The sequence below is a fragment of the Primulina eburnea genome, chromosome 13, assembly GCF_022965805.1.
Source record: "Primulina eburnea isolate SZY01 chromosome 13, ASM2296580v1, whole genome shotgun sequence".
NCBI classification, from domain to species: domain Eukaryota; kingdom Viridiplantae; phylum Streptophyta; class Magnoliopsida; order Lamiales; family Gesneriaceae; genus Primulina; species Primulina eburnea.
Window position 1 is genome coordinate 2,489,082 of NC_133113.1, and position 72,089 is coordinate 2,561,170.

Sequence of the window (72,089 nt, forward strand, 5' to 3'; positions counted from 1 at the left end):
CCAACTTTCTTCTTTTCTCTCATAGTCTTCAAATAATCACCAAATTTCTTAGTAAAAAGAGAGATCGATTCTTCACCTAAATCAGATTTATCCACCTCTTTAGATATTTGAAGGATTTCATCATAAGATTCGGTTGAGGCTTCAAAGGCTATTGTCTTCCCTTTATCCTTCCTTTGTAGATCAAGATTCATCTCAAAAGTTCTGAGAGAACTCATTAGTTCATCCAAGTTGATCGTTGAAGTGTCTTTAGATTCTTCAATAGCGCAGACTTTGACATTGAATCTCTCAGGAAGAGATCTTAGAACCTTGTTTACCAATCTTTCATTTGGTATGGGATCTCCTAGGCCATGTGATTCATTTGGAGTTGTCTCAACCGGCAGTCATACTCAAGAATAGACTCCTTGTCCTCCATTCTCAAACTTTCGAACTTTGATGTCACCATCCTTAGCCTAGTCTTACGCACACTTGCGGATCCTTCACAGTGCTTCTGGAGTATCTCCCAAGCATCTTTGGCGCATACACAAGTGGTGATTAAATTAAACATCCTTGTGTCAACAGATGAAAATATAGCATTGAGAGCCTTGGAATTAAAGTTTGAAGTTTGCACTTCATCGACAGTCCATGTACTTTTAGGTTTGAGCCGTGTGTCTCCATCAGCATCCTCGAGTTTGAAATATGACATGCTGTGTTCAAGGCCTCGGCCCAAAATCTCTTTGAAATATTCTTTGAACTTAACATGACCCTAGCCATTTCTTGCAGTGTCCTATTCTTTCTTTCGGCTATTACATTTTATTGAGGAATCTTAGGGGCCGAAAATTCATGAGTTATCCCTCTCTTTTCACAAAATGATACAAAGTGTGAGTTTTCAAATTCTTTACCATGGTCGGTCCTTATCTTACCAACCCTCAGATTATGTAGATTAGTAATCTTAGCATGTAATTTCTTGAAAACATCAAATGTATCGGATTTTTCTCTAAGAAATCTTACCCAAGTAAAGCGAGAGAAATCATCCACACAAACACATGAATACTTCTTACCTCCAAGACTTTCCACTTACATTGGACCTATAAGATCAATGTGCAAGAGTTCAAGACACCGTGTTGTCCCAAAGTGTTGCAACACTTGATAGGGAACACGTGTTTGCTTACCTTTTTGACATGCACCACTAACATACGGAATTCCTGAGGATAAATTAGGAATACCTCTCACAGCATCGTACTTACCAAGATTCTTTAATGTCTTGAAGTTTGCATGTCCCAATTTTTGATGCCACAAGTTTAATTCGCTCACCTTTGAATAATTGCATACTAATTCTTCTCCAAGTTGATAGCAATTATCAGCAGACCTTGTACCTGTCAAAATACGAGTATTAGCATTATCAAACACTTCACAATTGTCTTTATCAAACTTAACATGCAAACCGTCATCACAAAGTTGACTTATGCTTATTAAGTTTGAGTTAAGCCCTTCGACATAAAGCACATTGTGTAGATTAGGCAGTCCAAAAACATTCAAGGTTCCTTTGCCAGCAATTCTTCCTTTAGCACCACCACCACCATACGTCACATGACCACTCCTCAGTTCAACATAGTCAATCAAATGGTCTTTAGAACCTGTCATGTGGCGCGAACAGCCACTGTCAAAATACCATATTCCTGCAATGTTAGTCTTTAATGAAGTATAAATAACGGAACATTGAATCTTAGCCTTTGGTACCCAAACCCTTTTTACCATCGGTTTTCTGTTGGCAGTGTTGTGCCGGGTGTTATACAACACAAGTGGCAACACCTGTTCTGATTCCCATCTCTTGTCATCATCTCTCAGTTTTAAGCAGTAGGGTTTGATATGACCAGGTTTAAAACAAAAGTGGCAGATAAAGTGGCGTTTTCTGGATTTGGACTTCTTGGTAGATATTTGCCTTTTAGATGAAGCACCTTTTTCAGTTTGTGTAGCATTCGAGGTTTCAACACTTCCTTTGACAAAAACAGTTGGTTTTCTCTCAGTATTGGAAGATTCTCCAATTTCGAACAGACTGTTCGGATAACCAAGTCCAGCTTTGTCATTCTGTCCAATCATCAAAAGTGAATCAAGTTTGAATGAACTTGAATTCATCTTGGCAAGAATCTGAGTTGCTTCTCCAAGTTCCTCTTTGACTTTGCATAATTCCAAATCTTTCTTGCTTAAGATTACTTCAAGTCGTGAAATTTGTGACTTTAGCTCAGCATTCTCTTTGGAGAGAATTGCATTTCCTTTAGTTCTTTTGATCCAGTCTTCATATAATTCTTCGTACATCGTCTGCACACTTTCTAGAGTGACTTCATCATCATCTACCTCTTGAGTTTCAGACTGACTTGCCTCCGCAAGGGTTGTAGATTTAAGACATACTGACTTCGAAAAGGTGTTGCGGCCAGGTATTGCAACACCTGTGGCAACACCCAAAGGATTGATTTGCATTGAGTGTTTCTCCTTGATCACAGAAGATAACGATGTATGATTTTCAGATTCACTTGATCTTTGATCATCATCAGACTCTTCATCACTCAGGGTGACAGTCATGCCTTTGTTTTTCCTACGTCGATTGGCACACTCATTGGCATAGTGTCCATATCCCGAACACTCTCTACATTGCACTGAGTCCAGGTTTCTGACATTAGATTGGATTTGCACTTCGGTTTTTGGTCGAAACTGTCCTTTTATAGGAGTAAACTTTTGAGCTTTTGCAAAAGTGGTGTTATTGGGCAGCTCAGATTTTTGTCCAATTTTCTTCTTTTCTCTCATAATCTTCAAGTAATCACCAAATTTCTTAGTAAACAGAGAGATCGATTCTTCACCTAAATCAGACTTATCCACCTCTTTAGATATTTAAGGACTTCATCATAAGATTCGGTTGAGGCTTCAAAGGCTATTGTCTTCCCTTTATCCTTCCTTTGTAGATCAAGATTCATCTCAAAAGTTCTGAGAGAACTCATTAGTTCATCCAAGTTGATCGTTGAAGTGTCTTTAGATTCTTCAATAGCGCAAACTTTGACATTGAATCTCTCAGGAAGAGATCATAGAACCTTGTTCACCAATCTTTCATTTGGTATGGGATCTCCTAGGCCATGTGATTCATTTGAGAGTTGTCTCAACCGGCAGTCATACTCAAGAATAGACTCCTTGTCCTCCATTCTCAAACTTTCGAACTTTGATGTCACCATCCTTAGCCTAGTTTTACGCACACTTGCGGATCCTTCACAGTGCTTCTGGAGTATCTCCCAAGCATCTTTGGCGCATACACAATTGGTTATTAAATTAAACATCCTTGTGTCAACAGATGAAAATATAGCATTGAGAGCCTTGGAATTAAAGTTTGAAGTTTGCACTTCATCGACAGTCCATGTACTTTCAGGTTTGAGCCGTGTGTCTCCATCAGCATCCTCGAGTTTTGGTGGACTACAACCATCAAGTACACGTTGCCAAGCTCTTTCTTCAATGGATTTAATAAAAACCCTCATCTTTACTTTCCACAACGCATAGTTTGATCCATCCAACACGGGAGGCCTAAAAACAGTATTTGTTGATCCTTCCATAATTCTTTTTCACTCTGAAAACAAAACAAAACAGGATCTCACTTAGTAGCGTCAAGTGGAGGCTCTGATACCAATTGAAAGTTCTGTTTCCACAGTGTATGTGTGAGTTGAGAGTGAATGTTGTGTGTTTCAGAATATAGGTGTTGTGCGTAGGTTTTGTAACACCCACGACAACATGCACCGGAAATTATAATTTTAACACACCTATACGTAGCTGGAATAATGATAATAATAAGAGAGATGAGATATAAATTATGCACAAGTATTTGATACTTGTGCGGTGCCTCAGGGCAAAATAATTCACTAGAAAAACTTGTAAGTTTACAAAAACCACTACTAGTGAAAGAATCAAACAACTCCCTTATAAAGGCGAGTAACAAATTGCATCCTAAACCTCTAACAAACCGTATAACAAAACTATATAGGATGCATCAACTGAGAAGTGAAAAAAAAAACTTCAACACTCAACACACTAATCAACACCGTGATTAGGTGTTGTCTTCGGATGTTGGCAGCACTTCACAGCAACAAGTTATCAATCACGAGATGGCTACAGTCTTGAAAAACTCTCCAAACTCCTTCGTATGTCACTCACTCCTTTTACACCCGTCTCTCCTATTAAAACACACACAGAGTTTTATTAGAAAAAACTCCTTAAAAGATCTCATATGTAATGCCCTAGATTTTATATCTTGTTAAGCGAAGATTATAGAATTTGAATTGATATAATTATAGACGGGCTATTACGAGATCAAATTGGGCCAAACATATGAAGTACACAATTGGTGGACAGAAATGCTGGCGCCCGAGCGGTAGTTTTTGACCGCCCGAGCGCCAAAGGTACATTCAGAAATATTCGGACAGAGAAGGCCGCGCCCGAGCGGTAAATTATTACCGCCCGAGCGCGCTTGTATAGATTGTGAGGGCCGAGAGTTCCGCGCCCGGGCGGAACTTTATGTCCGCCCGAGCGCGAGACATGCAGACGGGAAAAATGACATTTGGCTTGTCGCATGTTCGTGTATGTATATATATATATATATACAGCAACGAAAATCCCTCAGAATATTAGGAAAGTTGGGAAAACTTTGTTGAAAATCCTTATGCCTTTATATTTCAATCCGTCCGTTAGATTTTAAATCCGACTTCGGTACCGAGCTCCTATCGACGTAGGCTACGACTGGACGTAAGTTTTATTACGTTTTGACATGTTTGGAAATTATGATGTTGTTAGAATTGAATAGACGTCATATATATTGTTCTTGGCATGTTAGACAGCATAGAATCGAAGTCGGATTAAGAAACGGACTGAATATGGAATTGTTATGAATTTCAGAGTTAAATTGACTGAGATGTGATGTCAGATTTGTACAATGGGTGTTTATAAATTATTAGAACTGGTATATACTTGTGTGGTATCAATGGTATCGCAAGATTGTACGGTTGTACCGTCAGAATTTGATAAAAACAGAGATGTTGTGAATTGATTAAGAATATTGATACAGCATATTGATATTGTCATTGCCAGATTGAGTATTGACAGACCTTGTGTTCGAGACTTTGACAGATTCAGAAAGACAGCAAGAAAGGTATAAATAAATGTTGATTCGGGATTGCACAACTCGAGTTAGGTTTGACTTGAGTTTCCCTAAATCACATACTTTATTTTATTGCATTGATAATTGCAGATTATCAGACTGATATGTTAATGTATTGACTGAGAACAGAGTCAGAGTCCGAGTCTAGGGCAGATCAGCCTAGCTAGGGCAGAACCGCCGAGTCTTTCTCAGAACCGATAAGACTCTAGACTTATGGTGTATCGGAGAGCCTTAGATGTAGATCGACGTCTATCTCAGACACTCGATACAGAATACCAAAGTCTAAATTATATTGGGATACCTAGATTTGAGATAAGATAAGATAAGATTAGATCACGAGTCATGGATTAATGTAATCAGATTAGATACATGTTATGATGTTTGTTTACGCTGTTATATATGTTTTATATGATTGCATTTAATACATTGTTTATACTGGGATATTTATATCTCACCGGAGTTATCCGGCTGTTGTCTTGTTTGTATGTGTGCATGACAACAGGTGGGACAGGTACAGGGTCACAGAGGTGAAGACAGATCGAGATTAGAGTGGTGATTCCGGACTTGGACTAGAGATAGGGTTTAAACACTTGATAGTAGTTGTTAAACCTGAGTATGCATGATTGTATATTTTATCAGAGTAACACTTTTATACTGCTATGTATAGGAGTTTGATTCCATTACCTTCCGCAATTAAAAAAAATAAAATTTAGACCATGTTTACTATAATTGATTTATTAGTCCCAATCATGATTACAAAGATGATTAGCGTTCGGGTCCCCACATTATATCTTAAAGATATAAGATTCCATATATTAAAGATATTATGACTCCCAAATCTACACGAGATCGCATCATAAATTAGAGATTATTCTCAAGTCTAAAAAGGCAAAACATTAGAGATATTAATAAGAAAACTATATCAAGGAATTTAATTCCTTTCAAATTATATAATTAATTTTTTTTATAGATAAAATGTAATTTATTACGTTAAGTTCAAGCTCTCAGACTCCTCCATGATGTATTATATAAGAAACTAAGCAGTCGGAGTGTACATGAGTTGTATGTGCTTGATATATATTACTCCACATAAATTTACAATATTTTTTATTGTAAAATATTTTAATAATTAACATTAAATTTAGCTTTCATCATATATGGAAAGTAACATGCATGAATATTTTTTGAGTAGTTTTTGATTGGTGGGTTTTGAGTTAGTTTTAATTGTTTCCAACTTTCCATATAAACATAAAGGAGGTAAGAATTACGGAAAATGTTTCACCAAAAAGAGTATAATCGAGATATTTCACCAATATACATAAATAATTAAGCAATAAATTTCACATTTTGTTTTGTTACCAGCCACAACCCGAATTCTCCATGTCACTTCAGGCTCATGAAATTTTACACATAAATATATTTTTAAAAATCTTGGGCTCTTTAGGAATTATTAAGAATTTAAAAACTTTTAAGGTATTTTTTGCACTTTAATGATTTATTTTAGGATTCACTTGCCAGAAAAATCAACAAATTAAACTGGTAAAACCTGGACTAGTTTTTGTGTATCCAATAGATCAGAAAAGTTCATTTGCTTCTGATAATTTGTTGAACCACCAAAGGTACAAAAACGTCAAGGGACATTAGTAGGTTGTTTTCAAACAATTCTTGGCCTCGAAATGGCATAAACTTTGACCCTCGTTTATATTTAGTCGATTGAGTTTAGCAAATTTTGATAGTCTATTCTGAAAAACTTTCAAAACTAATGTTGTCTTAATAGTGATGAAGATAATGATTTAATTCATGTCAAGTCGGGAATGATGATGACAAATCCGATCCACTTCGTCACAACTTCTAGATTATTTGAAGTGAAGACTTGGGCTAGAATGAAGATTTAATGTGCACGTGATGAGAATTTTCAGGTCAATTAGACAGAATCGGATAAGAGGACCTGATGATGAGACTTGATCACCGCGGAGATTAAATGAGGAATCTCCAATTAGAAAAAAAAAAAAAAAAAACCCCGGAGAATGGAGCTGGAATGGGGAAGACATCTCTGTCCCAGTGTCATCCTTAGTCTAAACGACCAAAAATTATCTCCATCAAAAAGCAATCAAAGTATTATTTCTCTCAGATGTAAAATACTTAAGTGACATTATTAGTGTTTGCTATAATTTTAAATCTGTTTTTCTTAATTTAACTGAAAAATTAAATCCTTTTTTGGTGAGCATAAATAATTTAGAATAAAATTGTAAGTATAACGAAGATATTTATTTATTTATTTTTGAAACCCTAATATAGGGGGGGAGGGATCGAACCCTTGCCATTTTCATGAGGAGAACAATTTGAGAACATTCGGGTACGGTACTCAATATTTGACCCGACCAGATCGAGTTATTTTATATATATATATATATATATATATATATATATATATATATATATATATATATATATATATATATATATATATAGTTTTGATATCCTGCACACCTATCGTGCACATATTTGTGAGCACTGATGAGGTGTCACTCACCCATTGGATGCGCAATTTTTCTATATTTCATCACATCCAATAATTCAAAATTGATTGAGAAAAAACAAAACATTTGATTTCATGTTTGAACATTTTTGAAACTTAAAAACAGAATTAATTAGAATTCGACATAAATTTTGAATTTGAGCTCAATTGATTTAGTCTTACTTAATTGAGCTCGATCAACCAAATTTTCGAATATCTTCTTGAAATTAAACGAATTGTTTGATTTTTAATATATTTACAAAGAATTAAGAAAATATGTTGAAACTCACGAGTAACTCAGGACTATCTAGCTAACAAAGTAATTAAACTTAATTGTGTCATGACTTCTATATTCTATACCTAGTTTTCGCTTCCCATTCTGTTAAAGTTTTGTGAATTAGCATACTTGTGAATTGTGACTTTTATAAGCATGTTGAAAATGTCACGTGAACATTATTTAATTTATTTATAAGAGCTGAAATAGGTAACTCTATAATATTTGATGATATTTATACTAATATACTTAAAATATTTGTGTTGAGGATCGAAGTTGAGTTTAGAGGGGGGGTGAATAAACTCTACACGTTTTTCGTTCTGATGAGGTACTAAAATCCTGTTAAGGATAGTAGTTGATCTTGTGCGAATACTTTCACCTGATTACAGTAAAACGTGCGGAAACAATCTGATGAAGTAGTTGAAAAACAATAAAACAGTAGGCAGCAGTTGTTTATGGAAGTTCGAAGATAAATTCTTCTACGTCTCCCCTTCTTCTGTTTCCAGAAGGTATAACTAAAAGACTTTGGATATTACAGTACAACACTTGTACACACCCACTTCAGAAGGACTTACACCTCAACCTACTGAAACTCTTAGTTTGTCAACTCAAAAAAATGCGAAACACAAAGTTCTGAAAAGACTCTTTTCAGATTACAGACTCTTCTTGATAAAGTATAAGTGATGTAAAGATTGTGAAGATTGTAAGAATTAGTAGCACAAGATGATCTATTAAAAGATCAGATACAAGCTATGAAGCGTGTGCTACTTTTCTTTGTGTTGAACTTTTTAAATGCTCAAGGAATTCTGATATTCGTCTGATAAGAGAGAAGCTTTGTTCCTTGAAAATGATAATAAGCGAAGTGTCGTGTCGAACAAGGATTTGATCCAAGTATATATATAATCGACTGAGTTCAACGTTCACAATCAGAGAAGTCTTCAGATAACTGATCAAATCAGCTTTATTACCGAAACAAGTTCCTGCAGAAAAGTATAAAACAATCAGTCTTGTTTTATACTTAATTGGGTAATATGCATTAAATGACTCCGTATAGTATTTAATGCTGCAATTAATACTATTACTAGGAACTCTTTAACGGTAACAATTAAGATAGCAACGTTAGAAAACGTTCTCTACTGGTTTCGTATTGTTATCAATTTCTACTGGTTTAGTTTTACTAGAACAGCAGCTACTGATAAGTTATTCTGTTTGTTCTGGTCTGCTGGTCTACTGGTTTTAGTTATCATCGCCACAACAAAATTCATGTCTAACAATTTGTATTAATAATTATGAAATTATGGCATATTTGATAATATATTTTAATATAGTCTTTTATATATTTATATATTTTCAAAAAAATTTAAAAAATTGTTTTTGTACCGTCAAGGCAAACGTTTAGATATTTTCAAGATCTGTAGTGTTTTTCATAATATAATTTGATATATTTTTAGCCTTTGAATCGTCGATACATGATATAAATTTTCATTATAATATAAGAGAATCACGTCATCTACTTCACATTGAGTACAGAGTTAGCGGTTGTTATAAAGTAGAAAAATTGATGGGATAATTTATAAATGGAGATAGATGCAAATAATCGAACCATTTCACTTTATTGACAGTAGTTGTAAGGACCGTGTATCGTATTATCGTAAATCTCATATGATTATCGATAATTAATGAAATTGTCATGTGATTATGTATTTGATGTATATCATGACAATGGAATTGAGAAACAAATATTGTACATGAATTGATGTTGTATGAATTTGATTTGAAAGACCGGACGCCAATACGTACAAAATCAAACATTCTGTACAGAACATGTGGCGCCCGAGCGGTAGAAAATTACCGCCCGAGCGCCAGGGTATCTGAAATGAGTATTCGGGCAGAATACTTCGCGCCCGAGCGGTAGTTTGTTACCGCCCGAGCGCGATGTAAATCATGTTCTCAGCCAGAATATGCCGCGCCCGAGCGGTAATTTCCTACCGCCCGAGCGCGGTGCAATTGTACTCGGGGGCAGAGTGTCTCGCGCTCGGGCGCGAGAATTCTACCGCCCGAGCGCGAGAAGCGGTGGAGTGATAAAATCGAGAATTCTGTACGTTTTCTTTCATTTTATCCTTACGCCTTCGAGAGTTATCGAGAGAATTTGATTTCTTTCTTCCAAATCGACTTTGAAACGCCGTCTAAACGCGAAACAAATTATATATTTGTTATCTGCGCCTTGAGAGCTTCTGACTGAGGTAATTTTCTTCCAGTTCCATCAGCTTTAAATATCAAGGTGCTGGAATATTATGTATTTGAAGTTGAATTTCTGATATGTAGTAGAATATCCGACAATAAACTCGTATTCGAAGTCGGAATTGAATTATGATATGATTTTGATTTGATATGAATTTTTGAAGTTTCAAATAATATTTGAAACTCATATTAATGGTTTTGAAGCGTGTTATTGATTGGAATGAATATGTTATTGATGTAGATCAAGTATTATATCAGTATCTTCAGGCTACATCAATTGGAACAAAGAATTGAGGTATGTTGCGACCGGGTAACATACGACAGGTATCTGTATTATATGATATATGATTGGATTGATTTGATTGGATTGGAATACGTGTCTATGTGCCTATTTGATGATTTGATGTGGCATACATGACAATGAGATTGGAGTATCGATGTATAAAATAAATGTTTTGTTAACACACATCATTTTATGCATACATCGATACATGACATGCACGTTGAGCTATGATCCTTGGATACCCTGATATGATTTGATTGGATTCCGGGGTTTGTGAACACAATCGCTATGCCGGTATTATATGACCCGTAAAGCATAGACAATTGTGGCCCCATATGATTGGATATGAGATGTGGGATTGACGACGCTTCGTCGACGTTGTCATATGTGTATTCCCATATCGGCCGGTGTGCCAGCTCGAGCATTGATTTGATTTGATAGCGATTCGATTGATTCTGACATGTGCTCAGTGGATGGGCATTTGACCTGATACCTCCACGACATACATGCATTGCATACCATATATCATTGTTTAGATATCTGTGGTATATATGATTGGTTGTTCCATACGGAGCTTTGCTCACCCCCAAGGGGGGCTGTTGTTGTCTTTGTGTGTGGACAATGGCAGGTACTCCAGGATATCAGGAGACCAGATAGGGTACTTCGGGAGGGAGCCACAGCTTGGGCTGAGGTTTATGTTTATGTCTTGTTCCCAGTATATATGTATATGTATCTATATACCGTGGCATGTCCCGAGGATATGAGATGTTTGTATGTGATTGGTTTTGATTATGTGTGGGCGTGTATTATGATTTGAATTTAGATACTATTTTTAGTATTTAAATATCAGAAGAGATATTTTGGGCTCATTATAAAGAAATTTTAAACTCGTTTTCCGCTGTGATTACTTAACCCTAATCAAATTGTGTTGTAATAACGATTAGGAGCTAAGGGCCCCACACAGTAGTGTAATTAAGTTTTGTTTATGACATTTTCGTAAATAATGTGATTATTTTTTACATTCTTACCTCAATATTTTTTTCCTCTAGAAAATGGTATTCAAAAAGCCCTATCTTTCTCTTATAATAAGGGTATTTTTTTATATTTTATTAAAAAGTTAGTATTAGAATAACTTATTTATATACCAAACACTCTATTTTTAAAAAATTATGCCGTTCACTTTTAAGAATGAGTCTCATGTGAGACCGTCTCACGGATCTTAATCTGTGAGACGGGTCAACCCTTCCCATATTCACAATAAAAAGTAATATTCTTAGAATAAAAAGTAATACTTTTGTATGGATGACCCAAATAAAAGATCCGTCTCACAAATACGACCTGTGAGACCGTCTCACACAAGTTTTTGTCCACTTTTAATCTCAAACAATACTACTGATCACTTTTGATTATTTTTTTTCTCATTTTTTCACAATCTATGAATTTAATTGCTTATTTGACATATCATGATCTTTTGCAAACACACTACTTGAAAGTTGAAACAAATCAACCAAAAATAATCTATCACGTACGTAAGTGGATTTACCTATATTTTGATCAGGGGTATGATCAAAATAGTTAAGGTAATTAACTAAGTTAGTGCACTGTAATAATAATACAGTCAACTCAAACGGCAAGATTTTTATTCAAGCACAATACAAATTTAGAAATAGAAGAGACAAGACTCGAAACATAAAATATCACAAGACAAATTAAGTGCATGAAAGGCAAGTCATTCAAATTATTTAATTTTATTAAAGTAGAGTCCGGTCGGGCAGGGTACTTTATGATGCCAGTTTCACTCATAAACATATTTTGAGATTCGGATATGATGGTGGTAATGGTGATAATGGTTTGCATTTGCTTTTACAACAGTCTGCATCTGTTGAACATAACACACCGACATTTTCAGTGCATTGCAGGAGTTTTCGGGATGGGGCTGCAGTAATAACCATTGAAGACATCGTCGTTCTTATGAATCCCGAATCTGCAAACGATATAAATTCTAAGTATTAATCAACCAAGTGCACGTATTGAGATGGTTAATCATATTAAAACATGTTGAATATCGAATCCGATGATCATATACGAACGACATTTCTATAAAAACCATGCATGGTGATCATTTTAGCTAATTAATCATGAAATAATATTAATATTTGCAGCACTTTTACATACTGTGTGATAAAGAAAAAGAAAAGAACAGTATTGAAGTAAGAGAGTTACTTACTAGGTGTTGAGAGGAGGAAGAGGCAGAAAAAAGCAAGCTTAATGAATGCCTTCTCCATGGATATATGAGTTTAGTTTTACTTGTATTATTTCATCTCCAAATGACTCCTTTAATTTTTATAAGAGGAAATTAGCTTTCGGGCGAGTCAATTTAAAATAGATAAAGAAATAAATTAAGAAAATATTAGCTGGTTTTTATATTATATTATTATATAAAATTCAGGAATCACGATATCATTTGATTGTTGCATGTGTATCGTTTTGTGGATTGGCTGTTTTAATAATTGACCGTGAATCATGTTATAGATTAATAATTATTAGGAAATTAATTGTTTGAAGGACAAAATAATATCAAATACTATTTGTTTTTCTTCAAAACTAAATATAATATTTGTTTTTCATTAGCATGCATGGAACGTCATTTTAAAATTTTATTTTGTATAATTAATGTGTTGCAGAGCAAACTAAGTAAAATATTAAAAAAAATAGTTTCTTGAATAATACATTGACTTTTCATTTGAAATTGTGCGTATCGGGTTGTATAACAATAATATTTATTTAATTTTTTAAATGATGCTGGTAGATATTAATGAAAATCTAAAGTGTTCTATTGACATATTGATCGATCTTTACATATATTTAATTAGAATATAATAACCTTTAAAAATGACATGCCGATATATTTTTTGAAAAGAAAACGAAAATTCAATCGTAGTATTTATTTTTATTTTGTACTAATTTTCTCAAATGGGATGATCTCCCTACTAAAACCACCAATTATGGAATGAGTACTCTTTGTGGTTATTTAAAAAAAATTCAGAGCAATAATTTTTTAACTCGATCATTATCTAGAATTGATAGTTTTCAATCAAGATTCCCACGCAATAAGCGTGATATTATTTAAAGAAGCCTGTGCATTCCATTGACGATAACTTAAAGAATTAACATATTTGACAAAATATCAGATAGTATTCTTTCATTTTTATCTTACCAATGAAAATAATTTTTTCTTATTTGGAAACGTTGAGGATACTTTTTTTTTGGTATCTCGGTTCATTTTTTTTTTTTTGGTATCGACCCCAAGAAGTCCCGGAACACCTGAAAGACCTGATGGTATTTCTTCACATTGGAAGGAAAAACAAGCTTCTTGGAAGAAGCACATTTCGTCATGTTTATCTCGGTTTTAATAGTGAGAACGGGCAAATGTGCGCTATTAAAGAAGTTAAAGTTGTCTCGGATGATCAATCTTCAAAGGAGAGCCTAAAGCAACTGAACCAGGAAATAGCTTTGCTAAGTCAGCTTTCGCACCCAAACATTGTTCAATATCACGAAAATGCTCTGATACCACTTGATATGATCGGTTAATACAATTGAGAGTGTTTAGAAGGAAGAGTTCAATAAACACTCTGTTTTTTATTATTTTTTGACGGATGAATCGGTCTTTAGATTGATTGATCCTGAAATCTTGTTTGCCGATATAAATCAGTCAACTAATAATAGTGCAAAAATAGACTGAAATATAGATTGAATACTCAGTGTAGAATATTGTGAAAACTGAATAAGTAATCAATTAGAACACACGAATTTTATGGATGTTCAGAGTCTTCAAATGCTCTTACGTCACTCCTTCTATCTCAAGGACATTTTTCCACTAAAAGCCTTTGATGTATACAACATATTGTAATAATCTACTTCAGTTGGACTTATACACTGTCAAACAAAAACTCTTAGATTTTCAAATTCTTTACAACAGAAAACAGATTTGCTCTTAACAGTAGTCTTATTGCTATACAAAGAAAAGAAGAGCGTATATGTATGCTTTGTAGATTTAGAAAATGCTTGAAGAGAGTATCGCAACTGATCGATGATCGTCAACAGTGTGTTCAGTTGATCAGCTATATATATAGTCTTCGATCCCAACGGCCGTATTGAATGCATTCAATGAAAAATATGCGTTGAATCATCGTTTAAGCTGTTGACTTTATCTGACAGTGGTACGAAATATCAGACTGTTATTGTAAGGCCCGAGATAATAAAGATGATATTATTTTAATCCGAGAGTATGTAATTGGAAACTTTTGGAGTGTTGAATTATATTCCAAGATGTTTGCAATTATTTAGGATTGAAATGGAATTATTTAGGATTGAATTGAATTAAAAAGATTGAGCGGGGGCCAATTTGTAATTAGTGAAAAGTTGAGGGACTAAAGTGCAAATATGAAAAATTGAGTGGGACACTTGTCTTGGTCACCCCTTGAACGTGTCATTGTGCACTTTAAAAATTCAGAATTGCATGAGGAAAACCGAAAGCTTCCATGGAAATTCTCAAGCATTTATTTTCTTTAAAATTTCGATTCGGCAAGATCCGTCTATCAGAATTTGAATCCGACTACAGTACTGTGTTTCTATCAACGTAGGCTACAACTGGACGTAAGTTTTGTTACGTTTAGACATGATTTAAAATTATGATATTGTCATAATTTGACGGGAATCATATATGGTGTTTCTGCTACCGTAGATATGGTATAATTGAAGTCAGATTAAAGAACAGACTGTTTATGAAATTGTTATGAATTTCAGAGTTGATTTAGTTGATATTCGATATCAAAGTTGTGTTATTATTCAGATTATGAATTGTAAGGGTATTGATTATGAATTCTAATATGATATTTATGATGTTGAGGTTGACGGGGTTATTCAGATTTTATTGTTATGCCGTCGAAACATCAGTAGATTAATATTGAGCAGATTTAGTATTGATTGAGATTGATCAGATTCAGTAATGATTTCGATTGTATTGTGATATCATTGATATGAATTAGATTGTATCTTGTTCAGATATGGATCAGATTATATACCGATTTGTGTATTGATCAGAACAGGTCTTGAATTGAGTTATATACTGATATGGTATTTATATGAATTGTCATTATCAGATTGATATGGACAGATTGGAATACCAGACTTCGTCTTCGTCAGACCTGGAAGACAAATGTATAATTCATGTGATATACGGGAAGACATAACTCAAATAAGATCCTATTTGAGTTTCCCAACAAAATCACATACTAGATTATTGTTATATTCTGATATGATTATGCCTTGTTTATATGTTGATATGCTATGCTTTGTTTACAGATTGTTATTCATTGCATTTAAGATAGGGAGTCTTGACAGATCTGTCAAACTTCTAGATGTTCGGTGATATCACAGCTTAGGGGAAGATCATTCTCCTATTGTAGATGTGGATACAGATCAGACCGAAGTCTAGGAATAAGACGTACAGTCACCCCGATTGGGAGGGTAGGTGATAGATCGTCTTATTCACACCGGGATCCCTAGAATTATAGTTGAGTCGAGTCTAGACATGATTTGACTAGCACTGCATGTGTTTATGGATGTGGTTTCATAGACTATGAAACCCATCTTTATTGCTTTCAGTCATGATAGCATGTGTTTATGATTTGATTAAACTGGATGTTTATCTGAATTGAGTTGCATGCATATTTTGATTTGATTTTGTAGATTATGAAATCTATTACTTTTGAATATGTTCATGATAGCATGTTTTATGATTTATATTGTTTCTATACATGCTTACCATGTTTTATACTGGGATTTATTCTCACCGGAGTATCCGGCTGTTGTCTTGTTTTGTATGTGTGCATGACAACAGGTGGGGCAAGATCGGGGTCGAGAAGATGATGAGAGAAGACGAGTTTAGCGTGGTGATTCCGGACTTGGATAGATTTTGTTTTATTACTTGAACGTTAGTAATTGAACCTTAGATTAGTTAAAAGATTGTTGTATCTTTATACTGAATTGTAGTTTTATACAGATATGTATATTATGTAGATGTCATTACCTTCCGCACTTTATTTAAAAATAAAAATTTTTAGACCCTGTTTTATCTTAATTGATAATTAAATCCCAAAGATGATTAATAAGAAAGATCAGCGTCCGGGTCCCCACAGTTATGCTCTGTTACATCTGTTCTGCTTGTGTACGAACTGTCGGTCTGTCGGCTGATACTACAACTGATGTCTTGGCTAACTGATCAGAAGTCAACTGATCAGCGGATCAGTTCAACTGGACATTTTCAGTTCAAACCAATGTCCTTTCAGTTTGGGATACTTTAGTTGACGGAGATTCTTCAAGTTCAGTTAATCGAGGTCTTCAGTTTTAAATATTGATTCGTTAACTGAACTTTTACGACATCGGATTTAAATCTTTTCAGTTACAATTTGTCTGATCAATTTGGTTTTTCAGTTCTCTTGCGAAGATATTTGTCAATCTTTGAAATTTCTAATATTCTAACAAAGGATAGCAAGATACGATGAAAAATTAGAAGTGTTCGAAAAAGAACGACTCTACTTTGAAGATATATAAGGTCTCTGAGACAAACGGTTTAAATGTTTGTGATTATTTTTTGAAATTTGAAAAGTTAGAGAATGACTGTTGGTGGTTCAAATTTATCCGCGTGAAATTAAATACATAATAAAAGGTGGATAATAATTGAATATTCATTAACATATTTAAAGAAATTTTATAATATTTAAAACATCATATCATTCAAAATATTGATATTATTTATGAGAGAGATAAATAGTCAGAGCTATGGTTCAGTCAAACTTTCCTTGAACTCTAGCTGGAAGGAGCAGCTTAAGTTATGGTGTAGTCTCCTTTGCACAAACTCGAGACGGAGCAGCTTGAGTTTTGTACCAATTTATTAAATTAATTCACCAGCTCGACTTTTATTTTCTCTAAACTTATGCATTTAATTTAAATTTATTAAGCCGAGAATATTTCAAAAAATAAGAGAACTTACCATCTGATAATGGCTTAGTGAAGATATCGGTAGCTTGTTGTTCTGTTGATATGTAATCTAGCCGAATATCAATCTTCATTACATGATCTCAGATAAAATGATGTCTGATTTCAATACGTTTTGTCTGAGAGTGAATTAATGGGTTGTATGTGATTGATATTGCACTGGTGTTATCACAGAAGATTGTGGATTCAACGGCTTGAATTTCATAGTCTCTCAATTGATGTTGAACTAGAGTGTTTGTACATAGCAGCTTCCAGCGGCTAGATATTCAGCTTCAACTGTTAATGTGACAATTGATGTTTGCTTCTTACTGAAACATGATATCAGTTTATTTCCAAGATATTGACATGATTCACTGGTTTTTTCCTATTAATCTTACAACCTGCATAAACTGCATCTGAGTAACTGGCCAGATTGAAGCTAGAGTCAACCAAGACCCATACCAGGAGTATCCTTTAAATATCTAAGTACGTGTTTAGCTGCAATGTAATGAGATAATTTAGGATTTTCTTCGAATCTTGCACAAAGACATGATTTTTGGTCGGCTAGTGGTTAATTATATAGCAATGACCAAATTAAACATCTATACATGGTTGTATCAACTGAAGTTTCCCTTTCATCTTTGTATAACTTGTCGAAGAGATCATTGGGGGATGATGTAGCAGCACAATTCTCCATCCTAAACATTTTAGTAATTCCTTGGTATATTTGGCATGCTTAATGAAAGTTCCGGTATCTAGATTTTTGACTTGTAATCTAAGAAAGAAAGTTAATTCTCATATCATACTCATGTCAAACTTATCATGTATAACCTTCGAAAATTTATCATAAAACTCGGGGTTACTGGAACCAAATATGATATTATCAACATAAATTTGTACAAACAATTAATGATCACCCTTTGTGAATCTAAATACAGTTTTATCTATGGTTCCAACAACAAAGTTGTGATCAATTAGAAACTTGAACAATGTATCATATCAAGCTCGAGGACCTGGATCGAATCATGCAATGCTTTATCAAGTTTTAATACATAATCAAGATAAACATGATAAATGAAATCAAGAGTTTAGGAGTTTGTTCAACATAAACTTCTTCATTTAGTAGTCCATTAATAAATGTTGATTTGACATCCATTTGATATACTTTGAATTCCTTAAATACATCAAATGCGAGGAAAATTTTATTTGTCTCAAGTCTAGCTACAAGAGCAAATGATTCATCAAATTCAATACCTTCTTTTTGTCTAAATCATTGGGCATATAGTTTGTCCTTATTTTTTTTACAACTATCCCACCTTCATCTAATTTGTTTTTAAACTCACATCTAGTTCCAATGATGTGTTGATTAGAAGGTCTAAGAACTAAATGTCAAACTTTGTTTCACTTGAACTAATTTTGTTCATTTTGCATAACATCCATCCAGCTAGAATCTGCTACAGCTTCATCTATTTTCTTAGGTTCAATATGAGATATGAATACATCATACAATAATTAATCAATCATTTGCTTTTTAATTCTAAGAGGAGCGATTGGATTATCGATGACAAGCTCGAGTGGATGATTCTCATTCTACAGGAGGCTAGGTCAAAAGGGATTGAAACTTGATATTGGGTAGTTTGATTCTGATTTGAGCTTGCAAAAACATCTCCTTGAGGTAAATCTGGCTGGTAGTTGTCCAACGGCTCGACTTTAGTAGTAGCTTGATTTTCCACAATAATGGCTATAGTTTGTTCGTGATCAAAGCCAAACGTTTTTCTTAAATTTATCTCATCATTGATGTTATCATTGATATTAGTATCATCTAATCTATCATTTAATTAGCAAATTAAAATTATTAGTTGGCCTTAATATTTATTAGTTGTTGACGTTTCTTTCTCAACCAGCTAGACACAACTGGCCACAAGAAAGTGGTTTTTCAAAGTATTGAAGGAGCCGGATGGACTAGTGAACTGTTATATATTCACTTGGATGATCTTTTAACAAATAAAACAGATTATTGAACTGAAGCACATAAATATAATGATTTGTAAAGTAAATAACACAAAATATACGGAAGTTTGAAGACAAAATAATTTTACCTTCTTCACTCAATGAAAAAATTTAATAGAAGAATTTTGTTTTACAAACAACTCATTCCAATTGGGACTTATTCACCGTTAAACTGAAGCTCCTAGTACACTTATTAACAACAAATATAAGCGAGTTGTCTTTATAACTCTAAGTTCGAACAACATAACACAACTCTCTGACAAATAGATTGAACAACTTATATTAAATTGTATTGTTAAATTTCTTGACCTTTGTTCGTAAATTTTTATTGGTTTTTTTTTTTTTATGATGTAGGAACCCGCCGCTGTTACCTTCGATGCGCACTTGCTGTAGTTGGTTTATTTGTATGGATAGATTATATACAATCTTACTCATGTTTAAAGATAATCGAAAAATTTAAATTGAACGAGTCTCAAAGTGTAGAATGGATAATCCAATCCAAATCTGATTGAAAATCTTAATTTGCTTGGTCTAGTTTGATTGATTATTAATAATTGAAAATCTTAATTTGGTTGGTCTAGTTTGATTGATTATTAATAATTTATATTAGTATTTTTCACACACATCAGTATGTACAAAATAGTAAATACAATATAAATATATATGTTTATTTTTATAATCTAAATTAAATTTAAAAATTATTATTAAAAAATATTGGAATGAAATAAAATAAAATTATAAATGATGGATTAGTTTAAATAAATTTAAATATACTTATTAATTTTTACTCCTTTAAAATAGAATCGGAAGTTTATAACAATGAGAATATTTTAGACGAAGTGCAAAAGATTTCAGCTTTCATACGAAAATCAATGACTTTTAGGTGTCATTTTTTTATTAAAAGTAACTACGGGAAGCATACATACATACAGGCGTGTCTAATCCGGGTTGTATTCGTGAATCCATCAAATTTATTTTTTTATATATATTTTTCAAATACAAAATTTAAAATTTTAAAAATTAATTAATCATTAAATTTATATTAATAATATTTAGTAACAAAAAAATATTATCACAAGTTAAAATCTATCAATTTTGATTAAATCAAAAATTAATTATCAATTTTGTTTCAATTAATAGTTAACTTATAAGGCAAAAATTTGTGTGAGACGGTCTCACGGGTCATATTTGTGAGAAGGATCTCTTATTTGGGTCACTCATGAAGAAGTATTACTTTTTTATGCTGAGAGTATTACTTTTTATTGTGAATATGGGTAGGGTTGACCCGTCTCACGGATTATGACCCGTGAGACGGTCTCACATGAGACTCACTCTAACTATAAATACGTGTAATTATTGTTTTCATGTTAAATATATTTATTTCAATCTTAAAATATTATATTAAAAAAATTATGATTAAAATATTTATTATTAAAAATATATATTTACATATATATGTACGGGTCGGATTCCGTTAAACTTGGGATCCACTTGGGACCCGATTAGACAGGTTTATTAATGGGGTAGGTTTTGATCCGGCTCATTGTCATCCTTAAGCGTGAGCAAAATTTTGGTTTAATGGAACAAACCCACCAAATTAAATTAATTCGAAAATTTTGTTTTATTAATTATGAAGTTTAAAAAAAATAGATTATTTCAGTTTCGGATTTCAAAATTTGGTTAAAAGATTAAACCAAATTATGTTTTAGTTAGGGCCTAAAATAATAAAATTTGTTTAGGTCTTACCTTTATATTTTAGTAGCATGACCCAAATTTGATAATGAAACTGGATATGTTCTCATGTCCAAGAAATATTATATACTATATAATTTAAAAAACAAAAATCTTGAAAAACGTAAAAGAATTTATTTTTTTTAAAAAAAAATTGGTTTTTATCGGTTCAGTTTCAATAGTGAATTAGTTCCATTGGGCATAAAAATTTCGGTCGATATGATTTAACCGATTGCTCATTCCTAATTATTAAATAATACCACGTGTCAGGATACATGTGTTATATTCAAAATATTTTAGCCAATCGAGCCGGCCTTAATAGCTATTAATTATTAATGTATATTTTTTGAACGACTAAACTTGTTGGACCGATGAAGTTGTTACTTCAAGTGCGGAGACGGTCAGTCAAGTCTAGTGATACTAGCGTATTAAAAAATGAATAATGGCAAATGTGGCTCAAAGCAAATAACACACCGAGTTTGGATATTAACAACTCACATATCACTCATTCTTCCACTCAGAAAAAAATACAATAGAAGACTTTGATTATTACAACCACTTGTACAAACTCACTTAAGATTTATCTCTTCCCTGATCGAAACTCTTCGATACCATTAAAAGACTTGATTTATACAACTAATTGTATAAACTCACTTCGATTTAGGTATTATCCCCCTTGCATAATCCAAATTCCTAACAACTACCAGATGACTTTGATCTTTACCACTCTTTTAATAACCCAATCCAATTTATAACTTATTTACTGCCTAATTGGAACTTCTAGCCACAATTCTGTCCGTTAAACCCTTGGTTCGAACAGTTTTGCTAATTAATTTAGTGACTGTTGAAGTCTTAAACCAAAATAAGATATATGTCTCACAAAATACAACCCGTGATACAATCTCACACAATTTTTTGCCCATAAAATGGAGTAACTGGATAGCATTAACAAAAAAACTTTTGGGAAGTTGTAATATTAGGTACGTATATTTGTTTTTGTTTTTTTGCAATATTTTTATTTTTGTTATCAAATTTCTATCTTAATCATATATTCTTAAATTTTTTGACAAATTTAGTCATTTTTCAATAGGAGTGTTGATGTGCAATATACACGTCAATAATATATCATCATCATATCGACGTCACATCAGAAGCACGTCAGAAAAGAACTAAAATTATCACAAAAAAAAAACAAAGATCATAGACTAAACTGAAATTTGATGACATTGATAACAAAAATCACGAAGTAATATATACAAGACCAAAAATGTATTTTTCCCTTTTTTAATCAACTCATATCATTAACATTATGAAAAATTGTTTTAACTACTAAAAGCCATGATAGATAGCATCCCTATTGGCATATAAAATTAAATATCCAAAATATAAAGTTATCTGACCTAAAATTTTGGTTACAGAATACATGATTTACATATTCTAATTCGAAATGTAATGGCTTGGACCCATCAGTCTCCATAAGATTAGGGCATCTCCAATTTTGGTGCAGGGGTTCTTATCCAAGGGAGCTGCGCTTCGCCAAATTTGGCGCAGATGGGAGCTTTATTTTATTCTTTTTGTTTTTAAATTATAAATATTTATATTAAAAATTATAATATTATTTATCTTTAAATAATAGCATAATATTTATTATATTATTTTAATAATTAGATATTTAATCATAAAAACTGAAATATTTAATTATAAAAATTTATAAATAGATTTTAAAATAATTTTATAATTAAACATCTAACACACAAATTTATTGAATAATATTTAAATATTCAAGAACACATTTAAAATAAAAATGCGAATTCGAATTCAGATAATTTAAATGCAAATATAATAAAAGATAAACAAACTAAATCATCAAAAAATTTGAAGCATTTTTGGATCGCCAATTGTGCTTAGATCCATGTACAAAACTTTATCATCCTCCTGAATTTAAGCCAATTCTATTAGTTTTTGACGAATTTCTAGTTTTTTTTTTGCTCATTTTGCAATGCTAACAGCTTAATATCATAATTTTGTTGCATATCGGTAGATCCCTTTTGCAATACATTGATAAACTCATGATGTCCTTCCTTCATCGTAGAAAATTAATTTTGAAACATTTCCTTCTCTTTTTTCTTTAATTTGGATTTTTTCACTCCAAGAAGTCGTTGAGATGGAGTTCCACATTCATTTTCATCACTGCTTAAATTAATTGAAAATGAATTTAGTGCAGGGGAACTTAATATTGGAGATTCTGGTTCTTGAGTATCCGACTGTGATGAATCCAAATTTGTGACATGTTGTTTGGATACTATCATCGGTGCACTGTCGTTGGTCGAAAATTTCTCCTTATATTTCATTATAGGACAAACATGATCAAACATGAATCTTTTAGTGAAATTTTTATCTTGCATCATTAAATCTTTTGTCATGTTCAACTGCAGAGAAATATGTTCATATAAGAAATAGACTTAGAGCATTCACGTAAATATAATAATAAATACTTACAATATCTTCTACAGATGCGTCACTCGGCTTCAGCTTTTCAATCATCCACATAATTTTCTAATAGAACGGAGGATAACTTGCATGCGATTGCAATGATCTGATATCGCGTACTTGTATGTTATTTGATTTGCCGGCATTGAAAGCTTCTTCAATCCGACTCCAAAATCGTTCTTTGGATTAGTTTATACCGATGATAGGATTTTGCAAAACGTCAAGATAAACAAAACACAAGAGTTTATCTTCTTCAATAGCGCAATTAGTTGTTCGGAAAGTGGAGTCCATTGAATTTCTTTGAACAATGAGATTTTTTGGTTGTAGATTGTAATGTTTATGATTTAATCAACAAACAAGAAACTTATTTATAATGGGAAGGTGGCCTACCAGTCAAAAACGCATCTACCAGTCCAAACTCATCTACCAGTCCACACTCGGCTACCAGTCAAAATGTATCTACCAATCAAAACTCATCTACCAATCAAACTCGGCTACCAGTTAAAACGTATCTACCAATCAAAACTCATCTATCAGTCCAAAATACATCTACAAGACATCTATATAATGTAACTATAGTATCATACTTTCATACAGATTTTACCTTCTTTCTAAATTAAAAATGAATCTGTATTTTCTATTTGATGTAAACTCATCTAGCTCATCTTCATTGTCAGATAATGAAGATGATATTCAATTTGTCGTAAACTTTGAAAATAGAAGAAGAGCAATACTGTCAAATATAGCTCGAGAATAAGATTTAGTTACTGCCTACATCATCCAACAAGAACGAGAAGTCACACACGGAAAATCAATTCCAGATCACATATTCATCCGACGCGAACTTGAAATAGCTGATCATAAGTTGTTTAACGATTATTTTGCTGAGAATCCAGTCTATAATGAAGCAATGTTCCGACGAAAATTTCGAATGTCTCGAAATCTTTTCCTTCGGATAGTAGATGTCGTAAAGAATCACGATGTTTATTTCATACAAAGAAGTGATAATTTGGGATGGCCCGGGCTATCGACTAATAAAAAACAACTTCTTCATTGAGAATGCTAGCATATGGATTACTTGCAGATGCTACTGATGAATACATCCAAATAGGATAATCTACTGCAATTCAGTGTATGCAACGCTTTTGTCGAGCTATAGTGGAAGTTTTTGCGGAGCAGTACTTGAGATCACCTACTGCCAATGATGTTGCTAGACTTCTCTATATTGGCAAACAACGAGGTTTTCCTAGAATGTTGGGAAGTCTCGACTGTATGCATTGGAGGTGGAAAAATTGCCCCACAGCTTGGGTGGGACAATATGCAGGTCGTAGTGGTTCTCCAACAATCATTTTAGAAGTGATAACTGATTACTATATTTGGATATGGCATGCATATTTTGGTATGCGTGAAACCAATAATGACATAAATATTTTAGAGTCTTCCACTCTATTTTCCAATATTGTACAAGGAGATGCTCCTCTAGCTCATTATACTATAGGAACAAAATAATATGACACTGGATATTATTTAGCTGATAGTATTTATCCGAAATGGTTAAATTATGCAAACTATTCATGATCCACGTGGTCCAAAGAAGCAGTATTTTGCGATGAAACAAAAGTCATGCAAGAAAGATGTAGAGCGTACATTTGGCATTCTTCAGTCACGATTTGTGATTGTGACATCTCCAGCACGTGGTTTGAAGAAAAATCATTTGAATGATATAATGAAAGCATGTATTATACAATTTGATAATCGAATATGAACGTGATCTTAGTGCTCAAATTCAAGATGCTAGAGAATCACTGACTCCAATGGTAGAAATGACTGTCAATGAGCATATCAGATTTCGAGAATTTGTCGCTCGATATAAAAAAAATAAAAGACAAAGATGCTCATTATGTATTACGGAATGCTTTAATTGATAATTTATGAGATGAATATGATAGTACAAATATTTGAAGTTTCATCTGTAATATGTTATTTAATTTAATGTCGTATATTAATTTTATTTCACCAATTTTAATTAATTCTATTTCAATTCTTATAATATAGATTTCAATAATATATTTAAAATAATTAAATTAAATCTTTTTTTAATATTATCGCAATTATTAATAATATAATATTAATTATATCAAATATAAAATGGAATTATAATTATATCACTAAATTTAAAAAATACACATTTAGTAACTAATAAGAAAAAATTAAATAAATCAACTAAAAAATAATATTCCGAGAATTGTTTTTTTAGAGTAAGATTTGAAGTAGATGGGTTGTAAATGAATATTATATTTGCTGTAGAAACTACACTATTTTAAAATAGAGTTGCTTTAAAATAGAGGTTTGGATTGGAGATAGACTTAACTTTCTTTCTTTTATAACAATGTAATGTGATGTAGTTAAATTAAAATAATTGCTCTTTATTGCACTGAAAAATATAATTAAACAATTAAAGCAGTATTTAAAATGAGGAACGGCAACATTAATAAGAAAATTCTAAAAAAATCATTTTAAAATCATACAACTAGCTTTATGCTGGTTGGTCAACTCCATTTTTGACTACTTACATTATCTTTCTCAGGCCAAACATATTCTAAAATCTAAAGGTTTTGAATTTTTAAATTCAAAGTTTCTCTTTATTTTAAAATCTTATAATGTATTATATATAATGAACGTTTATTTAATTTTAACCCTCCATGACTATATAAAGTCATTAAAAAAAGCAAAAACTAATTTCTAAATTTTTTTAAAAAATTTTATTTTAAATAAATTATGTGTTTATATACAAAATTTAATTTTCTCTTAAAAATATTTCCATCCTTGGTGGGTACGTTAGGTTTCTGGTTCAGAGAAATATAAGTAACGTATAATTGTTACTCATCTTTTTATTTGTTTTTAATTAATAACAATTCTCAACTTCCTTGCCTAACTTTATCCACCAGATTGGGATTATTTCTTTCTAATTCGGACAAATAATATATTGTACTATTTCAAATTCCTTGAATTTTAAAATTATCTAAAAAGTGAAAAAAAAATTATTACATTTATTTTAAATAGTTATAAAACGGGTATTTTTAAAATTCTTAATTTTACTATAATCTTCAATTTTTTACACGAAAATTATTTAAAAAATAATATGTGCAAATGATTATTAATCTATTGTTAATGCATGGAAAACCGATGGTCTTACATACGAAGTTCTAACATATATCTACGTAGAAGTACAATAGTTACAAAAAACATTACTATAAATGGAGAAGGGGGCTCTGTTTTAGCTCCCAGTCTTGCAAATTTCATGCTTGGATTGAATGAATTTTTTGGTAGGAAACAGAAGTGCAAGATAACAGACGATGGCGGCAAAGGTGGTGGATGAATTTGTGCCTCATCCGGTGAAAGAACAGCTCCCCGGCGTAGATTACTGCATTAACAGCAACCCTTCATGGGGTCGGTAAATCTCTTCGCTTCGCGTACTTCGATTTAAAAAAATTTCTTGAGCTCCCTCTCAGACGAATTTGAGTAATTGTTTGTCTAGAAATTGATTGACGAAGACCTTAAATTTTAAGTGAGATGGTAACGGAACCAATGTTTTGTTTATTCTATGAAAATTATTGCAACCAACAATCTTGCTATCAATAATTAAGCTCATTCCAATCAATGGGAACGCTTACCAAAAACTATAACGGATAGTGATGATGAGATTCAAATGTTTTAAACCGTACAACAACTCAAGCACCACGTTTTGATTGTTACTATTGCACCCAACACATGTTCATTCGTCACATTATTTTTTGTTTATCTTTCCCGGAATGTCATGAAACCCTGTGAATTTAACTTGGTTGGTCCAATATTTTTATCAAGATCATAGATGATCAGAACTGTTGATCTTTTTCTACCATTTGCCAATATTTTAAGTCTTGATGTTCTGCTTAATTTTAGCTACTAATCTGATGCAGGGGAAGCCATTGTTCTGGGATTTCAGCATTACTTAGTAATGCTGGGGACTACTGTCATTACCTCTACCATCATTGTTCCTTTCATGGGTGGTGGAAATGTAAAATTTACTTCAGAACCATCGTTTCGATACCCGGCGATTCTCAATAATTTAGACTTAAAACGAAAACACTTCTTTTATAGGTCGAAAAAGCGCAATTGATACAAACTTCGCTGTTTGTTTCCGGTATCAACACACTGTTGCAGACCTGGTTCGGCAGCCGGTTGCCAGTAGTGATAGGCAGCTCGTTTAGATTCATCATCCCATCTCTTTACGTTGCGTTCGCACAAAGATATTACATATTTTATCTTACTCCTTATCTGGTTAGCTTGCAACATCTCCTTACTCCTATATAACGAAATTTATGCTCTTTTTGTTAACGTGAAAAATTTTATCCTATTGTTGATTAAGAGGTTTTTAAGAACGATAAGGGCCATTCAAGGAGCGGTTATGGTTTCATCCGTGCTGCCTATCTTGCTTGGTTTTCTGGGAATTTGGAGAATAGTTGTGAGGTAGGCGATTTTAAGTTGTGATATTCTTCGTCACTTAGCAAAATCTTGTTTCGTTCCTAGTTGGTATCTTGTATCGATTTTATAGCTCAATATACTTAGTCTAACATTGTAGATTCTTGAGTCCACTTTCTGCTGTGCCTCTAGTAGCTCTTGTTGGACTTGGGCTATATGAACAAGGATTCCCTCTGGTACGAATTTATACGAATGATATTAATATCGTGTTTATATTTATAATCGATTTTGGTTATCAGTATAACCAAAATGCTGTATTCACTGCACGGAAATGGAGATTTAAGTTGCAACTCTATTCGCTTATTCATCTTTCTTGTTATCCTTATAGCTTGCACAATGTGTGGAAATTGGACTTCCAGAGCTGATTCTTCTTATTCTTTTTTCTCACGTGAGTATATTTTTATATCAAAGATTAAGTCTGGTAGACGCCTTTATCTCAAGATTCACTAGCTTTACCTACTTCTTGTATTGTATTAATGCTTTGGTGACAAACAATTCTTCAAGATGTTTATGACCTCCTGGCGCTCATCATTTTGTGGCAGTATGTACATGGATTCTGGAGCAGTAAACGTTCCAGTTTTTGATCGCTATGCTGTCCTAATATCGGTAGCAATAGTGTGGGCATATGCAGCTCTTTTGACTGTAGCTGGTGCATACAAAAATCGGCCTCTGAACACTCAGTTAAGTTGTCGAGTTGATCGATCCGGACTCGTGGGAGGATCCTCGTGGTACGTGTTTAAGAGAACAAGTTACTCGAAAACTAGGTGTCGGACTCGTGTGCTTATTTTACTGCTCAAAAAATACATGCAGGATCAGCATTCCATATCCTGTTCAATGGGGTCAACCAAGTTTGCATGTTGGGGAGGCTCTCGTTGCACTAGCAGCAGCTTTTGTCGCTCTTGTTGAGGTTCAAGTCGATTAATCGCAAATTTCCCACACAACAAAAAGTTTTCTTGATCAATGAAATTTTGTTAATTTCCCTTTAAAGCGCACACATGAATCTTGTTTTCCCACATTTCGAGTACATAAAATTAAGCTCTGTTGTTTAAACTGCCATAATTTTTCATTTTGGCAGTCGACTGGGGCGTTTATCGCTGCATCAAGGTATGGGAGTGCTACACATGTACCAGCTTCAGTTATGAGCCGAGGCGTCGGCTGGCTGGTGGGAGGAGACCTCATTATGCATCACTATATATTTATCTGTGTTCATTTTTCTCGAATATATTGTTTCGACTCTTACTTTCCTCGGATCCTGAAACACAGGGAGTCGGCATTTTCTTGGATGGTTTATTCGGTACAGGAACTGGATCTACCGTATCAGTGTAAATATATCTTAGGCCCTGCTCGATAAAACAAGTAACTGAGATTTTCATTCTTGACACTTGGTCTACTTTTTCCTCATCTGTTTAGTGAAAATGTCGGCTTGTTGGCTCTAACGCGAACTGGAAGCCGAAGGGTGGTCCAAATATCAGCAGTTTTCATGTTGTTTTTCGCGATATTAGGTCCGTTACTCGGCACACATTTCATATTCTCGTCAAAGAATAATTATGTTACTTTAGATTCATAAATGCAATGTACAGGCAAGTTTGGAGCAATTGTTGCTTCCATTCCGTTGCCAATCGTCGGAGCTCTCTATTGCGTCCTATTCGCCCTTATGTGTATGTACTGTATTCCTCTGTTCTTACCCTTTCTCCACTAATCTAAATATTCGTCATATGGTTCGAACGACTTTCTGATCATGTCCATTTTGTTGTATCCCTTCTGTTTAACGTCTTATATCACACGATTCGATGATCATCAATCACGCGTCACTTGGCTCATACGACGTCCTAACTATGTACATTTTTTGTATATGTGTGTGCATCATCCCACATGCAGCTACTGCAAGTCTAGGCTTGCTACAATACTGCAACCTCAATAGCTTCAGAACAAAGTTCATCATAGGTTTCTCAATCTTCATGGGACTTTCGGTTCCGAGGTACTTCAGTGACCATGTGATCACATCAGGTCGTGGCCCGGTCCACACCCACTCCACTTGGGTACGTACTACGAAAAATCATCAAATTCTTCAAGAACTCAATCTTCGTTTTAGTCCAAGAAATGACATGTAAATCACAATGTGCTGCAGTTTAACAAAATGGTGCTAGTAATCTTTACTTCCCCAGCCACGGTGGCCGGAATCGTCGCTCTATTTTTAGACCTAACGCTTGGACGGAGACATAGCTCGACTCGAAGTGACAGTGGGAGGCATTGGTGGGCTAAGTTCAAGTACTTTGATAGAGATCCAAGAAGTGCTGAGTTTTACTCTCTTCCTGGTGGACTTTCCAAGTATTTTCCGTCGGTTTAAACCAGTGGAAGAACCGTCGAGTCAATCTATAAACACTGTTAGTCAAATATATTGATTCTTGTATATTATTACATCTTATAATCCTATAGAACAAAAGTGAATGATGCTTACACTATGGAATTGAGAGACGTATATAAAAAGGACCAAGACCAGTCAATCCCAAATACCAACAAAAACTAATATTGTATTAGATAATAGATCAAGAATTTAATTTTTTTTTTAAAAAAATTATGAACATACTATGTGGCTTTAATCCGAGCCGTACTTGTGTAACATGGGGCCTGAGGCGATTCTAAAAATATAGGAACAAAGAAAGCTAAAAATCGAACGTAAATTACTCCAAATTGAGAAGATCAACTGTGGAAGCTGTTGTAACTGGCCGGAAGCCAAACAAAACTAATGACGGTCGATTTTTCGGTTGTGTCAAAACTTCACAAAATTGATATGAAAAGATACTATCGTCGTGGGATTTTCAAATCCATGCTCGGTTTGAAATTTTGGCCAGCATCGGTGGAGATATCTTCAGTCAAAGTTGTGGCGGTTTCAATCGTGAAGTTTTGAGAATCAGAGCTTTCCGAAAATATAGTTGCTTTTAATTTTTGACAACCGGTGAGACGATAAAACCTATCAAATGTGCCAAAAATGATTGAAAAAGGAAATTGAATAAAGAAAAAGAGAAGGGTGAATCTAAATCTTTTATATTGTTCTTGTGGCCTTTCCAAGTATTTTCCATCACTTTAAACCAGTGGAAGAACAGTCGAGTCAAATCTATAAAACTTTTCGTCAAATATATTGATTCTTGTATAGTTAAGGAACGACATTTGGATCACATTGCTATCATTTAAATTTTTTTTTTAAATCTTAAATTATTATTACAACTTATAATCATACAGAACAAAGTGAATGATGCTTCTTACACTATGGAATAGAGAGATATGTATATAAAAAGAACCAAGACCAGTCAATCACAAATACCAACAAAAATTATTAGATAATAGATCGAGCATTTAATGTTTTTGACAAAATTATGACATACGATGTTGCTTTAATCAGAGCCAGACCTTTGTTACATGGGGTCGGACGAGATTCTCAAAATATGGACCCAAAGAAAGCTGAAAATCGAACCTAAATTATATCAAATTTGGAAGGTCGGCGATGGAAGCCGAACAAAACTAGTGACGAACGATATTCTTGTTGTGTCAAAATTTCCAAATCCAGACACGGTTTGAAATTTTGGCTAACGTCACTGATATATTGTCAGTCAAAGTAGAGATGGTTTAATAATAAATTTTTGAGAAACACTTTAATATAGCATACGTCGAGAGTTTTCAAAAAATACAGTTGCTTCTCTGACCTCATAACAAGTCTGGGTCTGCCTTTAACTGTGAATCTAAATCTTTTATAAATTAATAATGATCACTTCATTATTGAATTAATCAGTTGATTCCTAAAATATGAGATAGAATGACGACATTGTATTCTACTCATTAATTTTATTTTTTTTTAAAAAAAAAATTAGATAATCATTTTCTTTTTAATCTAAAAACTCGATTCTTGAAGTCGAATGGCAGTGGTTCTTGATGAAGTCATTGCACTTTCTGCTCAGAATGACTTGGGCAATCCTGAAGAAGACAGCAAACATCTGACCCCTTCAAGTAAAGTACTGTCAGATGATTTGCCATTCCTACACTCTTACAATATGCAATGAACTCATTTTAACAATATTCAAGCTCATTGCCAGAATTCAGTTTCATTACTTTCCTTCATGTCTGGTTCTGAAGTAGTTTGTGTCAATCTTTGAACTTATCCAAGGATTCACTCTTGTGTTTCAGTATATATAGCCAAACTCTTCATGTGCAATCATCTTTTATTTTCATGTAGAATTTGTCTCCTCCCAAGGTAGTGGTTCTTGATGCCCCCACAAATATAAATGAATGTAATCCAGAGGTACCTTTGATATATGATGACCCTTAGCAAATTTAACTCTAGTGGATTTTCCTTTAACACAATCTTCACATAATTCCAAGGGAGTGAAAGGCTTGCTCCCTAATATCCTTTGTTTGTGAAGTTCCATCGAACCTCTTTCATTGACATGTCCCGGGCTGTTAATTGTCCCACATCGGTAGGATAAATAACCTGGGAGTTGCATATATTGGCTTGGACAATACTCCCCCTTGAGCTAGCTTTTGGGATTTAGTTAGGTTCAAGTTCCAATCTTTACATGGTATCAGAGCCCGGGTTTCACCGTTATGTGTTGGACTGCCTATAATTAGGCCACCCGTTCTGCCCATAATTGGGTCATTTGTAAAACTCCACGCTCCAGATGTTCATTCATGGGCGTGAGAGGGGTGTGTTAATTGTCCCACATCGGTAGGATAAATAACTTGAGAGTTGCATATATCGGCTTGGACAATCCTCCTCCAAGTCCAAGTTCCAATCTTTACACAGGCGAAGGTGCCATATCTTGGTATCACACAGTAGTCCCTTATGACTGATGCATGTTCCATCAGGCTGATCCAAACATAGATTTTCCTGATAAAATATACAGCACACTTATTCTTGATCCTTTCATTAGGACCAATAGCCCTCTAGAGACAATTAGCTTCCATTTTCTGCCTTGAAGGAGTATCCCAGTTAATCCAAAGTTCCAAGAGAGACTGGATTCCTCGAGCTCTGGAACATATATTACATTATGAAGAATTTGTTCCCTCCAATGAGGGGAGCTCTTTGTGCGCGGCGTAGCATAAGGTCTAACTGTTGGTGGTTAGCTGAATCACCATGATTTACCTCTTCTCACAATCCTGTTGGGCCGGGGCTGAGAGGCCTAAGATGAGCGATTTTATCTTTTGGAGCAATTATGAAGAATTTGTTCTGTAGTGTCTTGCATTTTCAATTTTATTATAGAAACTAATTAAATATAAAATTACTGTTTTGATATTTTAATGAATGTGTGAATAAGTATTCAACCGAATAAATCAGTTTTTGTAGATAAAATAATAGGAAATATTTCTTTTAGTGTGGAGTTCAGGATTTATGGGATGAATGTTTTTTTCAATTTGGTGCAGAGATTATACTATTTTAAAGTTAGTAATGCACTTAAATAAAAGTAGTAGGTTGGAGATGACATGAAGCTGATATCAGTAAGGTTCTGTCTGGACAAATACTTATAATTTTTTTTTTATAAAAGTGTTTTTACAAAATATTTTAAAAATTGGTTTAAGAATAAATATGTGTTTGGACAATTATTATATAAAAACTTTATACAATTAAAGAATAAGATATTTTTATTTGCATAATTATCTTCATTTCTAAAAACATCAAACAACACATTATAATTGTCCTTTAAAAACTATATTTAGATAACAATATTTTTAACAAAAAAATTTCCAAAATAATTATTTTTTTTTTTATCTAAACACATACTTTAATTTATTTTCAACTTATAAAAAATATTTTTCCAAAATGAAACTAATATCTACTTCACCTTTTATCAATCACGTCCTTGTTGATCCTAAATTGCATATTAGTCATTCGAGAAGTTGGGAAATAGTGATATGTGAATCTCTTGATCATCAGCTGGGGAATCAATATTAGCTACGGGTGGGCGTTTTTTTTGGATTCGGGTACCCAAATCGATCGGGTCCGAGTGGTTTTTTTTTTTAAAAAAATTTGGTTCATGTAATTTCATATGGTGTCGGGTTTTTTCCCGGGTATCCTATCGAACCAGAATAGTTAGTTTTTGGGTTTGTGTTGGTATTTTCGGGTAAAATACCCCCATTTATTAATAATTAAATTAAATACCATGTTTAATTTTTATTTTTTCAAAAAAAAAAAAAAACTACATAGTATCAACTATTGACCACATTAAATTTAGAATCTCACTTTTTTGTGATAATTAGTATCTCACTTTTTATCACATATATTTTTTGTTTATTTTATTTTTTTGATTGGATATTTGCACTCTATTTTTTGTTTTACACTCTATTTGCTTAAAAATTTCTTTAATTTTATCCGCACAATAATAAAAAGTTAACGTTGGAGCTCCAAAACAATAATATAAACTTCTCCATAAAAAAAATTATATAATATAAACTTCAAATTCTACAATACTCAAAGCCCATATTACCAAATAAATCCTAATCTAGTTCGATTTAAGGGTGTAAATAAAATTCGTTAATTTTTCGAGCCAATTCTAAAATATTTAATTAGTATTTGATCTTCTCGAATTCGATCTGAACTCAAATATATTCGAACTTTTTTTTGAGCCGAACTCGAGCCCGATTTATTTTGTTCCATAGTTCGTGAAACGCTCGCGAGCCTGAATATTTTTTATATAATATAATTATCTATTAAATAAATAAATTTCAAACATTTTGAGTATTTATTTTCGAGTAATAATTAAAATAGTTCGTGAATATATTCAAATCTTTTGAATCAAACTCGAGCCAAAAAATTTAAATTCTCAAACTTTAAATCGAGCTCGAGTAAAATTATTTCGAACCGAAATTCAGACATTCAAACTTTCGTAATATTTGAGTCGATTATCGATTCAGATAATTTATGACCTAGTTCGATTCATTGTACACGTAGTATTAGACAAGAATACATGAAGAAAACAAATGTAACGTCACACATAGTGAATGTGTGCCAGTGAGGGAGAGAATGTCCCCACGAGTACTTCTCCACATACCGTAACCTGCCATGAGTTTACATTCCCGACCAAACTCCCCCTTGCCCCCCGCCGCCACCAATGCCGTTCTTCTGCCGCCGTTAACTTCATCCTCTATCGCCACAATGACCGACCACTCTTCAAATAGCCTTTACTGCAACGAAGAATTATCCGACGCCGACTCCCCCACCTCCCCGCAACCGCCCACATATTATCCAGAAACGGCATCAGAATCCGATGATTCTTCACTCATCGCAAGGTTGCTTGACTCCGAGTGCCACCACATGCCCGGCCAAGATTACCTCCGTCTCTGCCATAGCCGCCCGAATCACCTCACATCTCGCCAGAGTTCCGTCAATTACATACTCAAGGTATGTGCATTTGAATCTGCACTCGCAAGATATTATGAACAAAGCTTTGAAATTCCATGGATCCCGTTCAGGTTCATGCAGCCTATCGATTCAAACCAGTCACCGCCTTCCTCTCCGTCAACTACTTCGACCGTTTCCTCTCTTCCCATACACTTCCGGTACTTTATATATCATCTCAGAATCTATGGCAGTTTCAAGTATTTATACAGGATTATTGAGTATTAATGGAACTTTTCAGGAAAGTGGGTGGCCGTTTCAGCTTCTATCGGTGGCGTGCCTCTCGCTGGCCGCGAAAATGGAGGAGATGTACGTTCCTTTGCTAATGGACCTGCAAATTTCCGAACCCACTTATATTTTCGGGCCAAAAACAGTTCAGAGAATGGAGCTCTGCGTGATGGCGACTCTCGACTGGAGACTTCGCTCCGTCACTCCCTTCGACTACCTCCATTACTTCACCTCTAAGCTCCCATCCTCCTCCGCCGAATCTAAATTCGACTCAATCACATCACTCGCCTCCGATCTTATCCTGAACTCCACCCGTGGTAAATCTTGATGCATTTTTCATTTCGTAATTTGTTGACGTTTTCTATGTGAGGACTCTGGTGTGGTTTATTTTCAGTCATTGATTTCGTGACGTTCCCACCGTCGGTGATGGCGGTGGCGGCCTTGATCTCAGCCGCCGGCGAGAGCCTGAGCCCCTCAGAAACTTTGCACGAAAGCGTAGACAGAGTAAGTATTCTGAGTATGAATTATAATTATGAAATATTTGGGGCTGAAATGCAATTAAAATACGACGTATTAATTTCTCCACTCTCGGGGACAGGAAATGGTGACTAGCTGTCATCAACTAATGGACCAATATTTAGTCGACACGTGTACGACGGGACACCTGATGATTCAGCGGGCCCCACCACCTAGTCCCATCGGCGTCCTCGACGCGGCGGCGCGTGCCAGCTACGATACCTGCTCCGAAAACCATGCCATCGGCTCTGGCATTGCGTCCGGGTCAGTTGCCGATGGCACAGCGGAGCGCGGAATGAAGCGTCAGCGATCTTCTGCATCGGGTGTACATGAACCATGAGCATAGATAGAAATATTATACAATTTTAAGTTATTAACTAATGAATACATTATTTATTAATGAAATGCAAATAAAAATTGTGGAAATTTTGTTCAAGTTCATGTAATTCCTTGTCACACGAGTTGCTATATTGTTTTTACTATTCTTTGTACCATAATCAATACTTTTGTGAATTTTTATACGTATTTGTCGTCACTTTACGAAAATAAACGATTTAAGACGGATTCATCTGGAGTTGTAGTTTTAGACTTTTGAAAGTGTGAAATCTAAAAATGGGATTCAATTGGATAAATTAAAAATCATACGTTGTACAACCATATTCACATAAATTATAACTTAAAATTTTGTTATTATACTTAGAGGTTTGTATTTTTTTTATCATGAGATTTTTATAAATTGAAATTTTGTATAGAATTTTTTGTGGTATCAAAATTATAGTACAAATACTATTATACATGTATCATAACTCAATTAAAAATCATTATTCAATTCCTTTCGGTGGAAAGAAAAGAAAGGTAAGCTTTCGAAACTTTATAAATTTTTAATAATCATTTACGTATCCATTTCTTTTTTAACGTTCTTTAATTAAAAACATATATATGTTCCAAAACTTGGGATAAGTGGATAAGCATTCAAGGTTTAGTACTTGCACTTATATTATTTAGGATTCAGTCCCCATGTGTGTTTTTTTATTTAAATACTTGACAAAACTAGAAAATGATTTTTACTCCCTCTTTCATCCATCTTTACATTTGTATCCTTTTTCAATTATTTTTTAAAAAATCCCAATTATTAATGAGTTTTTTCACATCCAATTTGCCTCCATCTTCTCCTTCCGGATGAAACTCTCCCCTGTAACAAATTATTTTGCACGCACTTGTTGTCCTCTGTGAGATCCTGTGATCTGATTAACGTTAGTTAGGTAGATTATAGAAATAGATTTGAAATAATTTATGCAAATAGAAATAAACTATACATGTTGAAAATACTCCATATTTATTTGAAAAATAATGTATTTAATTTTAATGGAAAATTTGTAATAAATTGAAAAATATTGCATTAAAATTTGATGGCAAATATGTAAATAAATTGAAAAATATTCAATTTTTTTTATGATAATTTTGTAAATAATTTGAAAAATATTGAAATTAAATTTAAGGGCAAATTAATAAATTGTGATTTTGTCCTTTGCATGTATACGTGTAACACATTGGAAATATGTGGAGGATTTGAGTTGATCCACTTGGATGTGGATTAACATAATATAAAAAAAATGATAATATATCAATTAAGGATAATAAAGAGAAACAAGAAAGAACCGACAGAAAATTAGGAGAAATAAAAGAATTCAAATTTCTAACCTTCAAAATTATATTGAAACGTTGTCCAAACTTGAAACAAATTATATATTCGGAATCTTCGTCTCGAGAGCTTCTTTTTGAGGTAATTTTCTTCCAGTTTCAGCACATTTAATTATTGAAATGCTGGTATGTATTTGAAGTCGAGATTCATGTATGCAGAAGAATAATCGACAAGGAACTAAATTTTGAAGTCGGAATTGAATTATGTTCTGATTTCAATTTAATATGAATTTTCAAACTTTCAAAAGATATTTGAAATTTACATTGTTGATTTTCAATGATGTTATTGATATAGATAGATTATTATACCGATATCTTCAAGATACATCAACTGGAACGAAGAATTGAGGTATGTTGCGACCGAGTAACATACGACAGATATCTATATCATATGATATAATTTTGATGATTTGATTGAGAATATATGTTTATATGCTTTATTTGTTGAATTGATGTGGCATACATGACATACACGTTGAGTTATGATTCTTGGATACCCTGATATGATTTGATTTGATTATGGGTTTGTGAACACGATGCTATGTTTGGTATTACATGACCCTTAAAGCATAGTTATTTGTGGCCCCGATGATTGATTGAGATTTGAGATTTGATGACGCTTTGTCGACGTTATCATATGAGTATCCCTGATTGAGGCCGGTGTGCCAGCTCGAGCATTGATTTGATAGCGATTCGATTGATTCTGACATGTGATCGGTGGATGGGCATTTGACCTGATACCTTCACGACATACATGCATTGAATATATATATCATTGTTTAGATACTTGTGGTATATATTGTGGTTGTTTCAGACTGATCTTTACTCATCCCAGAGGGGGCTGTTGTTGTCTTTGTATGTTGACAATGACAAGTACTTCAGGTTATCAGGAGACCGGATATGGTACTTCTGGAGAGAGTCATGGTTGATTTGAGGTTTCGTGATATTTCTCAGTATATATATATATATATATATATATATATATATATATATATATATATATATATATATATATATATATATCGAGTTATGTCTCGAAGATATGAGTTTGTTTGTATGCAGTTGTTTTGGAGTACGTGTGGGCTTGTTTTATATTGTGATTGAGATAGACGAGAGTATATTATATACTATTTTTAGTATTATAATTAAAATTGACACGTTTTGGGCTCATTTTTAAAAAAAATATTTACTCGTTTTTCGCTGTAATTAATTAACTCTAATCAAATTGAATTGTAATAACGAATAGGAGTTAAGGACTCCACATCCTCCCTTCCTACTCAGCCATTTTTTCACAACCCCTTTCCCATACGTTTTTATTTGTTGTCGTCCTAAACAATTTGCTCGGCCCCAAAAAAAAACCATCGGCACCCTCCATCCCCGAGCATTAGTGACATTTTCGGAAGTGAAAGAGTTCAAGATGGCAGCCTGCAAAGTTTTGGGTTGCAATTTTCGCAAAGAATCTTGAATTTACGCTAGAAAATTTGCTCAGATGAACACCATTTGCGCAAAGAAGCTTGAACAAGGTAATATGCTTGATAAAATCCAATTTAGGGTTATTTTTGGTAAATAAATTTTGGCGCATTATTCTGAACTTGAATTTTTTGTTTTTACCGAATACTGCCATTAATGTCCATGATTTTGGGAACCATAAAATGTTTCTGCATGTAAGATCATTATCATGGTATTAGAACAAATTTTGTTTGACAAAATTAGTTAGTTTAGAGAATATACTTGGAATAATATTAACGAGAATGGATTAATTTTGTTTTGACATAATTGGTTTGACAGAATGGTATTAGAACAATATTAGTTAACATTATTTCGAGCTTCGTGTACTCCTTGTAAAACACATGAACTATTCATTCTTGAAGACCTTGGCCAGAAATTAATTGTTTATATATTTTTATGGAAAATTAATTTTGATGATTAGTTGTCTAATTTCGTCAATTAATTTAAGATTTGTGAGATGAATTATTTGTTTTGACCGAATTATTTATCTAATTTCGTGAGTTATTCATGTTTTTACCAAATTTTTTTTATTATTTGTCTAATTATTGTGACTTTTGGTGAGTTATAATATATTTGTAATATTGATAAATTATTTCACGATTAACATTGTAATTTTTTTTTACATGGATTTGAAATGACGAAGACTAAAAAAGGACTAAAGAAAATACGAATGATAATGATGGAGATGTTGGACCAACTATAAAAGAAAGTTACTCAGTGTGTTCTACAACAAAATTTTTATTTGTAATGAAGCAATTGGTTCTCAAATTGGATAAATTACAATTAAAGAGGATAGAGGCTGTCAGTACTTATTTTTCCCTAAGTGGTATCCAAATTTGTTGATACTTAATATTATAAATTGAAATATCAATTTTATGTATTCAGAAAAAATTCAGTAATTTGATTTTTCAAATACTTGATTTAGTACATGAGATATTTATAATATGTAATAAAATACTTGATATTCGAATATGCAATGTAAGTTCACCAAGTATTAGTATTTCCATGGAAAATGCATTTGGATGACATATTCTTCTCATTTAATATTTATTTGTGAAAAAAAAACAAATTCCTAACTAAGGATAAAAATTTTAAAGTATTCAGTTTTACTTGAAAAATACTTATTTTGAGTTTGCAAATATTTGATTTCGTAAATGAGATAATCATAATATCTATTAAAATAATGGATATTCGAATAGACAATATAAGTTCACCAAGTGTTGGTATTTCCAGAAAAATGCTTTTGGCTGACATATTCATCTCATGTAATATTTTAAAAAAATTATCAACTAAGCATGGAAATTTTAATAGAAATTTTAAAGTACGTAGTTTTACTTGAAAATTACATATATAATTTGAGTTTGCAAATACTTGATATCGTAAATGAGATACTCACAATATGTATTAAAATACTATATATTCGAATATGCAACGTAAGTTCATCAAATGTTGGTATTTCCATGAAAGAAGCATTTGGATGACATATTCATCTCATTTAATATATTTTTTTGTAAAAAAAACAAAAAACAAATTCCCAACTAAGCATGGAAATTTTGAATTACTTATTTTTATTTGAGAAGTACCTAATTTCATATTGCAAATACTTGATTTGGTACATGAAATACTCATAATATGTAATAGAATACTGGATATTCGAATATGCAACATAAGTTCATTAAATGCTGGTCTTTCCATGAAAGATGTATTTGGATGACATAATCATCTTATATAATATTTTTTTATATAAAAAAACAAATTTTCAACTAAGCATTGAAATTTTAAATTACTTAATTTTATTTATGAAATACCTAATTTGAGTTTGAAAATACTTGATATCGTAAATGAGATACTCACAATATATATTAAAATACTGATATTCGAACAAGCAATTTCAGTTCACTAAGTGTTGGTATTTCCGTGAAAAATACATTTGGATGACATATTTATCTCATTTAATATTTTTTTTTTGTGAGGAAAAAAAAAACAAATTCCCAATTAAGAATGGAAATTTTAAAGTACTTAGTTTTACTTGATAAGTACCTAATTTCATATTGCAAATAATTGATTTGGTACATGAGATACTCATGTACATGAGATACTCATAATATATAATAGAATACTGGATATTCGAATATACAACGTAAGTTCAGCAAGTGTTGGTCTTTCAGTGGAAGATGCATTCGGATGACATATTAATCTCATTTAATACTTTTTTGGGAAAAAAAAGACAAATTCTCAACTAAGCGTGGAAATTTTAAAGTATTTATTTTTACTTGATAATTAACTAATTTCATATTGAAAATACTTGATTTGGTATATGAGATACTCATAATATGTAATTGAATACTGGATATTCGAATATGCAATGTAAGTTCACCAAGTGTTATTATTTCCATGGAAGATTCATTTGGATGACATATTCATCTCATTTAATATTTTTTTGTGGAAAAAAAAAACAAAAAACATATTCCCAACTAAGAATGTAAATTTTAAAGTACTTAGTTTTACTTGAGAAGAACCAGTTTGCAAATACTTGATTTGATAAATGAGATACTCATAAAATTTAATAGAGTACGAGATATTCAAATATGCAATGTAAGTTCACCAAGTGTTGGTATTTTCATAGAATATGCATTTGGATGACATAATCAACTCATTTAATATATTTTTTTTTCTAAAAAAAAAAACAAATTCCAAACTATGCATGAAATTTTTAAAGTATTTATTTTTATTTGAGAAGTACCTAATTTTAGATTGCAAATATTTGATTTGATACATGAGATACGCATAATATGTAGTAGAATACTGGATATTCGAGCGATCACATAAACTCAGTCATCGTTGGTCTTTCCATGGGAAATAATGCATTTTCAATTTAACTGAAATTTTAACAAAAACATTGTTAATCACTCATCGTGAAATAAAAATAACTACTTATTTCGATATACAAAGAACTTACTCTTACTCCATGACGAGTGGTCTACTATATTTTTTTAAGAGTAAGTGCTTATTTTGATCTACAAACAACTTATTCTTATCCATGATGAATAATGAACTATGTTTATTTATTTAAATGACATGGATAAGTATACTAATGAATTTTCCATAGAAAAACAAGCAATGATTGAATTTGCGTTGTGTGGGGACCCGGACGCTAATCATCTTCTTAATCGTCATTGGGACTAATTAATCAATTCTAATACAGGGTCTATTTTTTTTTTAAAAATACGGAAGGTAATGGAATCAATCTATTATACAAACCAGTATCTACTAATTCCAATAATTTACACTCAACCACTGTACAAATCTGATATCAATTCTAGTCAATTTCATTCTAAATTCATAACAATTCCATATTCAGTCCGTTTCTTAATCTGACTTCGATTCTACGCTGTCTAACATGTCAAGAACAACATATATGACGTGTATTCAACTCTAACAACATCATAATTTCAAAACATGTTAAAACGTAGTAAAACTTACGTCCAGTAGAAGCCTACGTTGTTAGGAACTCGATACCGAAGTCGGATTCAAAATCAGACGGACGGATTGAAATATAAAGGCGTAAGGATTTTCGTGGAGATTCTCGGTGCTTCTCTTTTCTTCTATATATATATATATATATATATATATATATATATATATATATATATATATATATATATATATATATATATAAATACCAACTTGCATGTCCGAGACTAGGTGGCACATTTTCTTGAAATTCGGCCAGCGCCCGGGCGGTGGTAATTTACCGCTCGGGCGCGGCCCTCTCTACCCAAGCAATTTCAAGTCGCACCCTTGGCGCCCGGGCGGTCAAAAACTACCGCCCGGGCGCCACCTCTTCTGCCCGCGATATATATTTAATGATCACTGGCGCTCGGGCGGTCAAAAACTACCGCTCCGGCGCCAGACTCTCTGTCCCCAAGTTATGTAATTCATATGCTTGGTCCGATTTGGTCTCATAATGGCCCGACTATAATCACATTAGTTTAAATTCCATAATCTTAGATTAATAAAATCAAAATCTCAGATTAACAGAATCAAGATCTTGGCCCTTACATTTCTCCCCCCCAAGATACGATTTCGTCCCCGAAATCACAGGCAATCAATCGTATCAATAAGGAGTATATATACAAAAACTGTATAAGAAATTTACATTAGCGAAATAACTCTGGGAACTCTTGTCTCATATCTGATTCAGTTTCCCAGGTTGCTTCTTCAGTGCCATGACGAGTCCATTGAACTTTTACAAGTGGAATAGTCTTCGTTCTGAGCTGTTTTTCTTTACGATCAATAATCTGAATCGGTTTTTCCACATAGCTCAACGTTTCATCCAGTTCGGCCTCGTCTGGTTGAATAGCATGTGAAGCATCAGGAAGATATTTCCTTAGTAACGATACATGAAAGACATCATGTATCCCGGATAATGAAGGCGGTAAAGCAAGTCGATAGGCACGATCTCCTATCTTCTCGAGAATCTCATAAGGCCCAATGTATCTTGGAGACAGTTTCCCTTTCTTGCCAAATCTGACAATTCCTCTGAAAGGTGAAATCTTCAAAAATACTCGGTCTCCTACCTCAAATACCAACGGTCTCCGTCGAACATTGACATATTTGTCATGTCTGTCTTGCGCTGCCTTCATTTTCTTTCGAATCAGCTTTACTTTTTCTGTCATATCTCTGATCATATCAGGCCCAATCTCAGGCACTTCAGAGATATTATCCCAATACAGAGGGGATCTACACTTCTTTCCGTACAACGCTTCAAATGGTGCCATCTCGATACTCTTCTGATAACTGTTGTTGTACGAAAATTCACAAAGAGGCAATGCATCTTGCCAATTAGTGCTAAAATCTAGCACTACTACTCTCAGCATATCCTCCAATGTCTGGATAGTCCGCTCTGACTGTCCATCGGTCTGTGGATGATATTTCGTACCGAGAGCCTGCTGCAAACTCTGCCAGAAGTGCGAAGTAAATCGAGGATCACGATCTGATACAATTGACTTCGGCACTCCATGCAATCTGACCACTTCTCTGACATAGATCTCTGCCATCTGGTCAAATTTGTACGTCATCTTGTACGGAATAAAACATGCGGATTTGGTTAATCTGTCAATCACGACCCAAATCGCATCACAACCTCGAGAGGAACGCGGTAGCTGCATCACAAAATCCATGGAAATGTGATCTCATTTCCATTCAGGAATAGACAGACTCTGTAATAATCCTCCTGGTTTCTTTCTTTCTGCTTTCACCTGCTGGCAATTTAGACATTTGGAAACAAATTCGGCAATGTCAGTCTTCATTTGTTTCCACCATAACTGTCTTTTTAAATCATTATACATCTTTCTGCAACCAGGATGAATACTGAATCGACTGTTGTGCGCTTCTGACAATATCTGTCGTCTCAAATCTGAAAAATTTGGCACAACTAGACGATTATTCACATACAAGACATTATCACGTACCTGATACTCCGATCGATGTCCTGTTCTGACCATCGTTATTGATTTCTGTACATTCTGTCAACTTCCTGAGCTGCCTTAATTCTTAAAATCAGCTCTGGTTCTACTTGCACCGTATAAAGTCTCAACGGTTTATAATCTGTTTCAAATGCTAATCCAGACAAACAACGGTCTTCTATCAAATTTGAAACACCCATTGTCGACAATGATAAAGAGCATACTTTTCGACTTAGTGCGTCAGCTGCTGCATTAGACTTTCCTGGATAGTATTTGATTTCACAATCAAAGTCTTTAAGCAAATCAAGCCATCTCCGTTGTCTCATATTCAATTCAGATTGTGAAAACAGATATTTCAAACTCTTATGATCAGAATATATCTCAAATTTTTCACCGTAAAGATAATGTCGCCATATCTTTAATGCAAAGACAATGGCTGCCAATTCAAGGTCATGAATTGGGTAGCAGGTCTCATGTGGTTTAAGCTGTCTTGAGGCATAAGCGATAACATGCCCTCGTTGCATCAACACACATCCCAACCCTTTGTGAGAAGCGTCGCAATAAACCACAAAATCACCAGTACCGGATGGGAAAGTCAACACCGGGGCACTGGTCAACCTCTTCTTCAACTCCAGAAAACTGGTCTCGCATTCTTCAGACCAAACAAATGGAGCATTCTTCTAAGTCAGCTGAGTAATTGGTTTAGCTATACTCGAGAAATCTTTAATGAAACGACGGTAATATCCCGATAAACCCATGAAACTACGAATTTCGGGCACTGACGTCGGTCTTGGCCAAGAAATTACGGCTTCCACTTTACTGGGATCTACCGATATCCCATCTCCGGATATAATATGACCCAGAAATACTACCTGTCTTAGCCAAAACTCACATTTCGATAGTTTAGCATATAACTTCTCAGCCCTTAAAATTCGCAACACAGTTCTTAGACGCTCAGCATGCTCACTCATATTCTTTGAATAAATCAATATATCATCGATGAAAATAATCACAAAATCATCGAGATATTTCTGGAATATACGGTTCATCAATCCCATAAATACAGCTGGAGCATTCGTCAAACCAAATGGCATGAGAATAAATTCATAGTGTCCATACCTGGTTCTGAATGATGTCTTTGAGATATCAGAATCTCTGACTCTCAGCTGATGATATCCCGATCTTAAATCAATCTTGGAATATACGGAAGAACCCTGCAACTGATCGAATAAATCATCAATACGAGGCAAAGGATATTTATTCTTTATCGTTGCCTTGTTCAGTTGCCTATAGTCGATGCAGAGTCTCATCGAACCGTCTTTCTTTCTTACAAACAGCACTGGAGCACCCCAAGGAGAAACACTCGGTCTGATGTATCCCTTGGCCAGTAAGTCTTCCAACTGATCCTTCAATTCTTTCAATTCAACTGGTGCCATTCTGTACGGAGCTCTAGAGATCGGCACTGTACCTGGCATCAGTTCAATGCTGAAATCTATCTCTCTAACTGGAGGTAATCCCGGGATCTCATCCGGGAAGACGTCAGCAAACTCACGTACTACTGGCAGGTCTGCCAATGCTGGACTCGACTTCAGTAAATATACTAAATATACAAGGAATCACTCTGCTCCTTTCTGTAACAATCGAGTCATAGATAATACGGATATTAAAGGAATTCTCGATCTAGAAACCTTACAGTAAAATTTCCACTCTTCAGCCTTATCTGGTATGAATCTCACTATCTTGTTGAAACAATCAACTGTAGCTCTGTACTTGGTCAGCATATCAATTCCGATAATACAATCAAAATCGGACAACCCAAGTACGATGCAATCTAACTCAATCTCATGCCCGTCATACTGTAGTACACAATGTTTTACAGAGTTTACAGATATCAAACCTGTCCCCAAAAGAGAAGAGACAGACACTACAGTAGCTAAGGACTCTACAGGCAATGCATGACTTAATGCAAATCGTTCAGAAATAAATGTATGTGAAGCACCGGTATCAATCAGTACATAAGCAGAGTAACCACATAAAGAACAGTTACCAGCCAAAACGTCATCTGGTGCTTCCTGGGCCTGCTCCTCTGTCAAAGAGAAGACTCTGGCCTGCTGTCTAGGAGGCTGACCAACTGTCTGGTTTCCTCCTGGCCTCTGCTGTGACTGAGCTGGCGCTGGCTGGAATGTATGGACAGCAGCTGATCGTCTCTCAGTCTGCGTTGCTGATCCCGATGACTCGGCCCCCTGAGATCTTTGGGAACCTCTCTATGGACACACTTTAGCAAAGTGTCCCGGCTGTTTACAGAAATTGCAACTACCGGTCACTCCCTGGCATTGCTCAGTTGCATGCCTTCCTCCGCAAGTCTTGCAATAAACTCCAATGTAACTCTGGCTCTGTCTGGAACCACCGGAGCTAGAAGAACTACTGCCAGATTTCTTGAATTGCTTTCCTCTGGCTTTCAGAAATTCCTTCTTTCCTCCACTGCTGCTGCCACTCTCAAATCTGGGAGGTGGTTGCTGTGGTCTCGGTGCTGGAGGCACAAATGAAGCCCCTTTCTGTCTCATCAGACCGGCTTCTGCTCCCTTAGCTCTGTTCAGGGCATCAGTAAAATTATTCGGTCGCCTTGTGTTCACCAATGTGAAAATATCGGGGTTCAAGCCATTGATGAACTGGTCGGCAGTAGCTTCCTCGCTGTCAGCTACATGTGGAGCAAATTTCAGCAAGGAGGAGAACTTTGACACGTACTCTTCTATGTTCATCTATCCCTGCTTGAGGTTGGCAAACTCTGCCCCCTTGTCTTTTCGGTACGACACTGGGAAGAATCGGTGATAAAATTCAGTTCTAAAAATATCCCAGGTAATATTCGTACCTCTGTGCTCCAATGCTCTCTTTCTTGTAATCCACCAGTCCTTGGCAACATCGTGCAGCTGATGTCCAATCAATTTCACTCTCCTTTCATCTGTATACTCCAAGGAATCGAACAACATCTCTATATCATCAAGCCAACTCTCGCATTCCATAGCGTTCTCTGTTCCTTTCAAAGTCGGCGAATGAAATTATTGAAATCGTTTCAGTAACGTTTCCATTGGAGTCTGAGTGACATCCATTGGAAGATTTGATGTACTTCCCTGTTCTGGTACTCGTCTCGGAGGCATATCTGATAATCAAATAGATTAGCAACAGATACCATAATTCTGTTTCAATCCTCCTCTGATCATCTTACTGCTGATCTAGAATCAGTACTGATCCAGTTTCAATAAAACACATTACTATATCAAATCAGATAAAGAAGTAACATGTATTAAGGCAGTAAGACATGCTAGCATTCAAAGCAGGAAAGAAAACCTCAATTTACCCCACTCACTAGCCTCTTCTATCTCAATCTAAAGGATCTATCGCTCTGATACCACCTGTTGTGGGGACCCGGACGTTAATCATCTTCTTAATCGTCATTGGGACTAATTAATCAATTCTAATACAGGGTCTAATTTTTTTTAAAAAAATGCGGAAGGTAATGGAATCAATCTATTATACAAATCAGTATCTACTAATTCCAATAATTTACACTCAACCACTGTACAAATCTGATATCAATTCTAAACAATTTCATTCTGAAATTCATAACAATTCCATATTCAGTCCGTTTCTTAATCTGACTTCGATTCTACGCTGTCTAACATGTCAAGAACAACATATATGACGTGTATTCAACTCTAACAACATCATAATTTCAAAACATGTTAAAACGTAGTAAAATTTACGTCCAGTTGAAGCCTACGTTGTTAGGAACTCGATACCGAAGTCGGATTCAAAATCAGACGGACGGATTGAAATATAAAGGCGTAAGGATTTTCGCGGAGATTCTCGGTGCTTCTCTTTTCTTCTGAAAATTTGCAAGTGTTTATCTGTATATATATATATACCAACTTGCATGTCCGAGACTAGGTGGCACATTTTCTTGAAATTCGGCCGGCGCTCGGGCGGTGGTAATTTACCGCTCGGGCGCGGCCCTCTCTGCCCAAGCAATTTCAAGTCGCACCCTTGGCGCTCGGGCGGTCAAAAACTACCGCCCGGGCGCCACCTCTTCTGCCCACGATATATATTTAATGAACACTGGCGCTCGGGCGGTCAAAAACTACCGCTCGGGCGCCAGACTCTCTGTCCCCAAGTTATGTAATTCATATGCTTGGTCCGATTTGGTCTCATAATGGCCCGACTATAATCACATTAGTTTAAATTCCATAATCTTAGGTTAATAAAATCAAAATCTCAGATTAACAGAATCAAGATCTTGGCCCTTACACGTTGCCTACTCGAACATCCAATATTCTATTATATATTCTGAGTATCTCATGTACCAAATCAAATATTTGCGATATCAGATTAGATATTTCTCAAGTAAAACTAAGCAATTTAAAATTTCAATGCTTAGTTGGTAATTTATTTATTTTTTTACAAAAAAAATATATTAAATGAGATGAATATGTCATCCAAATGCATTTTTCATGCAAATATCAACACTTGTTGAATTTACGTTGTATATTCGAATATCCAGTATTCTATTACATATTATGATATCTCATGTACCAAATCAAGTATTTGCAATATGAAATTAGGTACTTCTCAAATAAAACTAAATACTTTAAAATTTCAATGCTTAGTTGAGAATTTATTTTTTTTTTACAAAAAAATATTAAATGATATGAATATGTCATCCAAAATCATTTTCCATGGAAATACCAACACTTGGTGAACTTACGTTACAAATTCGAATATTCAGTATTATATTACATATTAATGAGTATCTCATGTACCAAATCAAGTATTTTCAATCTAAAATTATGTATTTCTCAAGTAACAGTAATGTAATGCTCGGAAATTTAATCCTAGTAATCTATAATTATTGATATATAATTTGATATGATTACGAAAGGATTAATCGGAACACGAAATAAGATTTTACATGAAGGGTGCAATTTTGGACAGAACTAGTGGTGCCCGAGCGGTAGAAAATGACCGCTCGAGCGCCAATGTTCATTAGGAGCATGTTCGGGCAGAAGAAGTGGCGCCCGGGCGGTAGTTTGTGACCGCCCGAGCGCCAATGTACAATTCGGAAGGAACTCGGACAGAGGATGCTGTGCTCGAGCGGTAATTTAGCACCGCCCGAAAGAATTGAAAGTATCCACGTTTCTTTAACCGACCAACTATATATATATATATATATATATATATATATATATATATATATATATATATACATTCATACGTTGGTTCCTTCATTAGAAAAGAAAGAAAGAAACTCGAGAAAAGGCTCCTGTATATGTGTTGAAAATCCTTACGCCTTTTTATTTCAATCCGTCCATCAGATTTTGAATCTAAGTACAGTATTGAGTTCCTATCAACGTAGGCTACAACTTGACGTAAGTTTTGCTACGTTTTGATATGCTTTGAAATTATGCTGTTGTCAGAATGAAATAGAATTCATATATGATGTTCTTGTCATGTTAGACATCATAGAATCGAAGTCAGATTGAGAAACGGACTGATTATGAAATTGTGATGATTTTTGGAGTCGATTTGACTGAGAACTCATATCAGATATGTATGGTTATTGAGATTATGACTGGTATCGACATTAATTATGAGTTCTGGTATTATATCGGTGATGTTTGGACGGACGGGGTTATCGAGACTATATTGTTATGCCGTCGAAACATCGGTTGATTGATATTGATCAGATTCAGTAGTGATTTCGATTATATCGTGATATCGTCGATATGGATTAGATTGTGTCTTGATTTGACATTGATCAGATTATGTGTTGATTTGAGTATTGATCAGAACAGGTATTGAATTGAGTTGTTTATTGATATTATATCTGTTCGGTATTGTTAATACCAGATTGAGAATGGACCGAGATAGAGTCGGGAATTCTTCTTCTTCTTCTGAGCGAGGAGATAAAGGTATAAATTAATGTTGAGTTGGGATTGCACAACTCGAGTGAGGTTTGAATCGAGTTTCCCTAAATCACATACTTTCTTTTATTGCATTGTTAATTGCAATTAAATACGATTGATATTTTCGGTCTATGGATTTATAGACCATGTATGTCTTGAGCCCTAGGCGGATATGCTTAGTTGTAGACATTTCATCTTGTTACAGAAGGGCCGGATAGTGAGGACTCGTCACTGGCCCATTGCACTTTGTCACAGGACAGGATATTGGTGATAGAACCACAGTCCATGACGGATAGGTCAGGACACTGGATGTTTGGTTATATCGACGTGGATAGAACTGGAGTCTTTTCTATTACTGTTGGTCGATATAGGAATACCACATCTGGAAACCGGGATCCCTAGGCTAGGATTGAGTTTAGTCTAAAACGTGGAGTCACGAGTCTGAGTGACAAATATATTGATTTATATTTATTGATGTTGATTATGTTCCTGAATATGGTTCATGTTTCTTGCTGTTCCTGATATGGTACATGCTTAGAATAAGAGTTATTCTTGATATTGATTTATGTTCCTGATTAGGGTTCATATTTAGAATATGATTTATTCTTGTTATTGATTTATGTCATGATTTTGATATCATGATTTTGATATATGTTTTTATATTGGTTATATGATTGCATGTATACATGATTTATACTGGGATATTTATATCTCACCGGAGTTATCCGGCTGTTGTCTTGTTTGTATGTGTGCATGGCAATAGGTGGGCTAGGATCAGGGTCGAGAAGAGAACGAGGCTGGACTAGATAGCGTGGAGATCCGGGCTTTGAAGCAACGTAGGATTCAGCACTGACTTGTAGTTGAACCTAGTCGGATTATTGTGGATTATACAATAATTGTATGCTATGTTTAATATGTAATTTGAATTTAATTACATTATGTTTCCGCTGTGTAATTTAAAAAAAAAAAAAGAAATTTAGACCCTGTTTATTATAATTGATTAATTAGTCATGATTACGATTTAGAACGTGATTAGCGTCCGGGTCCCCACAAGTAAGTACTTAAAAATTTACATTCTTAGTTGAAAATTTGTTTTTTTTTTACAAAAAAAAAAAATTAAATGAGATGAATATGTCATCTTAATGCATCTTCCATTGAAACACCAATCTTGGTGAACTTCGTTGCATATTCGAATATCCAGTATTCTATTACATAATATTAGTATTTCATATATCAAATCAACTGTTTGCAAGCTAAAATAAGGTATTTCTCAAGTAAAACTAAATACTTTAAACTTTCAATGCTTAGTTGAGATTTTTTTTTTACAAAAAAATATTAAATGAGATGAATATGTAATTCAAAATCATTTTTCTGGAAATACCAACAATTTTTTGAACTTACATTGCATATTCGAATATTCAGTATTCTATTATATATTATAGTATCTCATATATCAAATCAAGTTTTTAGAAGCTGAAATTAGGTACTTCTCAAATAAAACTATGTACTTTAAAATGTTCACGTTTAGTTGGAAATTTGTTTTTTTAAACAAAAAAATATTAAATGAGATGAATATGTCATCCAAATGCTTCTTCCATAAAAATAACAACACTTGGTGAACTTACGTTGCATATTCGAATATCCATTATTTTGATACATATTGTGAGTATCTTATTTATGAAATCAAGTATTTGCAATCTAAAATTAAGTATTTCTCAAGTAAAAATAAGTAATTTAAAATTTTCATAGTTAGTTAGGAACTTTTTTTTTTTTACCGAAAAAATATTAAATGAGAACGTCCATATGTAAGATCTCTGTACAAAAATAAAAGGCAACACATGGTTCGAACCAAATTTTGGACAATCAAACAAAACTTGCGTAATAACTAAACCAATCAATAACCACAAAATATTATTCACAGCATTCCCTCATAGGCTCCGTATCTTTAGCCTTGGCAAGCTGTTGAGGTGACATATCGAAAGAATTGTAGCATTCTTAACTTCAGTGACTAACAGTTTGCACAATTTCCAAAACGTAACATCTCGGTTCTTGAATTAAAAGCGAGATATGATTGAAACTCGAAACAAAATCATAATAATAAAACGCAATCGGCTTAATTGTTTCTCACAACTAAAACAAATCATCAAATATATTAAATACATGAAATGTGACCAACAATATACTCGTATTCGTGAAAATTACTAAAACAAAATCTGAAAAAGAGATTGATCTTTACCTTCAATCACTATTTTTCAAGCCACGAGGAAGGATGATAGATCGGGCAGATGGATTAGCTTGGGTAGGAACCGGTGGATTTTGTTGAGGGGAGGACAAAATTATTTAGGCAATTTGGTTGAAGAATAATATATTTATATATTTTTTTTTCGGTTACAAGGGAGGGGAGACACCCACAATGAACATTTAGTATAATATTACTCTTCTACAAGAGCCAATTCTCATCTTGTCATCGTCGATGATGTCTTGTAAACCTGTGGGGGGATTCCATATGCATTTGTAGCCCTTTTCGTATTTCAAGGCTTCCGAAGCTAGAAAGTCGGCAGCCTTATTTTGTTCTCTGTAAATGTGGTTGACTCTTACTTTCCAATTCCTAGCAAGGAGGCCGAGGCAAGTGGTGATCAAGTTAACTACGGATGAACTTGGTGTTTCTTCTTTTTTGAGCCACTTGACTACTATCTCTGAATCGATCCCAAGAGAGATCTTCTTGTATCCTGAGTTCCAGGCTAGCTCGAGCCCCTTGCAGACTGCACAGAGCTCTGCCTCCTCGATTGAGCACCAGCCAATGTTGTACATGAATCCCATGATCCAATCGCCGAGGTCAGTCCGTATTATGCCTCCCCCACCTGCTTTACGAGCCTTCTGCTTACAGCTGCCATCTACGTCCAGTGAAGTCCATCCTGTAGGTGAGGGGCTCCATCGGATGACACAGTTGGTGTAACCCGTATTGTAGCTTGGCATAACTTTCTTTGAAGTAAAGGCAGATTTAATTTGAAATAGATAATCTTTGATCCGCTGCTCTTTGAGATCCACGTCAAATTTCTTGTTGTTGAACACAAAGTTGTTTCGCCAATGTCAAATCCACCAAAGCATAATGGCAAAGAGTATGTTCCAATCCAGATTTTTGGAGGTCTTGGGTTTAGGTCCTAAGTTTCCCATAAGCCATGCATCAAAGGAAAGATTGAGATAGGTTTGGAACGCCTTAGTAGGCATAAGTCTACGCCAAATTTTCTTAGCTTCTTCGCATTTTCGGAAGATGTGATCCACGTCTTCCAATTCATAATGACATAAAGCACATGATCCGTTAGTGGTGAAGCCACGTTTCAGTCTTTCGACGTTACTCATAATTTTCCTATGCCTTACTAACCAAATAAAGGCTCTTATTCGATAAAGAACTTCCAGCTTCCAAATGGTTCCCCAAGATATGTCCCTATCCTGCTCATACAAATTCATTATTAGCTCATAGGCCGAGCTAACAGAGAATTTACCCGTGCTTGTCATTCCCCAGCATCTGTTGTCCTCTATGGCCTGATCTTCGCTTAGAATATAGGCCGCCAATGTGTTTTCCACATTGGTTGGTAGTAACCCGGATAGAGCCCCACAATCCCAACCTTCGCCTTTGATCCAATAATCATGAACTTTTTTTTGTATGTCGACTTGATCAATGTTCTTGAGTAAAAATGTGCACAGTGGAGCATTTTCTATCCATTTGTCTGTCCAAAAGTAAGTTGATGTCCCATTGCGTGCAACAAATTTTGTCCCTTTTTCCACGTATTGCATGATTTTGGATATCCCTTGCCACACCTTAGATAACCTTGTCTAGATGTGAAGCTCTTTCTGTCAGTGTTCCTGCATGTGTATTTTCCTTGCAGTACTTGTGTCCAGAGGCCCTCTTTTTCTTCCAATAGTCTCCAACCAAGCTTTGTCAATAAAGCTTGGTTCATAGGATGCATTCTTTTAATGCCCAGCCCACCTATAGATTTGGGGGAAGATAAAAACGTAAAATATCTTTTGTAGGGAATTAAAATTTATAGTTTGGTTATTATCAGGTGTCAATTCCCAGATTATATTTGAAAGAGATTGAATTTCAAAACAAACTTTGACATATGTATTCTATTTACGACATGTAAAATGATTCTTCAAATAAAAATGTCGAATATTAGTTCAATCACCAAATGTCCCCACAGAATAGCGTTTCGACAAATCTGAATGATGGAAACCAACTGGGAAGACAAACCACCATTCCCTCCAATATATATATATATATATATATATATATATATATATATATATATATATAGACACACACACACACACACACACACACACACACACACACACACACACACACGTTTTTGGTATTTTAATTAGTCATTTATGTGGTCACTTAAGTGTATCGTGAAGCTTCACGATACATATACATATACTAAGTGGGTACATACGCAAACACGATTTGTGAACAACATATCAAAATTATATATGTAGTAGGTGGGACATTCACATGTACTACATGTTTCGTTAATGTTTTATATGTTTTCCTTCTTTTTCTTTTTAAATTTTGGTTATTTTTACATGGAAAAGTTTGAATTCTTATATTGATCACATATTACCAAATTGCCATCTCTGAAAAAAAATGGAAACAATAAAAAAATTGTTGTAAAAAAGTAAAAATTTATGGTAAAAATTAAAAATCTCAAACTCTCAAAATTTACCAAACTACACACTTTATAATATTTTTCTCTCTACTCAATTGTAATTTTCTTCACAAATGAGAGATCTATTTATAGAGTTTCATTACACATAATCCAAAAAAATAAAATACATCATTACCTATATCATCACACACAAATTTCTAATTTTACAACTCTTATTTTCAACATTCAAATATTCAACTATTACTTTTCAATATTCAAATCATTTATTTTCAACACTCCCCTTTGTGATGATGATCATGATACGATGATGTCTTCATTACGTGTTTTGTACTGCCTCGTAGATAACGGAATATATGTTTAATTCCGTTCCAGTGTCTCTTTGTTGGATATGTGCTGAATCTTGCCAACAGATTCACGGCAAAAGATATATCAGGCCTTGTACAATTTGTAAGGTACATAAGGGCACCGATGGCACTTAGATATGGTACTTCTGGACCAAGAATATCTTCATCATCTTCACATGGACGGAATGGATCATTTTCTATGTTTAATGATCTAACAACCATTGGAGTACTTAAAGGATTTGTTTTATCCATATTAAAACGTTTAAGGATCTTTTCTGTATAATTTGTCTGGTGAACAAACATTCCACATTCTTTTTGTTCAATTTGTAAACCCAGACAATACTTGTTTTTTCCAAGATCCTTCATTTCAAATTCTTCATTCAAGTATGACACAACTTCTTGAATTTCCTTATTCGTTCCAATGATGTTTAAATCATCAACATATACAACAATAATTACGCATCCGGATGTTGTTTTCTTAATGAAAACACAAGGGCATATTGAATTATTTACAGATCCCTTTTTCATCAAGTGATCACTTAGTCGATTATACCACATTCGACCAGATTGCTTTAACCCATATAATGATCTTTGTAATTTCACAGAATAACATTCTCTGGGTTTTGAACTTTGTGCTTCAGGCATCTTAAATCCTTCAGGGATTTTCATATATATATTACTATCAAGTGATCCATATAAGTAAGCTGTAACAACATCCATAAGACGCATTTCTAAATTTTCAGATACCGCCAAGCTAATCAAATACCGAAACGTAATTGCATCCATCACGGGAGAAAACGTTTCTTCATAATCAATTCCAGGCCTTTGAGAAAAACCTTGTGCAACAAGTCGAGCTTTATATCTTACTATTTCATTTTTCTCATTTCGCTTTCGAATAAAAACCCATTTACACCTTCAGATGTAAGGACTATAGGTCCAAAAACATTACGTTTATTTAACGAATCTTATTCAACCTGGATGGCATCTTTCCATTTTATCCAATCCTACCGATTTTTACATTCACCAAAAGATTTTGGTTCATGATCTTCGTTATCATTTATGATGTCGATTGCCACATTATAAGAAAATATATCATCAATTTCATCTATATCTTTTCGGTTCCATATTTTTCCAGTATTAATGTAATTGATAGAGATTTCATGATTCTCGTCAGTTTGTGGTTCTGACAGAACATTTTCATCATCATGTGTTTCTTCAGGAACACAATTCTCTATTTTGTGATCATCATGTGTTTCTTCAGAAACATCATTCTTTATTTTGTGATCATCGTGTTCCTCTATGAATTTTCTTTTTCGAGGATTTTTATCCTTGGAACCGACTGGCCTTCCACGCTTCAGGCGTTTAATGACATCATGAGTATCTTCCATTTGTTTCTTTGGAATTTCAATTCGAGCAGGGGCATTTGCAGCATGTATATATGATTTAGTTACCCCTTTTGTGTCTGCAAATGCATCTGGTATTTGATTTGATATTCTTTGCAAGTGTACAATTTGTGGTACATCTTTTTCACATTGTTTTGTTCTTGGATCCAGATGTAACAATGATGATACATACCATGTAATTTCCTTTTCGGTATGTTTCTGTTCTCCCCCTAACATTGGGAAGATTTCCTCATTAAAATGACAATCAGCAAAACGTGTTGTGAACACGTCGCCCGTCTGAGGTTCAAGATATCGAATGATTGATGGACTATCATAACCGATATAAATTCCAACCTTTCTTTGAGGTCCCATTTTCTTTCGCTGTGGTGGTTAGGCACATACACCATACATCCAAAAATTCTCAGATGAGAAATGTCTGGTTCTTTACCAAATGCAAGCTGTAATGGAGAGTATTTGTGATATGCACTTGGTCTGATGGGAATTAATGAAGCAACATGTAAAATTGCATGTCCCCATATAGAAATAGGGAGCTTTGTTTTCATAATCATTGGTCTAGCAATCATTTGCAGACGTTTAATCAATGATTCAGTCAATCCATTCTGTGTATGTACATGAGCAACAGGATGCTCAACAATGATTCCCATAGACATACAATAATCATTGAAAGTCTGGGAAGTAAATTCACCAGCATTATCAAGTCTAATTTTCTTGATTGTATAATTGGGAAACTGATTCCTCATTTTTATTATTTGAGCAAGTAATCTTGCAAATGCAACATTTCGAGTTGACAATAAACATACATGTGACCATCTGCTGGATGCATCAATCAATACCATAAAGTATCTGAATGGTGCACATGGTGGATGGATTGGTCCACAAATATCACCCTGGATACGTTCAAGAAACATTGGTGATTCGGTTTGGATTTTGACTGGTGATGGTCTTATAATAAGTTTTCCAAGAGAACATGCTTTACATTGAAACTTATTATTCTGAAAGATCTTCTGGTCTTTCAGTGGATGACCATGTGTATTTTCTATAATTCTTCGCATCATTGTTGAACCAGTATGTCCCAATCGATTATGCCAATTGGTTAATATCGAAGAATTATCAACTACCATGTTTGATTCAATGGGACTTATATGTGTATAATGCAATCCAGTAGGGAGCATTGGTAGTTTTTCAATCACATATTTCTTCCCTGATTTATATGTGATAAGACACATATATTTCTCATTCCCTTCATTCATTGTTTGACTATCATCCCCATGGGAATATATATCATTAAAACTCAACAAATTTCTTTTCGATTGTGGTGAATATAAAGCATCATTGATCAAAAATTTTGTACCATTAGGTAACAAAAATTGTGCTTTACCACATCCTTTAATCAAGTCTACAGGACCTGATATTGTATTCACCGTTGTTTTTGTTGGTTTTAGTTTCAAGAAATATCTTTTATCTCGGAGGATAGTGTGCGTTGTACCACTATCGGGTATGCAAACTTCAGCTTTGCTCATAGTATTTTTCATATTTGAACTTCAAAAAATATGCAATTAAATAAATTACTGGCAATATTTATTTAAATATAACACATATCATAATTATACAATAAAACATTATTCTATGAATACATGAAAAATAAATTATTGTACATTTATATTCTACCATTATATTGTTCATTTTCAGAGAAATCGTTGAGAAAATCTGCAGCATCAATATTGTTCATTTCTATCCCACCAACATATTGATCATTTCCAGAGAAATCATTCATAAAATCACCAGCATCAAAATGAGTTGAATCACTCAAACGGTCACTGCGTTCAGTGAAGTTGGTCTCCTTTTCTTTTCCCTTTAATGATTCCTTATAAAGTTTACAAAGGTGCTCAGGGGCTCGACAAACTTTGGACCAATGTCCTGGAGTACCACATCTGTAACAAGAACTTTCATATCTTTTTGAGTGATTCTCATTAACACTTGTATTCTCATGATGCATTTTCAGTGGATGGTTTGGGACGCTCTTTTGAGATGAGTTATAAAAATAACTATCTCTATTACTTTCAAAACCACGGCCGCGTCCACGACCACGACCAATTCCACGTCCACGTCCACGACCTCGACCTCGACCAAACCTTGTCTTTGAAATTGATTTTGGTTTCCAGGTTTAAATTCATTTTTACTCACAGCATTTACTTCTGGAAATGCTGTTGATCCAATGGGTCGGGACTGATGATTTCTCATTAATAGCTCGTTGTTTTTTTTCGTCACAAGAAGACAGACGATGAGTTCAGAATATCTCGTGAATCCACGTACTCTATATTGTTGCTGTAGAGTAATATTTCATGCATGAAACATGGAAAATATTTTTTCAAGCATCTCATGTGACCTCATGTCCACAAAATTTTAATTGCGAGATTATTCTATACATCGCCGAATTGTAATCACTGACTTTTTTAAAGTCTTGGAATCTCAATGTATTCCATTCATCCCGGACGGTCGGAAGTATAACTTCTCTTATATGTTCGAATCTTTCTTTTAATCCCTTCCACAAAGCCATGGGATTTTTTTCAGCCAGATATTCACATTTCAATCCATCGTCGAGATGTCGACGCAAAAATATCATGGCTCTTGCCTTTTCTTATGACGTGCATATGCCATTGTCTTTAATGGTCTCGCTTAGACCCAATGACTCAAGATGTATTTCTACATCTAGAGTCCATGGCATATAATTCTTTCCCGTGATGTCGAGCGCAACAAATTCGAGCTTTGTTAAATTTGACATGGTGGTACTAAAAAACTTACGATGCATTTTATTAGTTAATAAATATTGCAATACAAAGTAACGGATAAACAACAAGTACAAGTATTTGTAAAAATAAAGAAAACGCACGAGGAGGATATTCTCCGATAAATATAAGACTCGTGAGTATGATAACCAAAATAATTAAAAATATCCTTGAGAAAGCCATCTTCTTTTTTCTTCGAAAAATTTGATGATGAATAATTTTTAGAGAAGAAGAGAAATTTGGAGTGATTGAATGTGTTTGTGAGATCATATTTATAGGGCAAAAACTTGCCCTTTTTTTACCATTTATGACCGTTTGTGTACAAAAAAATAAATGTATGTATTTGTATAATTTTATGGTAATAATATGGTATATATAGTATTAGACATGTTTAAATAATTATGTATATCATATCATAATATTATAATGAGTGTCATAATTTATTTTGTTTAAAAACCTTATAGGCTTTTATACTTGTCGTATCCCTTACCGGGAGTGTGGGATGTCGTCTTAACATCCTCCCAGGATTTATAACAAGTTTATGAAAAATATATTTTTATTATTTCTAATAATAACATTATATTGTATATTAAATAAATACACAATAAATAAATAACAGTAAAATAAATATTATTACTTTTGTTACTTTTTTCTTCTGTTTGGAGCTTGGAAAAGTATGTAGGACTTTTAGAGCTTCGTGCTGATAACGTGTTGTGAAAAAGTAAAAATTTATGGTAAAAAGTAAAAATCTCAAGCTCTTAAAATTTACCAAACTACACACTTTATAATATTTTTCTCTCTACTCAATTGTAATTTTCTCCACAAATGAGAGATCTATTTATAAAGTTTCATTACACATAATCCAAAAAAATAAAATACATCATTACCTACATCATCACACACAAATTTCTAATTTTACAACTCTTATTTTCAACATCTATTTTCAAAGCGATAGCATTTTAAATTCTATAGTTTTGAATCACAAGAACAAATCCTCTAATTAGAAAATATAAATACAAATATAGTAATTGATACGGAAAAAAACTATTTTGTTATATATATTTGTATATATATGTTCGGAGTAAATTTGAGGGAACAAATTTGAGGTGTCAACTCGGGTGAGTTTAGATCGAATTGATGTAAGATAGTATTAAAAAATTGTTCAACTCGAACCCGAACCAAACTCAACCAAATTTTGATTTTTTTTTTAAAAAAAATTAAATAATAATAATAATATTTTAATTTAAGTGCATTTTAACAAAATCTTTCATATATAATTTAAATTTGAAAGTCTAAATGTAAAAAATTAAACGTATATTTACTAAATAAAATTGACAATTATTTAAAAAAATAAAAAATATATATATAATAAATATTAAATGAAGAAAATTTATGATTTAGATATATGATAATATTTTTTTTCAAACATACAATGTAGGTGACATTTATTAATTGTAAAAATTTAAAATTTTCAGGTCAACTTGTTGGGTAATCGATTTTCTCATGTTCAAAACGCTAACGAAAGTTTAAAAAAATTAATTTGACATTCAAATATTATCTTAGACATTCGTATATATGGTTTAAATTAAACAAACATTCATAGGGTGTTTGTAAATATACATTTAGTGAATACATCACTTGACACTAACTATTCCGGTATTAGCAAATATAAACGAATTTTCTTCAAAATATCCTTTCTACAATCATCTTATCAAGTCCATGACTGGATCGATTGTTCATCTTCTAAATTGCAATAGAAAATTTAGAAGAAGTTTTTATCGTTTTAGAGCAATAATTATAAAAAAAAAAACGGCTCAATCTTCAAACTTTGAAGCGGCCGAATTCTTTTGTGAATGAGGGAGGATTTTTTCGAAAATTTGAGAGGCATGGAGGCTGGGTTTTTGGTCGGCTACCATGATATATCAGCCCTTATTCCCTTAACCTAGTTTCCATAATTGTGGATTTAGGTACCTTAATTAAACTTAAAGGTTAATTAACTGGATTCGTCTAACTTGTTGAATTAATTATGTATATTAAAATCTACTAAGACTTATATTATTTAGCATGTTGGACTTGTACTCCTACAAGCTCATTAAACATACTTCTCACTACATTTAATTAAATCTTTAATAAACTCAACATTTGAGATTAATAATTTAAATTCTCAAATATTATAAATTCAACTCCTTGAATTTATTCTCTCCAAATTTTGATTATCATAAATTCAATTCTTTGAATTTACTATCTCATAATTTTATATAAATTTAACTCCTTGAATTTATTCTCTCAACAAGAACAAATGATCAAGTGCTTGTGTGACCCTCAATGGTTCAAATATACAACTAGCCATGATTTCACAAATCTTTGTGATTCAGGACATTTTCTTTTATTCGGGCTTACCCTAATTTGCCTAATGTCATGCACCAACATTTGATCATGATAATGTCATAAATCATTTTTCTAATTAAACCTATCGAATCATGGTAAGAGTGTATAGTAGCATCGCCCATTATTCCTTATGTATCACTGATAATGCCTGCAAGAACTAATCAATTATGATTAACGTACAATACGGTTCTTTCATCTCATATATCTCGATCCAATTTGCAATCATTGGTTCATCGAGGGTTGCATATTAAATTCGATAGTTATGTGATACAATCATGAAATATTCATAGTGTCATCTCATGAATAATTAGAAAACTCTTTCCCTAATGTACGTCTCACATTCTGACCAGAGATTTCATGTACTATTATTTTTTAGATCACATAGAATATCACATATGTATTTGAGCAGTGAATTCTTGACTACCATACAGTAGCTCCTACACACTTCGCAATTGCACCCAACCTCGTCACCTTGTGACCCTGCAGAGTCGGTAAATGAGTCTAAGCTCAATCCTATAGCATATAGAGCCTCGGTGTTGTCCCACTTCGTAAGAACTAATGATGTACAATCAAAACCATGGACTTTTTATCTCGATGAATGATAAACACTTGGAAAGTCCGAGGGAGGGTTGTTCGGTACAATCATCGTATGATTACTCATCTACATGATTGGATATCTCTACGCTCTTACCACAAACATGGTACACAACATCACGTATGATAGCCCCAAGTTCAAGCGGCTTTATCCTTGTTTTTAGGCGGCTGAATCGACTAGGAATAAATTTAAAATATAAGTATTTACAAATGAGTATCAAGATCGAATTATGATTCATTTGTATTAAAGCATAATAAAAAATTTTTATCTATGTTAGTTGTATTAGTATACAGATAAAGTAAAATAAAAGCATGAAATGTAAATTATATATTAAAATAAAGATTGTTAATTATAACTGAGTCGATAAATTCTTTAGTCAACCGTTGACTTACATATTATTTTCTCTAAGACAACTCGGATTGATCCTAATCCGATTACTTTTTTGAATCAGATAATGTCTCCAACCTGATCTGATTGAATTAGAAAATGGAAATATAGGGAAAAGGGAGTGCGATCGTAAGTATTTTAAAAAAAAAAAGATCTATAAGTCAATTTACTTAAATGTCCCTGTGTTTTAAATATAAATACATCATTAAATTTGATTACATATATACATTTACTTTAAACACGTAATTCATTCTCATCAATCATCTATTCTATTCTCATCAGTCGACTCAACCTAAATATTCTCCGTCGACCTCCTTTCCATTTCCTTTCCGGCTACAATTTTCGACACAATGACTAACAATAATATGATAATATTAACGTTTATTTCGATTTCTTGTTTATTTTCGTTCATCGATGGACTGGTTGAGGAAGAAAATTTCGACCACGTTTTGGGTCGACCAAAAAACAATAGTCTACCCATGCTGGGTAGACCCAACAATGGTGGACCAAAGATTTGGTCGACCCATTGCTTTGACCAAAGATTTGGTCACAACAATGGTCGACCGAATCCAAGCTTTGGTCGACCATCATTGTTGATTGTTGGTCTACCCAGCTTGGGTAGACCCAACAGTGGTCGACCAAAGTTTGGGTTCTACCCAAATTTGGGGCGTCCAATATTTGTCGACCCAAGCAAATTTTTTTTGGGTCGACCAAGCTATATATGTTGGTCTACCCAACATGCTTGGTCGACCCAAGCAAAATGTTGGGTAGCATCAACCAATCTTGGATCGATACCGTGTTTGTTTTTGTATTCGAGTTGAGATATTTTTAGCTTGTAATATGTTTGATATTCATTCGACATTGTATTGATCTTTTAATTATTGGACATTGTATCGATCTTTTTTATTTCGATTTAAGTATTTATGGTGGAATTTTGTTGTTGGTCAGTTTTTGGGTCGACCCTGAATTCACCCTAGTGATTTCTGGGTCGACCCATGTTGATTTTGGGTCGATCAAGGTTGCTTTTGGGTCGACTTTTTTTCTAACACATGAATTCATATATTTGACAAATACGGCCGATAATTACTTAATTTTGATGGATAATTACACAATTTTGACCAATATTGCACGTTTTTAACATATGAATCACATAATTTCACAAGTATGTACTATAATGTTACATGATTATGTTACATGTTATGACATATGAGTCACAATTTCACAACTATGTTACATGTGTTTTGACATATGAACCATAATTTTATAATTATGTTATATGTTTAACATATGAATATTTAATTTCACAATTATGTTATATGTTTTAACAAATGAATCATAATTTCACAAATTTCACAATTATGTTATATCTTTTAACATATGAATCACAATTTCACAACTATGCTACATGTTTTAACATAGGAATCACAATTTCACAACCAACTATGTTACATGTTGTTTTAACATATGATAACAATTTCACAACTATGCTACATGTTTTAACATATGAATCACAATTTCAAAACCAACTATGTTACATTTTGTTTTGACCAACGTTGCATATTTTTAACATATGAATAACATAATTTCACAAGTATGTTATATAATGTTACATGTTATGACATATAAGTCACAATTTCACAACTATGTTACATGTGTTTTGACATATGAGTCACAATTATGTTATATGTTTTAATATATAAATCACAACTATGTTATATATTTTAACATATGAATCACAATTTCACAACTATGTTACATGTTTTAACATATGATCACAATTTCACAACCAACTATGTTACATGTTGTTTTAATATATAAATCACAATTTCACAATTATGTTATATAATATTACATGTTTTAACATATGAATCACATATTTAACTGGGTCGACACAAAGTAAACCTTGTTATTTTGCTGGGTCGACCAAAATTTTGGTCTTGTTTGGGTCCCAAATTGCTTTGGTCGACCAAAGCAATTTGGGTAATTAATTTGGTCTACCCATCCATGGCTTGGTCGACCTTTCTTGGTCTATCCATGGTCCACCAAAGCAATTTGCGTAGACCAAATTTTGGTCTAATCGTGGCTTTGGTCGGCCAAAGCTTTTGCTTGGGTCGACCAAAATTTTATTTTTGTATCTGAGTTGTAAATTTTAATTGGAGGAAGTGTCGACCGAGAAGAAAGAGAAGATGAAAATTAATTAAGTTAAAAAATTTAATTACAGTTAATAATTTCTTTCTCACTCCTACTTTTTTAATTGGCCCATTAGAAAACCATCAACCAACCCTGATTTTAAAGTGTGGCAAGATTCCATGTCAATTTTTACAAGGTAGGACAAAAAATAACAGCCGAATAGAATTGGCAACAGTTTGGGCCAATTAATGTGAAGTACGGACATTAGTCGTAGGGTGTCAGCTGTGGACCTGAAAGAAAGACACTTATTGGGCCTTGATCCCCAAATCTGTACTTAGTCCAATTCAATATTCAAAGATGGCAAAAAAAAAAATAGTTGTTTTATTTATTTTTTTTGTTAAAAAAGAAACTTTATTTTTTTAATTGAACTGCGAATTATTTGCCATTTTGTTGATTTTTTAGTGATTTAATAAATTTAAACATTTTCAATCTACATCGACATGTTGTGTTTGAATTATTTCCTAAAAATGTAATATGTCGGATTAGAGTCCATTCTATTATTTTTAGTTTGCTTCGATATATTTAATAAAAATTTATGCTGATATGACAAATAATTTATGCAACTTGAGATGAAAGCTGAAGATTTTTTTTTAAAACCTCGGAACTTGTGGTAATAAGCAAACCAAGCTGATTAAGTAAATTATACTGAACAAATTCCATGTGAGATGCTCAAAGTGGAGATGACAGATACAGTGAGGGATTGAACCCTAACCTCTTAGTAGAGGTCACCATACACAACCATTGAAGCTATCCCTTGAGGGCGAAACTAAAGATATTTTCGAACTTAGCGCCGGAGTCTTTTTCTCCGAGATTAATCGGATGTCGTGAATATGAGTCGTTTCAATCCCACACCGTTACAGCTAAGGTTGGTGGCTATGATCAACCCTATATTTTGAGAATCCAATGGCTCCTATGCACTGTCATGGTATGGAATGATGAAAGGAAAATTACTTTTAAATTCTATTGATTAGAACATAACTATTTTTTAGTTTATATTATCGAAAAATTTTAGTCAAATTCGAGATGAAAAGTTATATTATTGTAAAAGTTTAGTCAAATTCGAGAAGAAAAGTTATATCGTTCACTTTTTTAGTTTTATGATATCTTACTATAAATCTTCATGATGTAGGTAGCCAACATGCAATAAATGCATGTCGGGTGGAATAATCAAAATTGGCTGAGTTTTTTAAACGTTGAGGGTTGGCATATTTCGTGGGTCAACAAAGTTGGATGGAAATTGCGTGATGAAATTGTGCGGCAATTTCCTGGTTCACACTGGATGATGCATCTATAAATAGATGCATCATTCGAATATTTCATGGCATCCCATTCTCAAGCTTCTTCTTGAGATTTCTTATTTCTCCTGTTAATTTTATAATATTTGTGAGGTGTTTGTTCTCCTGTATTAAGAGAGTGTGTGTTCTCTTTGGAAACACAGTGAGTGAGTTGTACACCACAAAATATTATAGTGGAATTCTTTTCATCTTGCCCGTGGTTTTTTCCCTAATAATTTTTAGGGATTTGCCACGTAAATCTCGATGTCTAGTTTATTCTTTATTTTCGGGTTTTATTATCTCAAATTCCGCACGTGGGACCAACAAGTGGTATCAGAGCCTTGGTTTATGCTCTGTGGTTGCAGCCTAGACTGATCTTCCACATCAGAAAAGATTTTTCGAGATTTTTTATTTAAGGCGGGATTATTTTGTCCAGTCTATAAAATTGTTGTAGACATAATGGCGGGAAGGTACGAGATAGCAAAGTTCAACGGAAGCAATTTTATGTTGTGGATACAACAGATTGAGTGCAGACCCTTGTACGTATTTCAAGAGTTCTGGTGATGATTACATCATTTTGCTGTTGTATGTGGACGACATGTTGGTAGCAGGCCCCAACAAAGATCAGGTCCAAGGATTGAAGGCACAGTTGGCTAGGGAATTTGATATGAAGGACTTGGGACCAGCAAACAAGATTCTAGGGATGCAAGTTCACCGAGACAGAATTAATAGAAAGATTGGCTTTCCCAGAAAAATTATTTGAAGAAAGTCTTGCAACGCTTCAACATGCAAGATAGTAAGCCAATATCGACCCCTTTTCCTGTTAACTTCAAGTTATCCTCCGAGATGTGTCCTAGCAGTGAAGCAGAGAGGATGGAAATATCTCGAGTACCATATGCATCAGTAGTGGGAAGTTTGATGTTCGCTATGATCTGTACAAGACCGGACATTGCTCATGCAGTAGGAGCAGTTAGTCGGTATATGGTGAATCCTGGAAGAGAGCATTGGAGCACTGTTAAGAGGATCCTTCGATACATTAAGGGTACCTCGAATGCTGCATTATGTTATGGAGGATCAGATTTTACACTCAGGGGCTATGTCGATTCAGATTATGCAGGTGACCCTGTTAAGAGAAAATCTACTACTGGTTATGTGTTTACACTTGCAGGGGGAGCAGTAAGCTGGGTTTCAAAACTGCAGACAGTTGTGGCGTTATCTACAACAGAGGCAGAATACATGGCACTACTCAAGGTTGCAAGGAGGCAATATGGATTAAAAGGTTATTGGAGGAGATCGGACACAAACAAGAGAATGTTCTTTTGTTTTGTGACAGTCAGAGTGCCTTGCACATCGCAAGGAATCCAGCCTTTCATTCCAGGACGAAACACATTGGAGTACAATTTCATTTTGTGCGAGAAGTAGTATAAGAAGGAAGCGTGGATATGCAGAAGATCCATACGAAAGAAAACATAGCTGATTTTCTGACCAAGCCAGTGAACACTGATAAGTATGAGTGGTGTAGATCCTCAAGCGGCCTAGCAGAAACGTAAGCAGCAGGTAATGGCAAGATTGAAAGGATGTGTGGAGATGTGTTTGATTCTCAATCAAATCTCCAAGTGGGAGAAATGTAGGTAGCCAATATGCAATAAATGCATGTCAGGTAGAATAATCAAAATTGGATGAGTTTTTTAAACGTGGAGGGTTGGCATATTTCGTGGGTCAACAAAGTTGGATGGAAATTGCGTGATGAAATTGTGCGGCAATTTCCTGGTTCACACTGGATGATGCATCTATTTATAGATGCATCATTCGAACATTTCATGGCATCCCATTCTCAAGCTTCTTCTTCAGTTTTCTTATTTCTCCTGTTAGTTCTATAATATTTGTGAGGTGTTTGTTCTCCTGTATTAAGAGAGTGTGTGTTCTCTTTGGAAACACAGTGAGTGAGTTGTACACCACAAAATATTATAGTGGAATTCTTTTCATCTTGCCCGTGGTTTTTACCCTAATAATTTTTAGATGTTTTCCACGTAAATCTCGGTGTCCAGTTTATTCTTTATTTTCGGGTTTTATTATCTCAAATTCCGCACGTGGGACCAACACATGAGTGTTGTCTTATTTATTTGAACTCTACAATGTATGTTCCTAACCGGAAATCTCGAGATATTCCCAAAATTATTTAGATTCTTACCCAAGAAATACCAAATGTTGTGTCAAGCTATGCATTAGCCATCAGCTCGAGTAATTGGCCAGACCCCATCTCATCCTACTTATGTTTCAACATCAATTTGGTTTGTTTGGATCTCGAAAAGCAGAGCCATTTTGCCGGGTTCAGTCCTCGGGTCGTGATATACCAACAACTGAATAGCACGAAGAATTGAATCTCATCATTGTAGGACAGAGCGCTTGCCATTTAGCTATTGGTAAAACGACAAACGCTCGGTCCTATAATTGGTACCAGAGTCAAGGTCACGGGTTCGATTCCCGTTGATTACAAGGAGTGTAATTATTGAGAAAGAGATTGTTGTGTCCAATAATTGTCCCTGTTTGGATGAACGATCGAACTGTGGTACTTGAGCTGCTGTACGATTTAAAAAGATTTCAGTTATACTATTACCACCAACTATAGATTTTGTGATACGGATATCTTATTTGGGTCATCCATGAAAAAAAATATTACTTTTTATTGAAAATATTAGTAGGGTTGACTCATCTCACAGATAAAGATTCGTGAGACCGTCTCACAATGTTAGAGTAGATTTCCTACAAGCCAACGGTTGGCTAGGCAATTTATTGACTCAAGTGAAATAAACAATCTTTATTTTAATATAATTTAACTTTTATGGTCTTATTTACTTTATCTTTATACTCATACAATCAGCATAGATAAAGTTCTTGATTATGCTTTAATATAAATGAATCGTAATTCGATATTGAAAGTCATTTTTAAACATTGCATATTCTAAATTCGTTCCTAGTCGATTCAGATGCCTAAAATATGGATAAATGTCGCTTGAGCTAGAGACTAGCATCTGTGATGTTCTGTACTGCGTTTCCTGGTAAGGGCATAGAAATATCCAAACATGCAGATAAATAATCATATGATGATTATACGGAACAAACCTCACTCGGAATTTCCAAGTGGTTATCATTCATCGAGAGGATACGTCAGTGGTTATGATTGTACACCATTAGTCCTTACAACCCAGGACAACACTGAGGCTCTATATGCTAGGGCTGTGCTTTGACTCGTTTATCGGCTCCAGGAGAGTCATCAGGTGGTGAGATTGGGTACAGTTGCGACACATATAGGAGCCAGTGCATTGTAGTCGGGGATTCACCGCTCACTTACGGGTGTGGATATCCTGTGTGATCTGATGAAATAATAGAGCATGAAATCTCTTACCAAAGTATGAGATGTACATTGGGGAAGGAGTTCTCCAATGGTACATGCGATGACACTATTATATGTGTCACATAGTTATCGAATTAATATGTAACCCTCGATGAACCAATGGTTGCAGATTCAATCGTGAAATATATGAGATGAAGGGACTATATTGTACGTTAATCATAATCAACTGGTTCTTGCAGGTACTATCAGTGAAACTTAGGGAATTATGGGGCGATGCTACTAGACGCTCTTACCATGATTCGATGGGTTTAATCAGAAATATGATTTCTGACTTTCTCATGATCAATTGTTGATACATAGAATGTGGCAAATAAGGGTATGCCCGAATAAAGGATTATATCCTGAATCACAAGGAGTTGTGAACCCACGGCTAGCTGTATCCCTGAACCATTGAGGGTCACACAAGTACTGGATCATTTATTCCCGTTGAGAGAATAAATTCAAGGAGTTGAATTTATATTATGATATAGTAAATTCAATGAGTTGAATTTATGATAATTAAATTTTGAGAAAATAAATTCAAGGAGTTGAATTTATAAGATAGTAAATTCAAAAGGTTGAATTTATGAAATTTGGAGAGAATAAATTCAAGGAATTGAATTTATAAAATTTGAGGATTTAATTTATTAAGCTCAAAAGTTGAGTTTATTAAATACTAAATTTTGGAGGTGATAAATTCAAGAAGTTGAATTTATAATTTAAATAATAAATTCAAATGTTGAATTTATAAGGGAATTAAATTAAATATTATGGATATATGTATAATGGGTTTGTAGGAGTACAAGACTAACATACATATTATTAATGTTCTTAATTGGACTTTAAAAGATTAATTAGTTAATTAAACTAGTTGGACTAGAATAATTAATTGATTAAGCTCATTAAGTATTTAATTTAATTAATGGGCCCTAAGCTTATATATATGTGTATTAGGCTTAGAGTTTAAAAGAATTCATTCACAATTTTTGAAAACCCTAGCCTCCACTCCTTAGTGAGTTTTCGAAAATTACAACACTTTTCTCTCCAAAATTTCGGCCACTTCTCTTTGGAGAAAAGATTGAACCGTCTCTCAAACCTTCATCTCCAACGTAAAAGTCTCTTCTAACTTTTCTAGTGCAAATTAAAAGAGGAACAAATCTTCTAGTCGTGGACCTAATTAGAAGGATTGAAGGAGAAAGTTTTTTTGAAGATCATTCGTAGGGATTCATCAAGTGCTAGATCCGTCTATACCGAATTAATTGGAGCCAAGTGATTTAATTCACTAAAGGTATAATTCTAACACCCTATGAATGTTTGATTATAAAACAATACGAGTGTCCAAATATATATCTTGAATGTCAACATCTAAAATTTTTTAAAACTTCCGCTATGTTTGGGCACGAGAAAACCGAGATCCAACACACAAGAGACCTACTCATTTTTTATTAGTAACAGTTTCACTCAATGAAGATAAAATAATCATTTTAACGATAGAAAATTGTTAACTTCATTTAAACGTTATCTCAAATAAAATAAACATTTTTACATAATTTTTTTATAATAATATTTTAAATTTAAATATATTCATCATATTATATCAATAAAAATATTAATAATTATTCAAA

The 72,089-nt window shown here is 33.8% G+C and overlaps 2 protein-coding genes and 1 long non-coding RNA gene across 3 annotated transcripts; 2 read left to right on the top strand and 1 right to left on the bottom strand.

Moving 5' to 3' along the window:
* Positions 1 to 12,098: 12,098 nt before the first annotated feature.
* On the bottom strand, positions 12,099 to 12,798 carry LOC140809980 (uncharacterized). Its single transcript, XR_012113215.1, has 2 exons — positions 12,708 to 12,798; positions 12,099 to 12,464 (listed from the first exon to the last, which is right to left on the bottom strand). It is a non-coding gene; the product is annotated as an uncharacterized lncRNA (long non-coding RNA).
* Positions 12,799 to 26,984: 14,186 nt separating this feature from the next.
* On the top strand, positions 26,985 to 30,727 carry LOC140809978 (nucleobase-ascorbate transporter 4). The gene is given in 15 exon segments (XM_073167769.1): positions 26,985 to 27,199; positions 27,709 to 27,806; positions 27,890 to 28,069; positions 28,158 to 28,258; positions 28,371 to 28,446; positions 28,599 to 28,658; positions 28,813 to 28,842; positions 28,844 to 28,998; positions 29,081 to 29,177; positions 29,346 to 29,432; positions 29,534 to 29,592; positions 29,681 to 29,772; positions 29,851 to 29,928; positions 30,149 to 30,309; positions 30,399 to 30,727. Coding segments are annotated over 15 exon segments (1,587 nt in total). The 5' UTR covers positions 26,985 to 27,105; the 3' UTR covers positions 30,618 to 30,727.
* A 4,422-nt stretch (positions 30,728 to 35,149) lies between these two features.
* Positions 35,150 to 36,866, top strand: LOC140809450 (cyclin-D1-1-like). The gene is made up of 5 exons (XM_073167075.1): positions 35,150 to 35,657; positions 35,729 to 35,815; positions 35,896 to 36,199; positions 36,277 to 36,386; positions 36,481 to 36,866. The coding sequence occupies exons 1-5, from the start codon at positions 35,319 to 35,321 to the stop codon at positions 36,736 to 36,738; spliced, it is 1,098 nt and encodes a 365-aa protein (XP_073023176.1). The 5' UTR covers positions 35,150 to 35,318; the 3' UTR covers positions 36,739 to 36,866.
* The last annotated feature ends 35,223 nt before the right edge of the window (positions 36,867 to 72,089 follow it).

Coding starts and splice junctions, on each gene's coding strand:
- LOC140809450 (XM_073167075.1), top strand. CDS start 35,319: ATGAGTTTACATTCCCGACCAAACTCCCCCTTGCCCCCCGCCGCCACC. Junction 35,816..35,895: donor TCTCTTCCCATACACTTCCG/GTACTTTATATA, acceptor GGAACTTTTCAG/GAAAGTGGGTGGCCGTTTCA. Junction 36,387..36,480: donor TGCACGAAAGCGTAGACAGA/GTAAGTATTCTG, acceptor TCTCGGGGACAG/GAAATGGTGACTAGCTGTCA.